This window comes from Silene latifolia, chromosome 1, assembly GCF_048544455.1.
Source record: "Silene latifolia isolate original U9 population chromosome 1, ASM4854445v1, whole genome shotgun sequence".
Lineage (NCBI taxonomy): Eukaryota > Viridiplantae > Streptophyta > Magnoliopsida > Caryophyllales > Caryophyllaceae > Silene > Silene latifolia.
The window spans coordinates 156,512,233-156,584,321 of NC_133526.1; the positions used below are offsets into that span (position 1 = coordinate 156,512,233).

The 72,089-nt window shown below is 38.1% G+C and overlaps 4 protein-coding genes across 4 annotated transcripts; all 4 read right to left on the bottom strand.

The window, feature by feature from the left end:
* Positions 1-15,041: 15,041 nt before the first annotated feature.
* LOC141658994 (uncharacterized) lies at positions 15,042-16,124 on the bottom strand. Its single transcript, XM_074465701.1, has 3 exons — positions 16,120-16,124; positions 15,725-15,935; positions 15,042-15,564 (listed from the first exon to the last, which is right to left on the bottom strand). The coding sequence occupies exons 1-3, from the start codon at positions 16,122-16,124 to the stop codon at positions 15,208-15,210; spliced, it is 573 nt and encodes a 190-aa protein (XP_074321802.1). The 3' UTR covers positions 15,042-15,207.
* Positions 16,125-26,779: 10,655 nt separating this feature from the next.
* On the bottom strand, positions 26,780-34,499 carry LOC141610864 (ABC transporter D family member 2, chloroplastic). Its single transcript, XM_074429155.1, has 10 exons — positions 34,039-34,499; positions 33,733-33,919; positions 33,568-33,635; positions 32,809-33,135; positions 32,568-32,732; positions 31,702-31,930; positions 31,100-31,344; positions 28,726-29,011; positions 27,741-28,009; positions 26,780-27,223 (listed from the first exon to the last, which is right to left on the bottom strand). The coding sequence occupies exons 1-10, from the start codon at positions 34,246-34,248 to the stop codon at positions 27,032-27,034; spliced, it is 2,178 nt and encodes a 725-aa protein (XP_074285256.1). The 5' UTR covers positions 34,249-34,499; the 3' UTR covers positions 26,780-27,031.
* Positions 34,500-35,221: 722 nt separating this feature from the next.
* On the bottom strand, positions 35,222-37,945 carry LOC141659014 (uncharacterized). The gene is made up of 8 exons (XM_074465714.1): positions 37,795-37,945; positions 37,346-37,506; positions 37,080-37,263; positions 36,593-36,821; positions 36,322-36,469; positions 36,053-36,277; positions 35,891-35,944; positions 35,222-35,773 (listed from the first exon to the last, which is right to left on the bottom strand). The coding sequence occupies exons 1-8, from the start codon at positions 37,943-37,945 to the stop codon at positions 35,222-35,224; spliced, it is 1,704 nt and encodes a 567-aa protein (XP_074321815.1).
* A 12,167-nt stretch (positions 37,946-50,112) lies between these two features.
* On the bottom strand, positions 50,113-52,966 carry LOC141585778 (uncharacterized). Its single transcript, XM_074406830.1, has 9 exons — positions 52,898-52,966; positions 52,564-52,715; positions 52,445-52,485; positions 52,281-52,368; positions 52,058-52,185; positions 51,877-51,961; positions 51,340-51,654; positions 50,764-50,911; positions 50,113-50,268 (listed from the first exon to the last, which is right to left on the bottom strand). The coding sequence occupies exons 1-9, from the start codon at positions 52,964-52,966 to the stop codon at positions 50,113-50,115; spliced, it is 1,182 nt and encodes a 393-aa protein (XP_074262931.1).
* Positions 52,967-72,089: the final 19,123 nt, after the last annotated feature.

The following is a 72,089-nucleotide window of genomic DNA, read 5'->3' on the forward strand; positions in this document are numbered from 1 at the left end:
CTATTCGCCTACCGAACATCGAGTTTTTGTTGCGGCTAGTGCGACGTTCTTAGAGAAAGAATTTCTCGAGAACAAGTCGAGTAATAGAACCTTCGAGCTGTCGGAGATTCCAGAACCAACAACCGAGGAATAGATGGAGGAAGATATTCCTGAGGAACCTAGGAGGTCGGGTAGAGACTCTCATCCTCCGGACAGATACATTGGTATGGTTGAGGAGAATGATGTTTTACTTCTAGAAAGTAATGAACCCGCAACCTATAAAGGTGGTATGGCCTGTTCCGACTCAAAGCTATGGCTCGAAGCCATGCAATCCGAGATGGACTCCATGTATGAGAATAACGTATGGGATCTAGTTGATTTACCTAATAAGGTAAAACCTCTACACTGCAAATGGCTTTACAAAATAAAGCATTCTGTAGACGCGCAACCAGATATCTATAAGGCACGACTTGTGGCAAAAGGTTTCACTCAAGTGCAAGGATTGCATTATGATGAGATTTTTGCACCTGTAGTCATGCTACGTTCCATTCGGATAATCTTAGCGATTGCCGCATTTCATGACTAAGAGATTTGGCAAATGGATGTGAAAACCGCCTTCTTAAACGGTTATTTGGAGGAAGAGTTGTACATGGTGCAACCCGAAGGTTTCATAGATCCTGAACATCCTAAGAAAGTATGCAAGCTTAAGCGTTCCATTTATGGACTTAAGCAAGCTTCTCGGAGTTGGAATCATCGTTTCGACCAAGTGATAAAAGAGTATGGTTTCACTCGATCGGTCGAGGAACCATGCTTGTATATCAAGTCGAGTGGGAGCAAGATTGTATTCTTGATCTTGTATATATGTTGATGACATACTCTTGATTGGGAATGACATTCCTCTCCTATCTTCGGTTAAAGGATGGTTGAAGAACCATTTCCAGATGAAAGATCTGGGTGAGGCACAACGTATTTTGGGAATCCGTATCTACCGAGATAGATCACGACGGACGTTATCACTTAGTCAGGAGTCTTATTTGGATAAGGTTCTTGAGAGGTTCAAATGACCAACTCCAAGAAGGAGAACCTTCCTGATGACGATGGGATGCGGTTGAGCAAGTCTCGATCACCCACGACGCTGAAGGGATTGAGCGCATGAGTCGTGTTCCTTATGCATCTGCAATAGGATCGATCATGTATGCCATGATATGCACACGTCCAGACGTGGCATATGCATTGAGTATGACGAGTCGGTACCAAAAGACTCCAGGTGAAACACACTGGATAGCAGTCAAAAATATCCTCAAGTACCTACGGAGGTATAAGGATTGGGTATTGACTTATGGAGGCGATACTAAGCTATGCGCAACCGGTTACGCAGATCCTAGCTTCCAAACGGATCGAGATGATTCAAAATCTCAGTCCGGGTTCGTCTTCACTCTTAATGGTGCTGCGGTCAGCTAGAAGAGTTCCAAACAGAGTGTTGTAGCAGATTCTACTACTGAATCCGAGTACTATGCCGCTTCGGAGGCAGCAAAGGAAGCGATATGGATGCGTCAATTCTTACAAGGGCTTTCGGTAGTTCCTAGTTCAAATGACCCGATCACCATCTATTGTGACAATTGAGGTGCCATCTTCCAGGCTAAGGAGCCAAAGTCTAGCAACAAATCTAGACATGTACTTCGGAAGGCTCACCTGATCCGTGATTACGTGGAGCAAGAAGAGATAGTGATTGACAAGATTGCGACGGATGATAACATCGCGGATCCTCTCACCAAACCGTTGAATTATGATAAGCATGTAGGGCATGTTAATTCCATGGGAAATAAACATGTTCCAGAGTTGTAGTACTTGATTATGGATCTGATACATTATCTTTTTCATATATTATTTATAACTTCATCGTTTTATATATATAATATTTTGTTTTTCATGTGGATTGTACTGACAACATTGAACGCCACCAAGTGAACTGAATTACATTATATTTGTTTTGTTCATAATCGCCAATGTGAGTTGATAACTCCGGCTATTATATTGTGCAGTCGATTGATGGTGGGTTCAACGAGCCATAAGTCAAACGGTTGACTGATCGATCACAGATACGAGATTATGATGATACCTCGTAGGACAACTTTTAGTGACAACGTAATGGAGTCCTAAATGTTTAATAACATTTGGTGCCAGGTCCTGGATAGGACATCCATTGTGTTCCTAGAGTCGATTCTTTTGACTATCAACTGTCTCTTGAGATTAAGGCAGTTTTTAGGTGACTTTGGTTTCTTTCTCATGGTCTACCGTAACTGGGGCTAAGTAGATTTTTTCTGGGTCATTTCATACTGTGCTTACATCTGCAGGATTCGAGTTGAGGAAAATATCCAACCTTTATCAGGTATAGTTATTTCTCAGGGCCACTCGAGGAGTTGTAACTGAAATGCATGGCCATGCTCGAATGTTGATTCGTTTATCAGTTAAGTTACTCTCTAGTCAGGAAAAAAACCCTTGATACTGATCGCTTGTAAAATACGACCTTTGTGAATTCGGATTTGCAAATTGTTTTACATTGAGTGGGAGAAATTTTAGGATATGAGAATCGGTTATCGCACATACACTTGTGAGGACAAGTGGGAGTTTGTTGGAGCTTGTGTCCTCCACATATTAGTGTGATAACATTTTTAAATCTCTTACAGGTTCACAAGGGTATACTTCGTATATTTAATCAGTTGATTAACGTTTACCTAATAACGGTTGGCTTGCTAGAAAGTTTGACGTTATTATCATACAGATGACGGTGATCAACTGGTCCCTAAAGGTCACACCTATAGGACGTGTTTGAGAAATGTGGTCATAGAAATATAATCACATTGATGCCTAAAATGACTAAAAAGTTAGTCGATGTGTTGATGAGATAATTATTTATTGAAAATTAAATAATATTAGTTGAGACAATTAATCACAATTAAGTAAATTAAATATAATAAGTTATATTTAATTAAATATATATAATGTTAGCTTGGACGAATTAATCTGTTAATTCGTAATTAAATATAATCAGTTGTATTTAATATCAACAAGATGAATGTGTCATAGTGGTAATAGTGAGGGTACACATACCAAGAGGTCATGGGTTCGATCCTCACTAGATGACAATTCAACACATATTATATATTTTTGGAAAGACCAAAAATAAGAAGATTTTATTCCTTATTTCGGTCAACATTGGCCGAAAATTAGGAGAGTTATATCTTTCCTAATTAACTTGGTAATTCGGTCTATATAAAAGAAAGGGAGAGAATTATTTCTACCCGAATGCTTTTTCTTTACCTTGCCTCCTCTCTCTCATCACAAGAACACAAAAACAACTAAATTTTACAGAAAATTTTAGATCGATTGTAGCATAATCGAAGGGCATATCTTAGATCGTCTTGGGTGCAACTAATAGGCAAATATAAATTTTGGTATTGTTCTTAGGCCATATTTGCTAGGACCAAAGGTTATTTCTGAATCTTTTACTTTTGTTTATGTATTTTGTTTTATGACCATTGATCATCTTTATTAAATCATTATAATCCTTCTAGTATAAGGGAACTATACAGATTATTTCCCACAGATAGACATATTGCATTCTTAAAGAGATAGACATGGTACATTATATTAAACATGCATTCAAGGGAACAAATCATGGATATGAGTTTAGGCATGAATCATATGAAGAAGGTAAATAACGGATCAATTGAATAGAAAAGACATGGATAGAAACCAATAGCCATTACTTTGAAAACCTCTTAACAACCTTAGCACGGGACGTGACTACTAATGTCACATTCATACTTATGGCTTGCATCTCACCATAAGAACGGATGGGAACATCGATCCCGGCGATCATATCGCAACTAGGGGCTTGCATCTCACCACTAGTATCCGATAGGACCAAGACTCTCACAAACAATCATGCAAGACGTGAACTCGCGTATATAAGAACACGCCAAAGACCGTAACAAGCAAGACATTTACAAAGGATTGACTCAAAACAAGACAAACCCCTAGACTCCAACCTCCTAGTAGGACGACGACGGTCCTAGTCTAAATCTAGCCAGACTCTCGGGTTGGACGTCACCCGATTCGACATACGGTGACCTATCCGCATCCAAGACTCGATCCATGACACCTAGCCGTGCCCCAAGGTCGAGTAACCCCAAATCGGAACAATGGTACCTAGCCGTACCCCAAGGTCCGAAGAGGCGGAAGGAAGATAGCCCAACTCGGAAACAATGGCACCTAATCGTGACCCAAGGTCCGAGGGCAAAATAAGGAATGTCGAGTAGTCACACAATGTAAAACGTCACACTCGGGTCACAAATACGAGCAACAATGATCATGTGAACATAAACACGATAGAATGTCATAAGACACGGGATTACTAATGTCACATTCATACTTATGGCTTGCATCTCACCATAAGTACAAATAGGAACATCACTCCCGACGATCATACCGCAACTAGAGGGCCTATGGCTCACCCCTAGTATCCGGTAGAACCAAGATTCTCACAACGGAACAATACTAGATATTATCTAGAGTACGACTCACTATAAGTAACTACTTATAATAAATATCTCAAACTTGTATTATATCAATAAATATTCCATTTCATAATTTAACATGCTGGTTAAATAAAATATAACAAGTGATAATGAATAATTTACGTTATATGAAATATACGGGATAAAATGTGGCCAGGTCCAAGTGACTCATTTATGAGCCCAATAAACAAATTATAAGGAGTTCAACAATTAAATCACATTAAGCCCAACAAACAAGATATGTTAGACCCAACTTAATACTCGTGTAAAATTCAAACATATAATCATGTGAGACCCAACAATTTGATCATGTAAGACCCAAATAAATTATCATGTGAAGTCCAATAATTAAATCATGTAAAATTCAATGAATGGACTAGGATAAGCCTAATTAAATAAACATGTAAAGCCCAATAAATAAGATGTGTGAAAGAGCGATAATTAACGGATTACTTATATAAAACACGAGACGGGAAATAAATAATATTTTAATTAAACTAAACTAGCTCCCAACAATTTATAACCATGACTCACGAGCTATTATGACAACCTCAACTCGACCTCACAACAACCACACGCGGCCTCAACCCGTAACTAGATAGGCCACTGCCTAGGCCACGGCCAGGCCACTGCCAAGCTGTTGCTAGGCCTCAGCTAGGCCACAGCCAACACAAGTAGCCAACCACAAAATCGTGTAACAACAATCATAACGAGATCAGCTTAAGACGGATATCGTATACACTAATTATACCACACATATTACCCATTCTATACCCCAAACAACCAACTGAACCGTGGCCACCCTAGTCACCAAAGGCAGCCCAACTCAGTCCGCCCAAACACCCTCACACGGCCACCACACAGCCTGCAAAACAGAGCCCCAAAGCAGACCACCCGACCCGCCAAAACAGACCAAAATACAGGCTATTACCGGTTACCCAACAAACACCATCTCGGCCACCCCAAACAGAGCCTAAACAGTCCCCTTTTTCTGTTGCAAACAGAGACTCACAACTATCTATTCGACCCGAATTTATGACGGAAATGAAAGCAAGGTCGAGACGGAAATAAACACGACCAAACGCGTGAATGACCACCAAGACCTATCACCATCATTCTCGACCAAAAACCCGAATGAGGAGCTACATACACCCGCCCCTTTGAGACAGAAACTCAGCTAAAAACCATTAAAACGAACCTAACCCAGACCGTGACAGGACGTACGCAACCACTATTCAACAATTCATAATTAGAGGACGATGCCATTGATTTCCAGCATTCATTCGAGACTAATTACCACACCAAAGATAAAGAAAGGTAAAGAATTAAACTTTATTAAACAAGAGTAAGAAACCACAAGTAGGACGAAAATCTCGACATGTTTGTCGAGTAACCTATCACTGTTACCTGTTTATGAGCTCTTAAACGTCCAAGGAACCGTCCAAGGATGACCCTAAACCCCGAATGGAAGAAATTAGCTCCGAAACCGCATCCCTTGTAAGGCGGTCGAACTGAAACAGGGCTAAAGCTTGACTCTTTCTTACCTATAAAGAAGGAGGACGAGAAGAGAAAGCTATTGGTATAAAAATGGTGAAGTTTGGTTGAGAAATAGAGGAGAAAATGGAGGTTGAATGTGGCAGCTAAAATGGCGTACGGTCACAATGTCATTGTTGCTGCTTCTTTTGTTGGAACGAAGAACAAGAAAGAAATGAGGGACAAAGGGGTGTGGGGTTTTGCGGGTAAACATCAACAACCACACAACCAAAATATCTAATAAAAATAATATATAATAAATATATATAATAAATATATATAATAATAATAAAAATAATAATAATAATAATAATAATAATAATAATAATAATAATAATAAAATAATAATAATAATAATAATAATAATAATAATAATAATAATAATAATAATAATAATAATAATAATAATAATAATAATAATAATAATAATAATAATAATAATAATAATAATAATAATAATAATAATAATAATAATAATAATAATAATAATAATAATAATAATAATAATAATAATAATAATAATAGAAAAGATATTTTAAAAGTAGAGTGTAGGATGTTAGGTGGGTGTGATGTGTTGTCGATAAATGGTTGGTCCGGATTAAAGCATATACAAAGTGAAATGTGACGGTCTATAGCTAGACGGAAATTGAGACGGGAATTATTATTATTACGGTCATTATTATTGTCACTATTATCATCCGACCAAAATATGTATATATTTATTCTTATATAAATTATGTCTCAAGAATATAATTTAATAATATGTATTTTTATAAAAATGAGCTTTTATACAATACGTTTATAGAAAACGTGTTTGACATAAAATTAATTAAATTGAACAATTCAAAAATATTTAATAAAGTAATTCAAATGGCTTAATAAATTTTAAATGTCAAAATGGGAAATTCGCGGGTGTTACAATCACCCCACCTTTTAAAAAGTTTCGTCCTCGAAACTTGAAAGTAGAAATGAAAGGTTATATAAAATAAAACTGGAACTTTGGAATCGATAACCAAAACATTTAAAAGGTTACTTATCGTAAGAATTAAAAATTCTTTCAAAAGTTTCAAATAAAATTTTCGACAGAACCATATTCTCATCAAAGGAACGAAAGTGTTCTCGTTACGTATTTAAGAACATCACATTCCAAATCAAAGATAAGGTAAAAAGGCAAATCATTTGTATAAATCGAAAATCAAAATGCTTTCAAAACATTTATGAAGGGTTTTCAAAAGTACAAGTCTCATTTATGGAATGAAATTGCTCTTGTCATGCACACAAGAACGCTAACTTTCCAAGTCAAGGACAAATTTAAAACAAAAATCCTTCGCCGACAAGCGTAGAACAAGTTATCAAACGTCTCCAATAACAAGTTCTATCATCCGATCAAGGTCAAAATCAAAAGAAAAGGCAATCCACTCAAATTTTCTCTTGTAAAAGCCAAAATAGAAATGAAGGCTTCACCTTTAAACTCGAAAGGGAGTCAAATTTCTGAAAATGTAATCTTAAACTTTGACAAAGAAATCATAAATAGATCAGGGTTAACAGAAATTGGATAAAATTTAAAGAAATCTCGGGTTTAGCGATTAAAATCACGATAAAGAACTCTATACTCAAGGAACAAATATGGAATTCAATCAAATTTTCATTTTCAAATCTTTAAAAATAGGTTAGGTTTGCAGAAGTGACATAAACTTTTAAGAATGAATCAAAATGGTAGCTTGAAATGTTTAGAAATCGTACGAATTTAAAAGAACTTAGATATCATAAGAACAAGGTACGCTAAGAGGATTCAAACTTAACCAACAAGAGAGCTATGATGAATTTCATAGGGTAAAAATTGAAGTCAAAATTACAAGGATGTCAAAGATAGAGTTTCACAAGATACGAGTGTCAAACTTAAAAGAGGAGCAAGATGAAGCGAGGAAATGAGGTATGAACGGAAGGGAGGAAAACGATTGATGGTACGAAAGAGGATTTTAAGGCTTAATCCATACGCTTCCTAAAACTTAAGGTTCTCTCAAACAAGGTCACGCCTATTAGGGTATTGTACCTTTATAACAAAACGACCAAATCCCAAAACAAGGGCCAAGGTAAAATAAACGCTCGCTTAGGGGTGATAAATCGGTTAGATACTTCTTCCACCTATCTTATCACATATTAGGATTTCCCTAGAGCGAATCTACCACTCAAGTGTAAAAACATCTCTTTATCTCAAGCACTCGACACAACCTCAATGTTTTAAAAACCAAAGAATGAATCGACAAAGACTTCTCAACAAAGTTCTCAAGGAACAACTAACATCAAATCACCTCACCAATCTATACGGGATTGTTAACATCTAAAAATGGGTTTTCTTCCAAATTCATATCCTAAGCTTATCTCATGTTTACTCCTAAGGTGACGACGCTCAACCCACTAAGCTTTCAAATCCCAAACATAAACAACAAAGCCAAGTTCTATAACTTTAATCACATAGGCAACTCATTCCTAACACAAAGAATCCACCAATCAATTATACTCACTTTGTCAAGGAACTAGGTATAAGAATCACTAAGTATGTCTCATCACATTACCTAAGTCTTTCTAACATCACGAACCTCTCAAAACTAGGGTTAAGGGTCAGACACAAACAAACTCCTCAAAAGACAAAATTTCCAACCAAGGTCAACATTCCTCAAAAGAAAGAGTACTACAAAAAGGCGTTAAGGGAGGATAAGCAAGGAACAAAACGCAAGTTAGGAGGGTACAAGAGTAATTCCCAAGGAACAAGAAAAGAGAGTTTAGAAGAAGCAAACATTAAGAAGTAAAGAGCAAGGCAAGGTACATAAAGATGGAGGAAAATTTCGAGGAAGAAGGAGCATCCTTCAAAAGTTGAACAAATCTTCAATGCTCGACAATAGGCACCAAATCTTGATCTTCACATAGGTAAGCTCACGGTCATTGATCCAAGGATACAAAAATTATTAAATGACAATCAACAAACATGTTAGAACCTAACAAGGAGCAAACACACTATAGACTACCACCTTAGGTCCTTAAGTCTACCCATCTCTCATTCATTATTCAAGGTCAAGTTCACATTTTAATTTGGGGTACACGTGTGTGCGTCGGGAGCAACATATGCTCTGATACCAACTGTGACACCCCGCGATAAAGCGGAAAATACAACTAATAAATTAAAGCGGAATTTTGTGAGATTTTAAAAACTTTTAAAATACTAGTTAAATAATAACACGCGGGTGCCAAAAAGAAATGGAACAAACACTACAATAAATAAATTTAGGTTATTACAACCCAAGTCTAGAAAGCGGGGAAAATATATCCCACGAATAAACATATAAGGGGTTTCTAAACTAGCAACTAAGGTCCAAGGGTTTAGTTCTCGCTAGCCCACACGTCTTCCCCACGTAAGCATCTTCACCACCTATCATTCATGTAAACATGAACGTCACAGTCAGTGGGGAGTAACTCAAGGTTCTCCCAGCCACAATATGTCGGAATGCAAGTAACAAACACTTAGTTAAACATACTAATCATGCATCGTATATGAACAATAAAGAACAAGGAGATATAATGGATAATCATGATGAGATAGACATATTGCATTCTTAAAGAGATAGACATGGTACATTATATTAAACATGCATTCAAGGGAACAAATCATGGATATGAGTTTAGGCATCGAATAATATGAAGAAGGTAAATAACGGATCAATTGAATAGAAAATACATGGATAGAAACCAATAGCCATTACTTTGAAAACCTCTTAACAAACATAGCACGGGACGTGGCTACTAATGTCACATTCATACTTAGGGCTTGCATCTCACCATAAGAACGGATGGGAACATCGATCCCGGCGATCATATCGCAACTAGGGGCTTGCATCTCACCACTAGTATTCGATAGGACCAAGACTCTCATAAACAATCATGCAAGACATGAACTCGCGTATATAAGAACACGCCAAAGACCGTAACAAGCAAGACATTTACAAAGGATTGACTCAAAACAAGACAAACCCCTAGACTCCAACCTCCTGGTAGGACGACGATCATAATACGGTCCTAGTCTAAATCTGGCCAGACTCTCGGGATGGACGTCACCCGATTCGACATGCCGTGACCTATCCGCATCCAAGACTCGATCCATGACACCTAGCCGTGCCCCAAGGTCGAGTAACCCCAAATCGGAACAATGGTACCTAGTCGTACCCCAAGGTCCGAAGAGGCGGAAGGAAGATAGCCCAACTCGGAAACAATGGCACCTAATCGTGACCCAAGGTCCGTGGGCAAAATAAGGAATGTCGAGTAGTCACACAATGTAAAACGTCACACTCGGGTCACAAATATGAGCAACAATGATCATGTGAACATAAACACGATAGAATGTCATAAGACACGGGATTACTAATGTCACATTCATACTTATGGCTTGCATCTCAGCATAAGTACAAATGGGAACATCACTCCCGACGATCATACCGCAACTAGAGGGCCTATGGCTCACCCCTAGTATCCGGTAGAACCAAGACTCTCACAATCGAACAATACTAGATATTATCTAGAGTACGACTCACTACAAGTAACTACTTATAATAAATATCTCATACTTGTATTATATCAATAAATATTCCATTTCATAATTTAACATGCTCGTTAAATAAAATATAACAAGTGATAATGAATAATTTACGTTATATGAAATATACGGGATAAAATGTGACCAAGTCCAAGTGACTCATTTATGAGCCCAATAAACAAATTATAAGGAGTTCAACAATTAAATCACAATAAGCCCAACAAACAAGATATGTTAGACCCAACTTAATACTCGTGTAAAATTCAAACATATAATCATGTGAGACCCAACAATTTGATCATGTAAGACCCAAATAAATTGTCATGTGAAGTCCAATAATTAAATCATGTGAAATTCAATGAATGGACTAGGATAAGCCTAATTAAATAAACATGTAAAGCCCAATAAATAAGATGTGTGAAAGAGCGATAATTAACGGATTACTTATATAAAACACGAGACGGGAAATAAATAATATTTTAATTAAACTAAACTAGCGCCCAACAATTTATAACCATGACTCATGAGCTATTATGACAACCTCAACTCGACCTCACAACAACCACACGCGGCCTCAACCCGTAACTAGATAGGCCACTGCCTAGGCCACGGCCAGGCCACTGCCAAGCTGTTGCTAGGCCCCAGCTACGCCACAGCCAACACAAGTAGCCAACCACAAAATCGTGTAACAACAATCATAACGAGATCAGCTTAAGACGGATATCGTATACACTAATTATACCACACATATTACCCATTCTATACCCCAAACAACCAACTGAACCGTGGCCACCCTAGTCACCAAAGGCAGCCCAACTCAGTCCGCCCAAACACCCTCACACAGCCACCACACAGCCTGCAAAACAGAGCCCCAAAGCAGACCACCCGACCCGCCAAAACAGACCCAAATACAGGCTATTACCGGTTACCCAACAAACACCATCTCGGCCACCCCAAACAGAGCCTAAACAGTCCCTTTTTTCGGTTGCAAACAGAGACTCACAACTATCTATTCGACCCGAATTTATGACGGAAATGAAAGCAAGGTCGAGACGGAAATAAACACGACCAAACGCGTGAATGACCACCAAGACCCATCACCATCATTCTCGACCAAAAACCCGAATGAGGAGCTACATACACCCGCCCCTTTGAGACAGAAACTCAGCTAAAAACCATTAAAACAAACCTAACCCAGACCGTGACAGGACGTACGCAACCACTATTCAACAATTCATAATCAGAGGACGATGCCATTGATTTCCAGCATTCATTCGAGACTAATTACCACACCAAAGATAAAGAAAGGTAAAGAATTAAACTTTATTAAACAAGAGTAAGAATACCACAAGTAGGACGAAAATCTCGACATGGTTGTCGAGTAACCTATCACCGTTACCTGTTTATGAGCTCTTAAATGTCCAAGGAACCGTCCAAGGATGACCCTAAACCCCGAATGGAAGAAATTAGCTCCGAAACCGTATCCCTTGTAAGGCGGTCGAACTGAAACATAGCAGAAGCTTGGCTCTTTCTTACCTATAAAGAAGGAGGACGAGAAGAGAAAGCTATTGGTATAAAAATGGTGAAGTTTGGTTGAGAAATGGAGGAGAAAATGGAGGTTGAAGGTGGCGGCTAAAATGGCGTACGGTCACAATGTCATTGTTGCTGCTTCTTTTGTTTCAACGAAGAAGAAGAAAGAAATGAGGGATAAAGGGGTGTGGGGTTTTGCGGGTAAACATCAACAACCACACAACCAAAATATCTAATAAAAATAATATATAATAAATATATATAATAATAATATTAATAATAATAATAATGATAATAATAGAAAAGATATTTTAAAAGTATAGTGTAGGATGTTAGGTGGGTGTGATGTGTTGTCGATAAATGGTTGGTCCGGATTAAAGCATATACAAAGTGAAATGTGACGGTCTATAGCTAGACGAAAATTGAGACGGGAATTATTATTATTACGGTCATTATTATTGTCACTATTATCATCCGACCAAAATACGTATATATTTATTCTTATATAAATTATGTCTCAAGAATATAATTTAATAATACGTATTTTTATAAAAATGAGCTTTTATACAATACGTTTATAGAAATCGTGTTTGACATAAAATTAATTAAATTGAACAATTCAAAAATATTTAATAAAGTAATTCAAATGGCTTAATAAATTTTAAATGTCAAAATGTGAAATTCGCGGGTGTTACAATATAAGTAAAGCACTATGTATCGGATCGGTAGTATAGTTTAGGAAAATAATATGATAGGCCATATCATATATCTCATATTAGTTCATCTTTGACTCTTCTATGTAATAAAAACATGAAACAAGTAAAAAGAACGTAAATAGATATAAAATATAAAGCTTTTGAACGGATCTCTCAAAATAATCATATAGCATGAAGAAAGATAAATAGAAGTAAGACAAATAAATGTTTTCTGAATTACATTTCTTTATATGTTGACATGCGTTTATGTGTTCAAAGTGTAAAACAAATTGGATTTTTTTATTCGGTTTGATCAATTAGAAAAACATTTTAAAAATATTAGCAAACGACATATTTAAGGAAATTTAAACGTAAACAATTTCAAGTATGCAGTACCTTTTCATAAATATTCCAAGTTTTAACAACTCACGCGATTGCACGGAAAAGAAGGTCAACTTAAATGGCAAGTAGTACACTCAAAAGGGGTAATAAGTTGTACAGTTGAAAGTGCATCCATTAACCATTGCTCTAAATGATCTCGGCCAATCCAACCAATACACACCAAAAGAGCAAAAGCACAAAAAGAGGCGGCTACATTCATTTCGTGCCATCGTAAATCAGGAAGGGCCTATTAGATTGGGTTAGCAGGTGTTTGAGGTCAGGTTTTAAGAGTGTTGGCAACAGGCCAAGAAGAGCAATGCAAATATGAAAATGAATAGAAGAAAATCACTACGGGTCCAAAGGGTTTAACACTGAGTTGACCAAAACCACCAAAAGATTAAGGAGAAAAGATTTTTGAATGAGTCTAGAATAAAGGTGAATTTAAAGGAGTAGAAGGTAAGCGGGAGCTGACAAAACGAGGGACAGACCCACAAAATGTGGATAATGCTCTTAGAATGATGGTGATACATGTTATAAGAAGGTAAAATAGGCAAACCTCGAGAGGAGAGAGTAACATTATATGGGAGTATACCCCCACCAACCAAGCTACAAGAAAAGAAAATTACGATGCTTGGTACATGTGGAACATAATCCTTTAAGGTTGGTCATGAAAAGAAGGGTAAGGTGAGGGTAAGAGCACTCTTTAGAATAAGAGAAGTCTAAGAAGAAACTTAAGGAGAAACTTTTAAAGGAGCATTGAGAGTTGATATAACAGTCCCAACGGGGTTAAAAAAATTGAGTAACAAAAATATTTTAATGATGAAAAAAGAGCACATTAAACTCATTGTCAGAAACGTTTCAAGAGACATTGACAATAATAAAGATATGAAACACATGGTTGAGGTGGAGAGGAGAGGTCCCAAAGGAAAGGATCTAAGAGACTTAAGGGTGTACTGCATGACTGTATCTATATTAGTCGTTTATCATAATTTAGATTCAAAGATCAAAATAGAGAAGACGTGTACATGTTATTGTATGGAACACATGCGATGTTAAACAAATTTAAATACAAATGGATTGTCATTTTTTGTTTTGTTTACCAATTAAACTATCCCTTTACTCAATAAAGGCTAAAACGACCTTACGCATTTTACATTTCGACAATTATTTTAGAATCCGTGCAACGCACGGGCATCACACTAGTTAACTTATACTTGAGGGGTATAAGGGAGAATAACTAGAGAATTGAAGGGTATAAGTGGGTTTTTCTGAAAACAAAGGGTACAAGTAGAATTAGTTCATACCAGAGGGGTACAAGTGAGAATTTTTAAAAAAAAACTTACTTCCTACAAGCTTGTCCACTACCCATCTATACCTAAAATGAATCTCAAGTTCTTAAAAGGAATAGGTTCATCATGACTTCTTTCATTGGTACCATTTTATACTCAAGTGTCATTAATCTCAAGTTATCCATGATGAGTTTAGATTATGTAAACTTGACTATTTCATGTTTTGGACGGTTAAGATTCCGTTTGGTTAAATTTAGAAAGTTTCAGTCCAAAAGAATACAACTGAATACAATTGACTTAGTCTAGTATGCATGCATATTGGGTTGAACAACTACACGAGTACCATTTTTTCACTCAGAATAGAGTTTGATCGATCGTATAATAGACATCAACTACCAAAGCAAATAGAGTTTCCAATCAAACTAAAAAAAATATAAATTTGTTACCACTACTTAACATCAAATAGAGGTAAACTATAATTATTACGGAGTAAAATTTAAGTGATTTTGATACTCTAATTTAGCTGAGTACTGCATTTTGACATGACACTGTTTACGACATATCCGTCGACCAAATACTTGCAGCCATGTTTTGAGTGACAACGTCTCAGGCGAAGATATTAGAGCGAGGTTCATTCATTTAGGAAAACCGGTCCAATATTTATGTTCCCACATTTCTACTTGCCTAGTCAAATTGGCTTTCTTATCAAGAAAACCTTGAAGACCTAATGCATCATATGGAGGAGGCAATGTACAAGGAGCTCCATCTTTTGGAGACTTTTCCAATGACTCCTCCATGAGATTCCTCCATATACCTCCAGTTTGGCATGCCATTGCCTCGGGGCATAGTTCAGTGGCGTTAGGAGGAATCTCGGGTTTGAATCTTAGGAGTTTCGCATACTCGTTTAACAAATGGAACATGTAATCATAGACATTCTCCATTTTTAAATCCTCATGAATGTAGTCACTTCCGGCTTCCCCTATTGCTTGAGCCTGTTCAACCATTAGTTAGTTATTTACTTAGGCTCGATCAGAAGTATCTGACATGCGAAAGAATTCTCGTGTTTTTTTATTTATTTTGAATATAGTATTCAATATGATTGAGTACCGAGCGTCTCATAGAATATACAAGGAAACAAGATGAGATAATTACCTCAGAAGTGTGATTATTGCCCCATTCCACGGCAAATTTTAAGGATTTGCACTTTTGATCGTCACGAATAGGCCAATAATGCACAAAGCGCAACATTCCCCTAGTGAAAAATTCATGGTATACCGGCTTCACTAGCAAAGTCATTGAGTCACAAGCTAAGATATACTTTTGACTCACGGACCATGCCCATCCTTCTATGTAAATCTTGTATCTTCATCGATGTACAACATCACAAAAATTGGCAAAAATTATAATGGATAATAAATTAACCGGGGATATTCAAAAATAATATTAGTTGACGTAAGTTATAGAATTTTTTGGTTTATTGGTGTTGATTAGCAAAATAATTAGGGAAGTAGTGTTCGTTTGAAAGTATTTGGGCTTATGGTGTCCACGTCATCTATTAGAATTAATTCAAATAGTTTTAAGATTAATTAGAAGTTCCTAATGTTTAGGAACCAGTCATTGCATTTCTGTTTTTTGCTTTCCTGCATTATAGTAGTTGACAGAGTGGTGATCCTATTGTCTAGGCATTACTTCAGTCGTGGTTTAAGGCATCAGTTGCTACCACATTATTTTCTATTTAAGCAATGTAATTTCCATTCAATTAATTAAGAAATCTTCTCCCTTTCTCATATTTGTTTTAAATAAACCTCACAAAATTCACAACAAATTGGTATCAGGTCTTTAGGTTTCGTATCCTAGGACTTGTCATGGCTTCCAACGGATCAAGCTCAAATGGTCTCTCTCATTTGCCAATTTTTAAGGGTGTGAAGTATCAATTCTGGGAATTGAAAATGAAGACTCTGTTTCGTTCACAGGAGTTGTGGGAATTGGTTGAGACTGGCTTTGTAGATGCCAATTCTGAAGAACCAGATGCAACTCTTAAGGAGAAAAGAAAGAAGGATGCCAAGGCTCTTTTATCATTCAAAGAGGCCTTGGATGATGAGATCTTTTCTCGCATTGCTTCCGCTACTACATCTAAGGAGGCCTGGGATATTCTGAGATCAGAATATCTAGGTGACAAGAAGGTAGTCAAGGTGAGACTACAAACATTGAGGAGAGAGTTTGAGACTTCTCTCATGGGTGACAAAGAGTCTGTACAAGACTATTTGTCTAGGATCTCTGGGGTAGTTCAGCAAATGAGAGCTTATGGAGAGAATATGAGTGATGAGCTTGTAGTTGGCAAAGTTCTGCGGAGCTTGACACAGAAGTATGACTATATTGTGACTGCCATTGAGGAATCAAATGACTTAGAAAAATATTCATTTGATGACTTGATGGGATCATTGTTGGCACATGAAGAAAGGCTAAAGAGATCTTCAGAGAAGAAAGAGGAGCAGGCATTTGTCTCCAAGGGTGATTCTTCTAAAGATAGATCCAAGTCAGGAAGAGGTAGAGGAAGGGGAGGCTTCAGAGGAAGAGGGCGTGGCAGGTCATCTGGCCAGTCATCTGAAGCTCAGACCAAGGACAGTCAGTCCAAGGGTCCTATGAAATGCTACTACTGCAACAAACCAGGTCACAAGGAGGTGAATTGCTGGCAAAAGGAAAAGGATCAGTCTGAAACCAAGACTGATCAGAATGCAAATATTGCAGCAGAAGAAAAGCTTTTTCTGACTAGGGAAGGCACACCTGAAGTGGATGGGAATGTATGGTACATTGACAGTGGGTGTTCAAACCACATGTCAAGCACTAAGTCCATGTTTAAGGACTTGGATGAGGCACAGAAGAGCAAAGTAAGGCTTGGTGATGACAAGCAGCTGTGTGTGGAAGGTGTGGGAACTATTGCTATTAAAACTGAGCAAGGTAATACTAAGTTACTTCATAATGTTCAGTATGTTCCCCTATTGGCCTATAATTTATTGAGTGTTGGTCAATTATTAGGATCTGGATATTCCTTATTATTTGACAATAATTCCTGTGAAATTAAGGATAAAAACACCAATGATATTGTAGCAACCACACCCATGGGAAGAAACAAGATGTTTTCTTTGGATTTAGTGAGAAATGTTAATAGAGCTTTAGCTGTAAAAGGAGATGAGAAGGATAGACTGTGGCACTTAAGGTTTGGGCATTTAAATATGCAAAGTCTCAAATTACTGAGTACTAAGGGAATGGTAGAAGGTTTACCTAGAATTGGTGAAATAGGTATCTGTGAAGGATGCATTTATGGAAAACAGTCTAGGGGGTCATTTCCTGTTGGTAAGGCATGGAGGGCAAGTGAATGTTTAGAACTCGTACATGCTGATCTTTGTGGGCCTATGCAAATTGAGTCATTGGGAGGAAGTAAATACTTTCTGCTATTCACTGATGATTGTAGTAGAATGAGTTGGGTGTATTTTCTGCAATCTAAGTTTGAATCATTTGAACACTTTAGGAAGTTTAAAGTGTTAGTTGAGACTCAAAGTGGAAAGAAATTAAAGTGTCTTAGGACTGACAGGGGGGGTGAGTTCACATCTAATGAATTCTCAAATTTCTGTGAGAATCATGGCATAAATAGAGAGTTGACAGCCCCATATACACCAGAGCAGAATGGTGTTGCAGAGAGAAAGAATAGAACTGTTGTTGAAATGGCTAGGAGTATGTTGTGGGAAAAGAGATTACCAAATGATTTGTGGAGTGAGGCAGTGTCAACAGCAGTTTATATTCTGAACATCTCACCAACTAGAGCTGTTCAGGATAGAATTCCCTATGAAGTATGGACAGGAAGAAGGCCTAATGTGGATCATCTAAGAGTTTTTGGATGCATAGCATATTCTTTGGTTAATATAAGGTCAAAGCTTGATGAGAAATCAATTAAATGTATTTTCATTGGGTATGCTACACAGTCCAAGGCATATAGACTGTACAATCCTGAAAATGGGAGCATTATTATCAGTAGAAATGTTATTTTTGCTGAAGAAGAAATTTGGGATTGGTCAAGACAGAATAATAATCAAAGGGATTTCACCTTTGAATGGGAATTTGAGCCACAGCCAGAAATTAGTCAAGCTGCAGGTGAGTCACCATTAACTTCACCTGTAGCATCTCCAGCAGCATCAGAAGAATCATCTTCATCTGATGAGTCCCCACCAAGGAAGATGAGGTCCCTGGAAGATATTTATGAGACTTGTGGATTTGCCCTTGTCACTGAAGAACCAGTCAGGTTTGAGCAAGCAGTGAAAGAGGCAGAATGGCAGATGGCAATGGAAGAGGAGATCAGGTCAATTCAGAAGAATAAAACTTGGGAACTTGTTGATTTACCAGTCAATAAGAATGTTATTGGGTTGAAATGGGTATTCAGGACCAAGTTTAACACTGATGGAACAATTCAGAAGCATAAGGCCAGGCTGGTAGCAAAGGGGTATGCTCAGAAGGAAGGGATTGACTATGAGGAAACCTACTCACCAGTGGCAAGGTTTGAGACAGTCAGGGTGATTCTAGCCTTGGCTGCACAACTCAAGCTGACTGTACATCAATTTGATGTTAAATCAGCATTTCTGAATGGTGAACTTCAGGAAGAAGTTTATGTTGAGCAACCACTAGGCTTTGTCAAAGACAAAGAGGAAGACAAGGTTTACAGATTGAAGAAAGCTCTATATGGACTAAAGCAAGCCCCTAGAGCATGGTACAGCAGGTTAGATGCATTCTTTGCAAAGAACAGGTTTGACAGGAGTGAAAATGAGCCTACTTTGTATGTCAAAAGATCGTCTAATGCTGGCTTCCTAGTGGTATGTGTGTATGTAGATGATATAATCTATATCAGTTCATCTCAAGCTATGTTACAGGAATTCAGAAAGGCTATGATGCTAGAGTTTGAGATGACAGATCTAGGAAAGTTGAAATACTTTCTTGGATTAGAGGTGAATCAAACTGAAGAAGGAGTTTCTGTCTCTCAGACCAAATATGCAAAAGATATGCTGAAAAAGTTCAAAATGGAACAGTGTGAATTTGCTGTTACACCATGAACCCAAATGAGAAACTGCAAAGGGAAGATGGAACAGGAAAAGCAGATGAAAAGCTGTACAGAAGCATTGTGGGTGGATTAAATTATCTCACTCACACAAGACCAGACATAGCATTCAGTGTGAGTGTTGTTTCCAGGTTCCTGCACAGTCCAACAAAGCAGCATCTGGGTGCAGCAAAGAGAATCCTGAGATATGTTGCAGGAACAGTTGAGAAGGGAATCTGGTATGAGGCTTCTGATAATTTCAGTTTGGTTGGATACACTGACAGTGATTGGGCAGGCAGTCTTGATGACAGGAAGAGCACATCTGGCTCTATGTTTACACTAGGGTCAGGGGCTATTACATGGAGTTCAAAGAAGCAGGACACTGTTGCGTTATCATCTAGTGAAGCTGAGTATGTGGCCTCAGGTTCTGCTGCGAGACAAGCTGTCTGGCTGAGAAAGCTACTGGTTGATTTGGGGAATGAACAAGCAAAGGCTACTGTGTTGTGGTGTGACAACAAGTCTGCCATTGCAATGACAAAGAACCCTGCATATCATGCAAGGACTAAGCATATTGAAGTGCAGCACCATTTCATCAGAGGGCTAGTAAGTGAAGGAAAGGTTGAGCTGAACTTCTGTGGTACCAATGATCAGAATGCTGATCTTTTCACCAAGAGTCTGACTCAAGCCAAGCATCAAATGTTCATGGAAAGGATTGGAGTTCGTAGCATTTGAATTAAGGGGAGGTATTAGAATTAATTCAAATAGTTTTAAGATTAATTAGAAGTTCCTAATGTTTAGGAACCAGTCATTGCATTTCTGTTTTTTGCTTTCCTGCATTATAGTAGTTGACAGAGTGGTGATCCTATTGTCTAGGCATTACTTCAGTCGTGGTTTAAGGCATCAGTTGCTACCACATTATTTTCTATTTAAGCAATGTAATTTCCATTCAATTAATTAAGAAATCTTCTCCCTTTCTCATATTTGTTTTAAATAAACCTCACAAAATTCACAACATCATCACTTTTTATTTTTTTCCAATTTTTATATGAAACCGCTAGGAATCTTAGCGGTTTCACTTAAGATTTTTTTTTTTATATAAAAGGCAAAACCGCTAAGAATCTTAGCGGCTTACCTACTGTCATATTGTAGTGTACCCATGTAAAATTGTTGGAAATTTGTGAAAATTTGTGGAAAACGCTAAGGACCTTAGCGGCTTTCCTAGATTTTTTTTTTTTTTTTTTTTTTTTTTTTTTTTAACAGATACAAATATTTGGACGATGACATTTTGTAAAGCCGCTAAGGTTCTTAGCGGCTTTACCTAAAACACGAAAAAAAAATACAAGTGATGACGTGGACACCATAAGTCCAAATACTATCAAACGAACACTACTTCTCTAATTATTTTGCTAAATAACACCAATAAACCAAAAAATTCTATTTCTGCTTCTTTATCAATTGTTCCAGCAACTTTAAATGCTTCGTTCTCCAATGAAATTATTGTTTCCAACCCTTTCTCTGTACTTGGAGAGGGATTGGATATTGATGATGTTGCTTCAAAAGGCATTTTAGCAGATTTCGTATATGACGACGATGACTTGCTCATGGGTGATGATGAGTTAGCTGAGAACTCCTTCAACTCCTTGAACTCAGCTAACTCTTCCATAAAGAGAATTGGTTACTTGGAAGTGAAGAGTGGAAATTGCAATTCGTTGTCCAAAGATTCGGGGTCTTCGAAAAGAAAGGTGGATGATGTGGATGAAGTCGACTCGGCTTCAACTACATCCAAACGCCCAAGGGCTTGATGGCCCTAGTCTCCTTCTCCTTTCCTTTATCATAGGCTTTTTATGATCGTCCATAATTTTTTGCAGCTGCTCGGTCTTAATGTACACTTTAGAGCAACTTTTACTGCAGGACTTGTTTCTTTTGCCCCCTGCTCGTCTTGGACTTTTTGTCTTCTGTTTTGGGGAGTGCCTTTGATTTTCTTTATGGGAGAATTTCTTTTATGTACTAGTTTTATGTTGGAGCAAGTTTTTTTGAGGAAGATTCTTTGTAAAGAGTCTCCCTGCTTTCCTGTGTTTCACCTATTGTCATCTGTTAATCCATGGGGGGTTTGCTCCTTTTGTTCGATTTATGCCTCACTCTCTATTTGTATAGAACTAGTGGTATGCTTCTCCCAGGCTATTGGTTATGCTCTTTTTCCTTCTAATAGGTACTTTTGGTCTTGGATGGGGCTTAACCTGTTTTGGGTTAAAGGCCTTGTTCAAACTTGTTTAATTAGCAAGTTCCTTAGCCTCTGTCCCGATCGTTCGTTATCTACGCTCGACTACTTTTGCCTTGTCTTAAGTTGTCTTTACAAATCGAAATTTTTGCCCTTTGTTTCGACTGCTTTCAAACACGCAAGGTTTGTGTGTTTCTTTGTGACACTTGTTAAGCTATTTCGTTTCACCTTTTTTTCCAATCCAAATGAATATTGCTTTTTGGAATGTTAGGGGTACTAAAAGAAAAAATTTTGCTGAGGAGCTCAATTTCTTTAGCTCATCAAATGGTATTAAAATCTTAGCTATTTGTGATACAAAATCAACCTCTAAACCCGAACCTTTTACGATTGCTAATTTTGGGTTTAATAATTGCGATTTTATACCCAGTATGGGGTTATCTGGTGGTATCTGGTTATTTTGGAAAGAATCTATTTCCATGACTTTTTCGCTAAATGTCATCTTTAAATCGAGTAGATTTATTGCGTGTGAAGTATGTGACTTAAAGAATAATTTGGTTTTTTGCCTTATCTTCGTTTATGCTCCCGCTCAACCGTCTGAAAAGGCGGATTTTTAGAGTGAATTGGAAAATTTTGTCCTAAACCTTGAGTTGCCTTTCTTATTACTAGGAGATCTCAACGAGATTAAAAGTCCTAGTGAAAAAGAAGGTGGTGCAAAAGTTACCAATGCGCGTTGTGTGAGACTAAATAAGTTCCTAAACAATACAAATTGTGTAGACCTCCCCTTTTCCGGTAATTTTTTTACTTGGAGAAAAAAGAAAAATGGCTCTGAAAATGTTTTTGAAATTCTTGATAGAGCCGTAGCCTCTCCAAATTGGATTAATAGTTATCCAAACTTACAATTTATGCACCATGCTTTCACTAGCTCCGACCATTGTCCTATCTCCGTGAAATTTCATGAGCAAGCTCATAAAAAAGCGCCTCCGTTTCGTTTTGAACTCATGTGGACCCTTCGAAATGACTTCACTAAGATGGTTAAAAGTAGTTGGCAGTACCAATTTCGTGGATCTTATATGTTCTGTCTTTCTCAAAAATGCAAGTTACTAAAGCAAAAGGCTAAGAAATGGAATCAATCTACTTTTGGAAATATTTTTAGACAACTTTCAATTGCTGAAAAAAAGTTAGAGAATATTCAAAACCAACTTGGTTCATCCCATGCTACGGTTTTAGAAGTTGCGCAATTGAAATGGCTCAAAAAACGAGATGCTCTACTTGACTATAAACGCATTTATTGGCAACAGAAAACTCGTATAGATAAAGCTAAGTTTGGAGATAATAATACCAAGTATTTTCAAAACCATGCCACTATTAGACGTAGTAGGAATGGAATTAAACAGTTCATAAATAGGAACGGTGCTTGTATTACTGACCGAGAACTCATTAAACAAGAAATATCTGACGAATTTAAAATTAGGTTCACAAGAAATAATCTTTGTCTTTTCGACAAAAATGAAGACTTTAAGCCGATTAGTGGATTAATTACTGACGAAGATAACGAATTTCTTACAAGTAATGTTAGTATGGAAGAGGTTAAACAAACAGTTTTTAATTTAGCCGCTAATAAATGTCCTGGTCCGGATGGTTTCCCTATAGAATTCTTTCAAAAATATTGGGATATTGTAGGAAATTCGGTAACTAAAGCAATTCTAGCTTTTTTCCATTCAGGTAAATTATTAAAAGAAATAAATCATACTTTCATAGCATTAATTCCTAAAATTGATAATCCTCAAACAGCAAACCATTTTCGCCCTATTAGTCTTTGCTCAACAATTTATAAAATTATTGCGAAAATCTTGGCCACTCGTCTTCGTAGTGTCTTGCATAAGATTATCCACCCTTTTCAAGGTGCTTTTACACCTAATCGTTTTATTCAAGATAATATCCTTCTTGCCCACAAAATTTTCAACTATTTTAAGCATAAAAAAGGTAAAGGTGGCTGGATTGCTATTAAACTTGATATGGAGAAAGCATATGACCGACTAGAATGGAACTTTATTGAGGAAACTTTTAGACAAATGGGTTTCAATGATATTTGGATTTCATGGATCATGGAATGTATAACAACTGTCTCGTTCTCTATGTTAGTAAATGGGACACCGGGTGATGTTTTTACACCCACTAGAGGCATTAGACAGGGAGACCCACTCTCGCCTTTTATATTCATTATGTGCGCCGAGATTCTAGCAAGATCTCTACAAAAAAAATAGTGATCTTAGTTCTAGTGATATTGGTATTAGAATTGGATCTGGGGTGCAGAAAATCCCTTTTCTCACTTTTGCTGATGATACTATCATTTTCGCTAAAGCATCTAATCAAAGCTGTAGAACCATTAAATCTATTTTAAATAACTTTTGCACGATATCAGGACAATTTATCAATTTTGACAAATCCACCTTTCAATGCACTAGAAATATTGATCGGCCTCTTCGAGAATCCTTTAGAGGTATTCTTCATATGAACGAGGAAGCTCACCTAGGTAAGTACTTAGGTTGTCCCATAATTGATAGTAGAGTTACTAAAAATACTTTCGACAGTATTATTCTTTCTTCTCATAATCAACTATCAAAATGGAAAGCGAATTCTTTATCACAAGTAGGTAGACTAGTTCTAATTAATGCAAATTTAGCCTCGAAAGGAACGTTTCAAATGCAAAGCTTCTTGCTTCCCTCATCAATCCATAAAAGATTGGACAAGATTAATAGAGATTTTCTCTGGAACAAGAATCCCTCTCAACGATCCCCTAATTTGATTGGATGGCAAAAGTCATTTCACCAAAAATCTTCGGGTGGACTAGGAATTAAAACGTCTGAAGCAGCTAACAAAGCTCTCCAAATGAAACTCTTATGGAAAATTCTTATGGATAAGGAAAATATATGGGTCAAAGTGATAACTAAAAAATACTTGAGAAATTGTTCAATTTTTGACCATAAGCCAAACTCAACATCCTCTTGGCAATGGCGTAAGCTTATGAGTCTTCGAAATCTCTTTAGAAAAGGACTAAGATGACAAGTAGGTGATGGTAGCAACATTAAGTTTTGGTCTGATAATTGGGTTTTTTCACACCCACTTACAAGCATTATGATCGATGATGATAGTAACCGTGACCCTAACCTTTTGGTTAAATATTTCATAACCTCAAACAAACAATGGGATGTTTGTAAATTATCCAGTTTAGTGAATAACGATATAGTTAATCAGATTACTAACATTCCGCTACCACATAATGATATTCCAGATACCCTCATTTGGGGTTGTCCGCAGACGGAACTTTCTCTACTAAGACAGCAACTTGGTTAGCGCAAGGTTTGTTCGATCAAGCTCTTGACAAATGTGAATTTCAGTGGATTTGGAAATTGAATATTCCTCCAAAATTGAATTTTTTTCTTTGGAAGACCTGTGTTGACGGTCTCCCAACGAAAAGTAGACTTCTTAAGAGTCATATTGATGTCCCATCTCATTGTGTTCTGTGCAACAATCCTATTGAAAGCAAAGATCATTTGTTTTACGAATGTCCCTTGATTGGATCTGTCATCCAAGACCTGAACATTATTAGTTTCAATGAGTTTGTGTCAAAATATGATAATATTACAAGTCAAAGTTTTCTAACGAAACTTAATTTTCTCAAAGATTTAATTTCAAGAGATGATTTCACTAAGATTATCTTTATTTGGTGGAATGCTTGGTTTCATAGAAATGACATTATCTTTAATAATGTTAACTTAAATATCAGCAAACTTATTACTTTTTGTAATAATAGCATTAAGACCTGGAATGTGACGAGATTTAAGGATATCAACAATCCCGAGATAGAAGAGTCCGCTAGAAACAATTCTAGGAAGGAAGAAATTTGGTGGGAAAAACCTAGAAACGGTTTCCTAAAGCTAAATTTTGACGGATCGAGAATAGAAGGTAGTAAAGTCGCTTTAGGATATTCAATAAGAGATCACAATGATAAAAGTCGTTTTGTTAGGAGCAAAAAAGTGCGGGTCCAATAGTATTCTTGTTGCGGAAGCTCTCGCTTTAAAAGAAGGCATTTTAGCAGCTAAATATTTAGGAATCGCAAAGTTAATTGTGGAGGGTGATAATTTATGTGTGATTAACTCGATTAGAGGTACCTGTCAAATTCGTTGGGAAATTTCTAGTATTATTAAGGATGTGAAATTAGACCTTCATTTTTTCGATGAAGTGATAATTAAACATTCTTTAAATGAAGCCAACAAGGTTCTTGACTTCATGGCTTCTATTGGATTTCATGTCCAAATCTTTCGAGGTGGTTTGATAGCCGGTGGCTTCAACTTACCTCCCTCATTCGAAAGGATGAGATAGGTTGGTCATACCCCAGAGAATCAACCTAGTTTTCTTACCTTAAAAAAAAAAAAAAAAAAAAAAAAAAAAAAAAAAAAAAAAAAAAAAAGCATCTTACTAGTGGCTCCATGCCTCCCGCCTTGGGTAAACTGAGTAAGGAGGTCGAATATATACAACTTTATCTTTATGTTATCTACACAAAAAGAGTGTTCCAAATAATCATAATGAAAACTACGTGAAGAAGTATATCAACCGACTACTACATCCTATAAAAAGAAATGAGTGAGAAAAATCATTAAGCTTTATTTCATTGTAACTCAAAACGTAGGAGCATAATGAGTCTGATGAACCATTTAGCTTGATTTTATCGTAATTCAAACCAAAGAACCTAGCCTTAGGTACACAATGCAATAAAAATAGGATTTAAAAAAAAAAAGAAAAAAAAACTAAATAAACATTCTAAATATTTGTCTTAATTAAAAATGATAATTTATGCGTAGAGAGCCTAAGACTAGTGAAGATAACGTCTACCACGCATATACGGTAAAAAGTAAAACTCCATTTGTTTCTTTTCATATCTTCCAAAATTCTTTTTCACATTGTTCCTTAACATCTTTGGAGACTATTTTTTATACAAATTACCGAACTATACCATTTTACCCATAGGAGTAGCTAGGTATCATTCTCCTTGTGACTTGTGAGAGTGTACAATCCTCTTCAGCAGTACATTTGTCGTTCGATTTGCATCCACCGCAAGAGGAAAACTCAAAATCACAAGCACGAGCCTAAGGCTAACCTACGATCCAAGTTCCAACAAGCTCCTCCTTGATTCCGGACTAATGACCTTTATATTCCAGTTCTGCTCACTTGACTCGGGACTTGCCTTCATTATGTGTAAAAGCTTGTTGTGGTAGCTGAACAATGATCTCCTATGGCCGATGCTAACGTAGGTAACTCCAGCCGCTTCAATCAGACCGTATAAATGGGTCTAAAAAGGCATACAAAACCATGTGTGCAATTAGATACTCCGTACAACTTTAAAAAAAGCGATAGTTTCGACAATGCCGCGAGTTTTTGAAACAAGTCAATAACTATGTCGGACCGACACAAGATTAGTATAAAAAATTGCACCGTTCGTCTGAAATGTGACACGTCACACGCCATGAATTCATAGGTTTAATCTTGCACAATCATACTGACACGCCACATAAAGCTGCTACAAAATACTACCTCCATCCCTAATTTATTCGCCCTTTTGAATTAGGTAATTAACCAATGTCAATTTTGACCATTAATTTCTCCAACACATATGAAGAGATTTACAATGTAAGATTTGTCGTGTTTGATTCATCAAAAGATTATTTCATACAACCATTTTAAAAACAAAATTGTTAATGCTATCGTATGCTTTGAGAATATATTGCTGGACCACGACCACCACTGAAGTCAAATGAGGAAAGTATAAATAGGATTGGAGGAAACTTTAGCAGTAAAGAAACAAATACCTCATTGTCTTCGTCCAAAGCACTGGTTGATTCATCTAGGAGAATCAAATATGGTTTGGCCAACAGCAGGCGAGCAAATGCAAGCCGTTGCTGCTCGCCTAGAGAAAGAACACTTGACCATTCGCATGCTGAGTCAAGACTAAAGCGAGACAACAAGTAGCCAAGACGAACATCCTCCAAAACTTTTACTAGATCCTCATCTGTGGGTTTCCCTTGCTTTTCAAACACGCTCCCTGATCCTTCTTGACGCAGAAGGAAAGGCGGGACCCCTACAACAAACGTTGACAATAGCCAAAAAATGAAGCTAAATGCAAGGAGGAAAAAAAAAATAAAAACATTACCCCTAAATATTCTCAAAAGTCACATATCAGACAGTATAAATATTCTCAAACGTCTCATATCAGACAGCATCATTGATAAAAATAATAAAGATTATCATAAGACTAACCCATATATTCATATAATATGGTATTCAATAAGTATTCCTTGATTTTAGTTTTTTCGTGTTTTTTTTTTTTGTGCTCACTAAAGTGGTTGCACTTCTTTCTTTTGTGAAGTAGCGGTCCTTCGATGCAGTTCTCGACGCAATTTTCATTTTGGTCATTCGGAAACAGCCTCTTTGTGTTGCTAACACAAGGGTAAGTCTGCGTACATCCGACCCCCACCCCCTACCCCTCAATTTGCGGGAGCCATTGAGGCACTGGGGTAATGTTGTTGTTGTTGTATACGGAGCTAGGTAAATGGACACGTTTTTTACTTATTGGGTAAGCTCACAACTTCACATTATAATATTATGAGACCATTTCTCAAGAGAGTAACTGAGTTATCAAAGGACAAACATTGTCAAATAGACCAAGGGATAGGTCTTCCCCAATGAATTGCCTTCGGGGGAAAACGATTACCCCAACTGTCACTCTAGAAAACAAAATCTAATTATTCTTGTGAAGGGGGAGAACAGTAGCTGAAGGGTTCTAATATTGCTCACCTGTTTGTTCAGCACCATCTGAAGGAGGAATTTCGGCCCACGTCGGATAAAGCAACTGCTGACGAAGAGTTCCCAACACCATATAAGGTCTTTGGGGAAGGAAAAAGATTCCCTTGTAACTTTTATCCTTGCATGGATTACTTTCAACAGTATTTTCATGAGCACTAGTTGGCTCGACATCATCTGAGCTGTTCACATAATAAGAAATTTTTCCTGTTCCACGAGTCCAGAGACCAGCCATTGCTCTTAACAAAGAAGTTTTCCCACTTCCACTTGGACCTGTGATCTGTGAATTAAAATTTCAGTAAACTCAATACATGGCTACTTGGCATACAGACTAGCTCCGCTGTATAAAATATATGCTACTCATACTTGGGTGCGGGTGTGAATTCATATAGTACATATTAAAGTGCCGGACTCAGCAAGAATCATTTTTAGAATTTAGACACAGGGACTCAAATGATGATAAGAGAGAGAAAAGTAGAGGACACAAGTCTTCAAAAGATAAATTTAGTTATAAATTAGAAATATTTAGAGAGATTTCAGGAATCAATACTATATATTAAATCCAGAAACCAAGGGACTTCAATGTAATTAAAGAAAGTTATACAAATTAATTATACTATATAGTTTTAAATCAATAGCACCGTGTGATGGACCCGATTAAGGGATCTCAATGCAAATATTATATAGTTTGGGTTAAAATTAAATTATATATAAGCTTGGTAATTTTCCTAAACATGGTCAATTTCCTTAAAATAAAATAGTTAATTAAGATGGTCAGTTTCCTTAAAATAAAATAATTAATTAAGATGCTCAATTTTAAGGATATTTAAAGAAAGAAAATGCCTGATAATTTTCCTAAATATTTATAGAAGACTAGAAGATGGTCAATTTCCTTAAAATAAAATAAGTAATTAGTATAAATATGCACACTTATGGTATTAGTTATTATCACCATAAAATTATATATATTAAATTTAAAATCTATGCAATTTTGTTAAACTTTATTTATAGTTTATTAGATGTATAGAGATGTTAATTATTTAACATACAAAAATATAATAAGTAGGTTATAAATAATTCAAGTTAGATTTCATAATAAATAATGTTGCATAATTCTTTCGATTTGATTTAATACATATATGTAATATATTTATATAAATATATAATCCTCTTAAAATTGCATTCCTAAGTAGTAAAAGTAATTTCGTCAGTAAAGAAAAGAATTGTAGTAACATTGGATATAGGTATATAATAATCACTCATTTGAATAATAAAAGTAACAATATTATCAACGAGATTAGTGAGAGTGCTAGAAACAACGGGAGTAGTGAAATAATTAATATTAACGCGACAATAATGAAAGTAACAATAATTACGGCGAGTGTAGTGAAATTATCAATATTAATGCGGCAGTAGTGATAGTAACAATAATTAAGGTGGGAGTAGTGAAATGTTATTACTATTGTTTCATTAATAAGAGTAAAATATTAATAGCGGGAGTATTGAATTTGTCTCATTATTTATTTCATCGTAATTTTAGGATATGTCATAGAAAAATATATTAATGATAAATTTATAGGTTATGCAACTTTAAGTAATTTTATTTAATAAAAAAAATTAATGATAAGTAGAGGTAGCCCGGGCGAAGCCGGACACCAATACTAGTAAGGCTTAAAATCACTATCCTACGAATTGCTTCATACCAAGTTTTTTTCCCTCAATTTTATTTGTGTCCCCTTTTTCAGCTATTCTAGGAAAAGCGTAGGATTGATAATGGCCTGATAGCGACTTTGTACCTACCCATATCCTTGGTTAGACCTCGCAAAGCTTACCGACTCGAGACCCGAAAACCACCCGACATTGTCTGACCCAAGTTGACCCGACTTGAGCCAAAACTTGATGACCCAATGTTGACCCGACCCGATGTGACCGGGCCCAAAGCCACCCAACCCGTAGTTGACCCAAACCGAAATGACCTAAAGTGACCCAACATGAACCGAAATTACTAGTATTAAGTCATATGACATAAATAATTTTGGGAAATACTCCTTTTTATTCAAATTAGTACTAATTAGAGTGTTTTAGACTTTTAACCACTAATCCGAAAATGACCCGATCCAAAGTGACCCGACAACTTGACATCCTAAATTGACCCGACCCGAAACGAAATTTGTGGTAACCTTGAAAAGTTGAAATCACCCAACCAAAACCTGGCCTGATTGAGCCATTTGCCACCTCTATCCTTGGTGTATGTTGGACAAGCATACGACCGTAGAAGTAGAAATGAAGAGTCGAAAGAAGATAGTATAAGAGTAATAAGACATAGCAAGAGGGATGACAACATGCAATTGCAAGATAAACTACTCACCAGCAAGTGATCCTTTTCATTTATCAACAATGTTAAATCCGCAATAATAGTAGCTTTTTCAGGAGTCACCAGAGTCAAATTCTCCAAATAAACCAACTTTTTACTATTTTGGGATGTCCCTGATCCATTTGAATCCAAACATGTCAGATTCGTTGGACTTTCTACATTGTCATGAACAATAGACACGTTGTTCATTGAATCAGCATCCTTAGAGCTGGTTCCATCAAGAAGGTCATCAAATTCACCTACACAGTTGAAGTTCTGAAATCAGTAACCATTTCTGAGAAAACTGATCTTAACCTTTCCACCCTTTGTCTTATGCTTCCTCTATCCTTTTTAATTGTACCATCTAACTCTTCAGAACGATGACATGAAGATCGGTGTTTTGATGTATACTAGTTTATATACTTGGAGAAACTAATACCGATGGTCAAAATTAACATCGATTGTCCATCGAACTAAAAGAAGGGCATTACAGATAGGATATAGGTAATAATTCTAAACGCTCCGAGCGTTTAAAATGGAAAAAAAAAAAAAAAGATGTGATGCAGTTTCACATGCTGGAGACGGATAATATACACGTTAAAACGTATATTACATACCTAAACGGTCAATCACAGCAGAGAATGCACTGATAGCTTGAAATTGGTAAACAATGAGAGAAACATCTCCAAGTATGTGATTAAAAGCCGACACAGACTGATTAATGACACCAAATTCAATCTTCCCAGAGAAGTACATGGGAGCAACAACTGCTGCAGGAAGAATTTGAATTAGATACCGATATCCACTGGTGAAGAATTCTAGGTTCCTTGAAGAGATCAACAAACGCTGCAACACCAATACCAGTAATACAATGTGTAAGTGTAATGAATAGAATAAGACACTAAGTCTGGTAGGTTTGCAGGCAAAAAATTAGAAGTTAGCATGGTCTCCGTGCCTCACAGGCTACCGCCTAAAGCATGTTAAGGGGTTTCATGTACGCAGCCACATTGATAATTGAGTCGAGAAATACAAGTCAATAAAACTAAATTTGCAGATCTTTATCAAGATACGGACTAGATGAAGCCAAAGACCATCTGGGCACAATTACTACGTCACCTAATATCACAGTTTTGAGAGCATATCATGTGTTCAGGAACTCCGTGGATCATTTGTCAATAACTGTAGTATTTGTTGTATTTCCCGGGTAAGGGATTACATCATGAACTATTTGTTCGCTAAGTCGTATAATTGATTGTGCATTTGTGCCTATAACTGTCTGCTTACTAAATTCGAAAGTTACGTGCTATATGTTCATAATAGCCCTTGGGAATTACTCCTCATATAATTTTGTAATTACTACTGCCCTGCAGTTTTTAAGAGCAAAAAGCTCTTACAGAAGGAAAGGAAAGGCATCAAAAGTATCAAGATAAACAATTGCATAGAAAGACCTCAAACAATGTATGACAAAGGCATGTTTTCATACACTTAAATTTTGGAAAGCACTGCTGAATCTTTGAACTAGCATTTGCAGTTCATTTTCCTCGCCACCATAGAAAGCAATGGATTCAGCATTTTCCCTCACACGTACAAGCCCATAACGGAAGTCAGCTTCCTTCTTTTCTTGCAAGAAGTTCAAAGTAACCAGCCCCTGAAATCAGACATCAGAATAAGACACAACACAAGCATCATAAACCGTCAACAAGCAAGTACATAAACATGGTTACCTTCCCCAGAAGTACACTAATAGCTGTTCCACCAATGGAATACACCAGAAGCACGACAAAAAGTGGGGGATATATGCCAAATAAGATGTTACTGAATGAGATCAAGTCAATTGCGGCATTGAAGAGTGTCAGAGAAAAGGCAAGAGCTGTCCCTGTAAATGCACTCAAATCATCAACAATCCGCTGATCTGGATTATCAATAGTAGACTGGGACTGAATTTTGTAAAAAGTCCGGTTTTCCAGATAACGCTGCATATAATATTTTGTCATCCAAGATCTCCATCTCAAAGAAAGGGTATCTTTTGCATAATCTCGCAATACAAAAATCTGTAAAAGATAAACACGTGAAATTTAAGGATAGCGACAGCTTTGATCATGAGACCTTCTAGAACAAAACCTAGAAACAAAGCATCAATACCAAAATGATGTGGGTATGAGTTAAAACACCAACATACTATACAATAAGATCCATTGCCAAACGCGCCCTCTAGTCCTCTACCTTTCTGATTTGCTACATACAAGATTAAACCTAGAAACTTAGCCAACTTGTACTCAAGAACATCCCCGTCCACCGAGAGGAAAAGAAATTCAAACATGTTTATTTTCCAGTATGAGGCCCAAAGGCTAAAACTCGACATTGTTCCATTAACTGTTATAGTCAGTCATAGTCCGTAGTGGTTACATAATACAACAAGCAATGTAAGGAAGAGAAGACTTTCTAGACAGACAGTACCTAAAAGAGTGGAGCAATGTGCTCACCGGAATACCGCCTGCAAATCCACCTAAATAATACAAAAGTTGCTTCATGAATTGTTCTTGATCTTTATCTGTAAACAGGGAAGCATATATAAATGAAGGCGGTTTTGCATTAAAAAAACAAGAAGAGGAAAAGGGGGTTAAACTTAAAATTAAAAATGTACTGACTGGCAAGAGCGTTGTAAAAGTCACGGCCAAGGTAACTGAAAGCAACACTGATCCCAGTGGTTCCCAAAGTCAATGCAAAAACAGTAGCTAATCTCAATCTTGCTTGATCCTTATCCTCTGAAAACCAATACGGTTTTGCCACTTTCCAAAACCTCCTGAATAACGTCCCAGCCTCTGGCAATTTTCTCTGCCACCAAACCAAATAATTTCATCACAATACAACACTTGATTCATAATAATGATGATTATGAAAAAGAAGAGAAGAGAAGAGAAGAGAAGAGAAGAGAAGAGAAGAGAAGCACAAACAGTTTCAGTAACAGTTGAAGACGATTTGACAGTGAAATTCCATTTCTGGGATTTGAATTTAGAAAATGTAGAAGAAGAATTAGGATGAAAAGGAGGAGAGGATTTTCTTCTATGAAGAGACATTCTTGCACTTGTGGGTAACCCAAATAATAATAAGTTTGGAAATGAACAAGGGATTTGTGTTAAATTAAGTGGGGAGAAGACAGTCATCTTTAAATTTGGCGGTTTAAGATTTAATTAATTAATTAAGAAATGAAGAAACGGCAAGAATGGTAGATAAGATGATTCCGTTCCATTAAGTGTGGAATCTATTCTTGAATGCTTCTTCTTGTTTTGTTTCGCATCTGGGTATTTGCAATCTGTCAGTTTCTGTGGTTCTACATCTCATCGCCTTCTTTACACCTCCGCTTCCTATTTTTACACTTATCGCTTATTTTTTTCTACTTCTTTTACGTACTTCCTAAATCCCGCATACCTCTTTGGGTGATGTTCATTTATGGACAGGTTTTACACTTTTATTTTTTCATGGACGGAAATGGGTTTTACACTTTTATTTTTTCATGGACGGAAATGACCATTTTATCCATTTTATTTCAACTCCCAAATTTTCAGTTTTCTCTCTCCATATTCAACTAGTTTTCAACCCGTGCAATTTGCACGGGTATGACTTTATAGTCAGTAAATATTTAAAGAATGTTAAGTAATATACATGAATATTTTATATTCTATTTCTTTTATATTGATAATAGAGTAAAACACGTGCTAAATTTGCAAGGGATTGAAACTTGCACATGTTTAAAATATGTGATATTAACACACAAATTCGGTGTTGTAACATGAAACATAGTATATAGTATATAATAAATGCAATGTATGGGAAATAATAAAAAGCAAACACTATAAATATCGATATAAAATGGAAATAATTGTCAAAATTTGAAAAGGGTTTACAATCAAATTGAAGAAACATAACTGCAGACTTAACGAAAATGGTCTAACATCATTCCAACTATTGGAAAATTTCATGGTAGACTACATTAGTTGTTGTATTTGATGTAACCTTATTACTATCACAAATCAAAAGTTTCAAACCTTCTTTTCTTGTAACTCTGGAAATCGCTACGTAAAGTTGTCTATGACTAAAAAATGGTCTTGGAAGGTAGATGCTGACCTGAGATAAAGATTATCCTTGACTTTTGTTTATAGTCATGGCAAAACAGACCGCGATGGGGAATTGCCTTCTGCTAAAACGTACCGGGAATTTAATGGAGTCCGACGGAGTCAGTGTTAGTCGAGCAATATGCACGTGATCACCTTTATGACTACCTGTTAAAACCGTACATCTAATCACGTGTGACGCTAAATCAGTCACAATTAATCGTGTACCATTACATAAACCGCGTGATTGATCAATGTCCCTGAGAAGCATCACCATATCACCTACCTTCAACTTCAATTGATGATTCGGGAGTCCGGAACATTTGATACTATTGAGGTATTCGGTAGAATGAAGGTCAGGGTCACCCATGCCTCTATCATCGTTAGAAACTTCATCGGAGCTTAGATATATAACCTCATCCTCATCGATTTTCGATAACACGTAGTCATCTACCGCTTCAACTATCTTGTGAGTAGGGGCGAGGATTGCCCTTTCTTGGAGGTGATCTGGGTTCCACAACTGGCTTTGTAGATCCGGATACGTGACATTTACTATTGATGCAATCGGATCTGCCACCTGTTGAATGAGTAAGTCGTCTAGGAATTATAGATCGACGTCCCCGTCATTTTCACCGCCCGCTAAACCATCTCCAATTTCCAAGATCCACTCCGAGAATTTCCTTATATCGTCAACATTGTCGCTTGTCCTTCCAACTTGCAAACGCATGTTCTTTGTCAGTCTAAGCACCTGGACAAATTCAAATGTTATCATGTTTATATATTTAATTTTTAAAAAACGTTGTAACTAATAACGTTGTTAGACATATATATTGGTATGGTAATTAAGGAAGAATACCTTGCAGGAAGGCCACAAATACGATGAACAAAGAGATGCACGCACAACGTCTGCTCTACTTCCTTTGGAGACAACCGGTAGAGTTTGGCGAAAATCTCCCCCGAATACTACCACCTTACCTCCAAACGGTAGTTCGACATTTCTCTCGTTCACAACGCGCATTACATCTTTCAAACTTTTATCAACAGCCTCAAAGCTATGTTTGTGAGTCATAGGTGCTTCATCCTATATTATGAGTTTGACCCTTATCAAAAGTTAAGTTAAATCACTGCCAGTCTGCCAGGCTTAATTCGAGAGCAACTAGAGTCCTCATTCACGTTGAGCGGAATGCTTAATCTCGAATGAGCTGTTACACCACTAGGTATCAAGGTTGCTGCAATTCCGCTTGATGCAACTGCTACAACAATTTTTCCCTTACTTCATATGTCAGCACATAAAGAACGCCAAATGAATGTCTTCCCAGTTCCGCCACATCCATACACAAAGAACACCCCTCCTCTATTATTTAAAATAGCGTCCATTATTTCATTGTACACCGACCTTTGTTCATCAGTCATTGAAGATAGCTGACGCTCATTTTCTTCCCTCAGTGACTGTTGGTCGTACGATAATGCATCCATTACTAACGTGTTTCGATGGTGTGATGTTGTTGAAGAATCTGGAAGAGGCATGCCTTGAAATCTAGTTAAGCTACTCCCATTTAATTGAAGAGAATTTTCAATATCTATAAGAGCATAATTTTTCAATTCTTCATCAGTTAGTTGTAAGGCTGATATAGGAAAAAAGGTGCATATATTATTGATCGACAAATAGATGTTGCAGAAGTATAAATATAATGAGACATAGAGTGAAAAAGTAAACAAATGACCCGTTATTAAAAACTTCTTCTAATCAAGGGAGCCATAAAAGTAGAGTGATATAAAAGACAAGCCTGGATTTTTAAGAAGTTTGCGTTGCCTATAAAGGATATCGTCGGAAAGAAGCTGCCAGGTTTCTTCCCAAACTGTGGTCGGCATAGACAAAGTACCAGACTGTAATAAAGTCGGAAAAAGGTTCCGAAGGTAGAATCCAGACCCCCAATCTGCAGCTTGTTTTATCGCATCAATATACTCTCTGTCATCACCAATTAACCCCAATTTGTAACGCGCTTCTCTAAATGTCGGACAGACATCTTCGTCAATGGTCCTGATGTCCTTAAAACACTTGGGCCCCTTAACGTGATTCAACATGATTCTCATAAAATACAGCTCTCCGCAGTTTGGTGGGACGTGAACTAACCTAACAATCGTAAACCTTTTTTTTTCTAAGACTCCATTGCCGCTCCTTCTTCTTCCAAACAAATTTAGTTGGGAATTGACAATATAACAATTCTTTTGCAACCTGCATATCCCGTTGTTCAGAACTGTTGCAGCCCATCCAATTCAAAAACTGTGATACTCCCATCGATGATTTATCTACAACGTCGTCAATGAAATCATCATCATCAAAAACAACAGGCTACTCATCTGGAAGGTGGTACTGCAGCCTTTCAACAGCAAGAGTCCTATAATGAATTTCAAAACCAAATAAGCTCCAAGCAGCTTCACAAGCAGATAGATATCAACGGTCGTAAAACCTCTTAATCTCAACAAATCGGCCAGGATCCTCCTCATTGCGACGCATATAAGATGACTGCATCGTAACTCGATCAGAGCCCTTGTTAATATACTTGAAGAGATACTTAATCGATCGAGATTTATTACACCATTCGACGTTGATATGAGCCCGATATTTCAATAACAACTGAGAGTTATATGGAATGACAAATTCTTTGCCGAGAGGAACACCATCCTTTTTCACCCTAACTCCTTTCTTGCTTCTCTTGTATATAGGATAACCCCCACCGTCAACCATTGTTCTTTCAGTACACGGCTTTGGGTAATGTTTTAAGCAGTTTCCCCGACCATACACGGCGATGATAACTTTTTCTTTACCACACGAGCCGTGGAGCATGTACTCACAAACAACAACATGTAAGATAGGTTCCTTAATCGGATCAAGAATCTTGGCAGATATGATTTTGTCGACATCTGTAGCTTAAGGGAACTTGTACTCTCGATGTAGGAACAATAGTATATGAGCATGTGGCAGACCACGCTTTTGAAATTCAATAGTATATACCATTTCAAAATAAATATATGAAATGCATTAGATTATATACGGTACTGTTGACCGATAAATAATGGTTTAAATAAAACGGTTAAGTTTAATGTGTACCTGCTCTAGCTTTTCCAAAAATGTGTCGATCTTTTAAATCCCTTATCAACTCATTGAGCTTTATTTTGAAGACACGACATAAAATATCTGGACGATCCTCCGATCTCAAGCCTCTTTTAGTAACGAATCGAATTATTTCCGGCCACTTGGGATTACACGTGAATGTAATGAATAAATTTGGATAATCGAACCACTTGCAAATAGTTATGATATCGAGATAATTCACTTTCTTCCCCTTGTCACCACCTGGGAAAGTAGCAGGGACAATATACCGAGCACCGGTGCTTGATGTCTCCTCTCCCAACAGCATTTGAAAGATTCTTGTAATTATCAACCCGAAGTCGATCTTGGTTAAAACGAATGTAATTGAGCCTATGTGATTCAACCATCATATAACCATTAACTAAAAACTGGTGGAATGCCTTTCCAGATAGTAATAACGTTGGAAATTCAATATCGGGTGATCTGTCTTGTAGACAATAGACAAACCACTCCCGACACGTTGTTTCCTCACGCGGTTGATCGCTCGTGCTAACCCCAATAGAAGCTTCGCTGTGTAGGATACCTAACCGATAACTATCATCCCCGGATAAGAATAAGAGAGGATATTAGAGTGGAGTGTATAGTGGGTGTAACTCAAATATCCACTGCAAACCACCACATGACTTCTTTACAATAATATCTCTTTTATCCATATTTGCACCGATATCCCCCTCAAATAAAAGCCGCAATCTCCGAAACCGTTGGACGATTATATGTTATTCCATCTTTTTCTCTTCTGGAAATAAGCCTGATACTCACTTCACTGTCTTTATCTGTAGACAATTTATCCCTAACCATCATAAACATCTTAGCAAGAGGATTGTATTGGTCAATCATATTTTTTAACAGCCGTATAAGATCATCGTTAAACCTGGAGGGATCGTTGGGTCTGCATTTTTTAAAAAGAAAATTGAATTCAATATTTTTCCGATAAAAATAGATAATTATAAAGTAAAATGGAAACAAATTGAATGAATTCCGACTATACATAACAGAGAAATTAATATAGATACCTGATGGCGGTTTTACGATTATAGACTTCTTCTTCAGTGTCGTATATATACAATTGACAGAACTTAGGGCTTGACTCTGCAGGCGGGACTAAAGTACCTATTCGATGAACGTTTTAACCTCCCATCCGAAAAGTGTACAGACCTCTACCTTGATTGATGGCATGATCAATTTTACCACCCATAGAAGTAAAGGAAAACATCGAATTATAAGCTCTGATGTTTTCTCTAAAATGCTTGCTAAACCGATGTTGTCCTTTCAAAATAGACTTAAGGATTTCAGGTGGCTCATGTAAGTATGGAAGAACAACTTTGCCGTCCGAACAGCATAGTGAAAATTTAGGGCGCCTTGTACCACGACTTTTTTGTTTTCTCTCCTCGAACCACATTTGCGCCCTACATTTTTCACATTCATAATCTGGATCTCCAATATCCCAATATCCTTCCCAATCTTGTAAAAAATAAATTCTACGTTAAAATTTTATACATAATAATTATTATTTACAAATTCATTTAGTGACTGACTCAAAGCCGGAATAATAATTTTGAAAATATACTTATTGTCATTAATTAAGTCAACGGATGAGGTTTGTTGAAATCGTGAACATTCTCCAAGTGAATAGGATGAATTTATTACATACCGACCTGGGCTTTCTTCATTTGGAGTTATAGAAGGAAGAACTTCATTTAAAGATTCACCATACTCAGCACATAGGTCTCTTACCAATCGCTCAACCACGTCTGTTGGATTACATATTCCTCCTAAATCACGTTATTAAAAACAATTATGAATGAATATGATATTGCACATGACGAACAATAACATATAACAAATAGAGATAGATATATACTCATAGTGGTGGAGCTAAGTGGTGTAGTAGGGGGACTCAATTGAGAAAAGACATTACTAACATTACCGGTACGTTTTTTAGTTGAAAACGTTTTCCTTTTCTCTCTGGCCGTTTTCGCCCCTAACTGATCAGGCGTTAGAATGAGAGCATCGGGAGGTGATGACAGAGGGCTAAAAATTACATTACTTGATCGTAATGTGATTGAGTTCTGTTCACCTACATGTCTTCTCGTATTTTGACTTGGGGTTTGGGAAACTGCGAGTTTAAAAAAAAAATCACGTATTAGAAAATTAATTTGCAGAGATTAGATTTAAAAATGTTTTTCCTTAAATTATATAAATACGTAATAAATTGTAAATATCATAAAAATAGCGTAGTACCATTTGTAATGTCAGAGAGCGGAGGACGGGTATTTGACATTGGATGTTGAGTTGCGTCACAAATATCTCGTCTTGTCGGTTGACTCGAATCAACTATAATGTGCAAATATAAATTAAATGATAAATTATACAAATGAAAATGTAAAAATCGAAAATGTTAATATGATAATATGAGGCGTTTATAAAACAATATAAAGCCGAGTAAACTAATATGGGCCAATTGCGTTACTGAAATGGGCCAAAAACATCAAACATTAAGCTGGCCCATCATACCATAAACTTCCCAATGATCCGGAGTATAATGTTAACATGTTGGACTATGTGAAATGGACCGAAGTAACCAATTGTTTAAGAAACAGCCCATATAATGTTAGACCCAAACACACTCATCCTAACCCTAAATACTTGGTATATAAACACCACAATCATCATAACCTAACCCTCTCTATTCCGCCTTCTCCTATTTCCGCCTCCCTCATCATCTAATCTCTCCCATTTCAGCCTCCATCATCAATTCATGTCCCTTAAACTCTCAATCAACATCCTATTTTCGCCATTCATCACCTCATCCTCTAAATCAACATCCTATTTCCGCCTCCCTTATCCTCTCAATCAACATCTCATTCTCCCCCAGTCACTCCGCCTCCCTCTCACCCCGTTGCATGGCTAAAAAATGGATCTATCATAAACCCATCCTCAAATGTTTAAAGATGAAGGTCGTCCTCAAATTGTTAGAGATGAAGGTCATCCTGAAATGGTTAAAGATGAAGGTTGGGAATATGATGGTGAAGAATTGAAGTGCGATGAAAAAATGGAGATCAAGATTGAAGATGAATAAGGTAAACAAACTTACTTTCACCATCTTTTTAATGACATGCAAAGTTAATTTCCAACATAATTTCCGTCAAAGTAGGGTCCTATTTTTTACCAAATAAATAGGGTCCTATTTTCTATCAATATATAAAATTAATTTGATTTTTGTATGGAATATATCGTTTTTAGGTGAAAAATCCGTAGATCTATGATTTAAAATTTAAAATTTTATTTTATTGTTAATTTCAAACAAATGTTCTTCAACTATGTAAAATTAATTTGATTTTTTTATGCATTTAAGCTTTTTTAGTTGAAAAAAACGTAGATCTAAGATGGACACATTTTAAGTTTATGTCGATTTTAATGCTCAAAATAATTAAATATGGGGTATTATTGTTGATTAGTAAAAATTTAAAAATTGCGGAATTTGTTGCAAATTTTCTGTCTATTTTACTGCTCAAAATAAACAGATTTAGAGGGTCATTATAAATTAGTAAATTGTTTAATTTAGTTAATCACATATGGACTTTGTAATTAATTAATTAAAATAAATTGGCTATTTAATTTGTAGTTTCATATGATTGAAGTCATTTGAAAATATTACTTAATTTGTATGTTCAAATTGAAAGGCATAGATATATGGTTTTAAACACTTAACAAAAGACATCGATCAGTTTTGAGATTTTTTTAACAAACATGTAAAAAATTATGATGCTTAATGGTGTTTTGACTAATAAAAACCTTAGATCAATTGATTGGAATTCCATACTGTCACAGTAATCGTATTTTGGGACGTCTTTTGGTATTTTCAAAGAATGAATATGATATATTTGTAAATTTATCTGCAGAAATTAATGATTCACTTTTTTATAATTTTAAATATTACGTCCAGAAATTAAAACCGTGTACGAATCCAATTGCGTCTAACATAGCCCAATTCTATGCCACCTGACCCAACACAATTATGTTTGACCTGGCCCAACCCAATCCAGTTTGACCTAAGCCATACTAAATTGGGTTTTCCCTGAACAACCCAATTTGGGTACGACCTTACCCAAACTGAATCACCCCTAAACTGGCCCAACCCAATCCAGTCTGACCTCCCCCAATCCCTAAATGGTTTTACCTAATTAAACCTTACTTGACTAAACCCAGCCCAACCTGTGTTGACATGATCAATCCCATGTCAGTTCAAGTGAATGAACCTAACCAGACTTGACCAAACCCAACCATAGCTGACTGACCCAAACCAATATGGGTTCACCTAACCCAACCCGAACCCAACATGGGTTGACCTAACCAAACCCGAACCCAACATTGGTTGATCTAACCCAACCCAACTTTGACCTAACCGAACCCGAACCCAACATGGGTTGACCTAACCCAACCTAACACATCATGGGTTGACCTAACCCAACATGGGTTGACCTAACCCAACCCAACCCATCATGGGTTGACCTAACCCAACCCAACCCATCATGGGATGACCCAACCCGACCCAACCCAATGACCTAACCTAACCCAACATGGGTTGGCCTAACCCAACCCTAAGTGGTTGACCTAACCCAACTGGGCATTAAACACGCCTTTCAACTCTATGTTCCGGTTGACCATAAGCAATTGTAATACCGTGCAAATTAACTAATACCGTCAAAACACTTAAGCTTCAGCTAATTGAATCATGTACTAATGTCTTTTTTATTTCAATTTCAGGGGAAAACATATGTAACCATTTCTATCCTATAACTGAAGCATGTTATGAGATGTACAACTGGAATCTGGTAAGATAAGTCATCTTACCCGATTTCTTTTTTATTTATATTAAAATAATAAGCTAATGGATCTGACTTAACTCTAATGTAAAGGGTGTCACCTTACATGACCCACATGAGTCTTACTTACCTTGACTAACATGTGTCTTACCTGACTATACCGACATGGGTCTTACCTTACCCCACTTCGGTTTCCACCTGACGTGACCCACATGGGTTTCACCCCACTCGAACCGTATTTTGTTGAAGTTTTGGTCTACTGCGATTTACTGCTATGTGCTAGGAGCCAACCCCCCTTTTAAGGTCATTGATGGCTTTGTTAAGAGAGTATGGGGTTATACTGATTATGATCAACTATCCTTTAATTCGAATGGTACTTTTTTGGTGAGGTTTAAGACGGAAGAGATGAAGCTTCGTGTGCTGCAATCTGGACCAATATTCTTTTTAACAATAAACCTGTGGTTGTCAAGGAATGGACTCCGGATTGTAAAATGATTAAGGAAGCTGTTGACATGGTCCCTATCTGGATACGGTTTTATGGCCTCCCATTGAAGTTTTGGGGGAATGCTTTGCTGAAAATCGCAGCACTTGTAGGCAAGCCTGTAAGATGTGACAATAATACTACTCTTAAAACTTTTTGGGTCATGCTAGGGTCATGGTTGAGGTTAAAGTAGGGGATGCTTTGCCTGATGCCATAGAGTTTCTTGATGAATTGGGTGAAGTTCAGAGGCAAATAGTGCATTACGAGTGGAGACCTATTGTTTGCTCTGATTGCAAAGCCTTGGGGCACTATGCTAGGGACTGCAGGAAGAATCAGAAGAGGCCAGCTAGGAAGGTTTGGGTTCCAAAAAAACTTGTGCCTTCTACTCAGGTCCCTATTGTTGCTAATCCTGTGGTTGATGCCCCAACTGGGGATGCTATTCCTGTGTCTGAACCTGTGATTGAACCTGTGATTGGAACAGGACAGGTCAGGACTATGCCAACCAAGATCTTTAGTGGGGGATTTGAAGGTTTGGTCACTCCTATGCCTACTGTGTTTAACTCTTTCACTCCTGCTAGGATTATTACTAAAATGACCAGGCAAGGGGGCATTAGTGGTAGTGGGGGGAGAACTTTCATGGAGGTGGTGGAACAGTCAGTTCATTATACTAAAGTCCTTGAAGGGGCAATGGAAGGAGACCTTACTACAATTGAAAATGGGTAGCATAGAGTTCTGGAACGTACGTGGTATGAATAGTATGAATAAGCAGGCTGATATTAAGAGGTTTCTGCATACTAATAATTTAGGGTTATGTGGTCTTTTAGAAACTAGGGTTCGTTCTGGTTCTATAAATAAAGTTCATCAGGGTATTGGTGCTCATTGGGAGGTAGTTCATAATAATAATGTGCATGATGGTGGTAGGATCTGGCTTGTTTGGGATTCTGCTATCTTCAGTGTTGTTATTTTAGGGTGTGAAGCTCAGGTGATCCACTCAAAAATCACCTCTCTGCAGACTGGTCATGTTTGGTGGTTATCTGTTGTTTATGGTTTCAATAGGGTACCTGATAGGGTGCCTTTATGGGGGTCCTTGACTGCAATGCACAATGCTGTTAATGGGCCTTGGATTGTAATGGGTGACTTTAATAACGTTTTGGCTCTAAATGAGAGGTTGAGGTCTGAAGTTTCTAATTATGAGATAAGAGATTTTCAACAATGTGTGGCTGACTGTGGACTGGTGGATGTTCCTGCACAAGGGGCATTCTTTACTTGGAATAACAAGCATGAGCCAAGTTATATGGTGTTTAGTAGAATTGATAGGGTGTTGAGCAATGATAAGTGGATTCAACAATTCCCTGATGTCACTATTATGTTTCATCCTGAAGGGCTGTTTGATCATTGCCCATGCACTATCTCTTTGACTGCTAGTGGAAGTAGAAGGAAATGGTGCTTTAAATATTTTAACATGTGGGGGAAAGATCCAGACTTCTTACAGACAGTTCAGGAGGTTTGGGATACTAATGTTGAGGGGTACAAGATGTTCCAGCTTGTAAAGAAATTAAAAATGCTTAAGATCCCTTTGAGAAGGCTAAATGTGAGTGCTTTTGCTAACATTGAGACATCTGCTCAGGTGGCTCAAATGTACATGTACTCTATGCAAAAGAAGCTTCATGAGGACCCCTTGAATCTGGATGTCCAAGCTGAAGCACAAGCAGCATGTGCTAGCTTCCATTTATTGCAAGAGGCTAGGAGAAGTTTCCTTAATCAGAAAGCTAAGGCTCAGTGGATGGCTGAAGGGGATGATAATACTTCTTATTTCCATAGTATCATCAAGGCCAGAAGATTGCAGAATAAAATTCTCTCTATTCATGATTTGAATGGTAATCAGTACAACCAGAGTGAAGATATTGAACTTGCTTTTGTCAACTACTACAAGGACTTGCTGGGGACTAGTAAGAGAACTAAGGATGTTCACATCCCTACTGTTCAGACAGGGAGGGTGGTCTCTGAGGAACAAAGTACTGAACTGACCAGGGAGGTTTCTGGTCAGGAGGTCCTGGCTGCTTTGAAAGATATTCCTGCTAACAAGGCGCCTAGGCCTGATGGGTATACTTCCCAATTCTATAAAGATGCCATGGAGATTGTGGGTACTGATGTGGTAGATGCTGTATTGGAGTTCTTTAAGTCTGGAAAGATGTTGAAACAGATTAATGCAACTACACTTACCTTCATACCTAAGAAAGTTAGACCTGAGTCTGTTGCTGATTTTAGACCCATTGCTTGCTGCAATGTGGTCTATAAGGTTATCTCTAAGGTGATTTGCAATAGGTTAGCTCTTGTCCTACCCACTATTATCTCTGAAACACAAAGTGCTTTCATTAAGGGGAGGGATATTGTGGACAATATCTTAATTTGCCATGATCTTGTGAGGTTATATAAGAGGAAAACATGTTCCCCTAGGTGTATCATGAAGGTAGATTTGAAGAAAGCTTATGATTCTGTGGAGTGGAGGTTTATTGAGCAAATGCTCCATGCTTTGAAGTTCCCTGATATGATGATAAGATGGATTATGGAGTGTGTGACTACACCTTGGTTCACTATTTTTCTCAATGGGTCTAATTTTGGGTATTTCCAGGGGAAGAGGGGGCTAAGACAAGGAGATCCTATGTCCCCCCTCCTCTTTACCATTGGTATGGAGTATCTTAGTAGGGTTCTTAATGTGGTTACCAGCAAGTTGGAGTTCAATTACCATCCTCTCTGTAGGGTTTTGAAGCTGACCCATTTATGTTTTGCAGATGATTTATTGATGTTTTGTAGAGGGGACAGAGGCTCTATCTCTATTATTCTTAGAGTCTTTGCTACATTCTCTGCAGCTTCTGGGCTTGTCATGAATACTGATAAGTCTGAGATTTATTTTAATGGTATGGCTCAAGGGGAGGTGGATTATATTTTGCAGCTGTCTGGGTTTAGAGCTGGAGTGTTCCCTTTTCGTTACTTGGGTATTCCAATATCTTATAAGAGAATGGCGGTAGGTGATTGCACTAGATTGGTGGAGAAAGTGGTCAGTAGAATCAGGGGATGGGGGGCAAAAAAGCTTAGCTATGTAGGTAGGCTTGTTCTCATTAGAGATGTTCTGACTCAGCTGCATACTTTTTGGACTAGAGTTTTTGTAATCCCTCTTACTGTTATTAATAGGATTGAAGGGGTCTGCAGAAATTACTTATGGTCAGGCTCTGACCAGTATTTGAAAATCCCTGCTGTCTCTTGGGAGAAGATATGTAGTGAGAAGAGATATGGGGGCCTGGACATTGTTAATGCAAGGATTTGGAATCAGGCTGTGATAGGTAAGTATACATGGTGGTTAGCAGCCAAAGCTGATCATATATGGATCAAATGGGTGGATCATGTTTATATGAAAGGCAAGTCTTGGCAAGAGTACATCCCTTCTACTAACTCTAGCTGGACTTGGCGCAAAATCTGCCAGATAAGAGATGTTATGAAACCTGGCTACCTCAATGGAAAATGGATTGACAACAATGGTATTTATTCTGTTTCCAGTGGGTATCAATGGCTTTGTGGTCAGCAAAGCAAGGTTACTTGGTGTCCATTGATCTGGAATCAAACTAGCATACCTAAACACTCTTTCATTGGCTGGTTGGTTGTGCAAGAAAGGCTCATGACCAGGGATCGGTTGTTGAATTTTGGTTTTATTACTGATGGAGCTTGCCTATTCTGCCAGTCCCATTTAGAGACTCATCAGCACTTGATGTATGAATGTAAGTTCAGTCAGCTTTGTTGGGATCTTATTCGAGGTTGGCTTGAGATTGACTTCCCTACACCTGGCCTCGTTGCTTGGTGCCTTAAATGGAGATGCAAATCTCTCATGAAGAAGCAGATAGTGTTCACTGCTATTGTGGCGGCATGGTATCATCTCTGGTATGCTAGGAATGTTTGCAGGCTAGAAGCGTTGTTGATTTCACCCTCAGTGTTACTCAAGCAAGTCAAGCAGGATGTTTGAAGGAGGTGTAAAGATAGAGTATGGTCATTGAAGGCTCACAAGCTACCATGGGAACCTACATATGACTAGTTAGTTTTGAATTAGTTTGGAAGTCTGTTGACTTGTAAAATCTAGTTTGGTGTGACAATTTGTAACGAACTATCCTATTTAAGATTTATAATATATTCACATTCCACCAAAAAATGTATTTTTGATTTAATTTTCAAGGGAAAACTTAAGGAAACACTTCTATCCCATAATTAGCCTGTTATCAGATGTACTGCTGCACTTTTGTAAGATAAGTCTTCTTACCATAATCCAATTTTATTTATATTAAAATAATAATAATAATAATAATAATAATAATAATAATAATAATAATAATAATAATAATAATAATAATAATAATAATAATAATAAGCAATTGTAGTAAAACCAAATTCACTAATACCATCGAAACAATTAAGAGTCAACCTGAATAGTCTTGAATAGAAAGACTTTGAACCTATACTAATCTAATTGATCTGACCTAAATCTAATGTAAAGGGTCTCACCTTACATGACCCACATGGATTTTACCTTACTTGACCAACATGTGTCTTACCTGACTATACCTACACGAGTCTTACCTTGACCCACATCAGTTTCCACCTGACTTGACCCACATGGGTTTGATCCCACTCAATCTCTATTATGCTTATTTTGCTTGTACTAATATCTTAATACTTTATATTTCAGGTTTAAAACTCAAGGAAATATTTCAATCCTACAATTGAAGCTTGTTATTAGATGTACCGCTTTCCTTTCAAAAGATAAGTTTACCTCTATTTTTATTTTATGTTAAACTAATAGGCAATTTTAATAAACTCAAAGTAACATAAAGAAAACATACTGTTCTCTGGCTGATTTCCACGTTGTTTTCTCTTCTTCCCAGATTTTGATGAATTACCCTTTTCCATGACTATAATCCCAATAGTTGTCCTTTTTTCATCCCTTGTGATTCCACGAACGATTGACTTGCTAAATATAGTCGCAAAATTGGTACTGATTATAGTAGGAATGATTTTAATGGCAGAATTTCAGGGAAAGTTATGGAGTTTTGAATAGCAAAGATTATGTGAAGTAACTGTAATACCTGGTGTTTACTGATGTATGATTTAAATGCTACTATTCTTAGAAACTGTCATATTTCCCAGTACATGTACAACTATTTTTTTTTGCTCCACTAAAAAATCAGCAGGTTTTTTGGCATTATTATTTATTTTTAATTCAGATTTTAACTGCTGGAAATTTTTGTAAGTGCATTAAATCTGACAGACTTCATGTCGTCCCGTATGTTAATTGACTTTTTAATTTCTGTTTGTGCAATTATTTGGAGTTATGTACCTATTAATGTTACATTTGTCCAGTTTTATACTCATTAATCAAATGGTTTAGAAAATTTCATAGTTTGCAATATAAAATTAGACTGATATTTTTTTAGGTGAACATATATGCGCTTTCGAAGCACTATTGGCTATTAATAATGATTCTATGGTCTAGAAAATAGATGATATTAATAGGGTACATTATTTCTAACAAATTGATATTGTATGTGTTTATAACCTGATATTACTTGATAATAATAGTTATATACATATTTTCACCCAAAATATGTTGGTCGTATCAGTTTTAATTCTGGACGTTTTTATCTGGTCGTATTTGTTGTATTGTATACGTTTTTTTTATGCAAAGTCTTATTGCCGCGTTTAGTTGACCTGTGTTTAGTTGTATATGTTTTAGTGGTGAACGTTTTTTCTTGTCGTATATACTTTATTGTGTACGTTTTTTTAACAATGTTTCCGGGCTGCATTTATTTGCTTTGTTTCCAACATTTTAACTTGCAATTGTAATAATTTATGCGAGTATAGTAAATTAGTGCTTCATAATCTGCATTTAGTTGCCATTAATTTTATCTTCATTCTAAATTTTTTTGGGAATCTTTCGAAAGTGCGTTAAATCTGATTGACATCACGTCGTTCCGTTCAGAACATTGGCTTAATAATCTGAGTATGCTACATAATGTGAGAACGAAACAGTGATGTAATATTGCTTAAACTCCTAGAAAATTACATAGGTTGACAATACATTGAACATACTAAGCAAACATCAATCTTCATAGTTTATTACTGCTCCTCCTATTGCTTGCATAATGTCCGAGTTCATCTTTGCATTAGCCTTCAGCTCTTCATTCAAATTTGCTGCTGCTCCAATCTAAATGCTTTTGCTGTCCGCTATTCAACTATTTAATATTTCCTAGCATAACTATGAGACTTACCCTAAATGACATAAAATGAAGTCCTCAAATAGAATTTTAATACATAGTCCAACACTTGGTCCAAAAACATAAAGAAATAGTCAGAAAATAAACATAGTTCAAAACAGAAATAAAGAAGTCCAAAACAGAAAAAAAAATAGTTTTTTAAGGACCCATTGGAGCTTTTCCCATTTTAATCTCTTGCTGTTTTGTTGCAGATGATTTGTCCGATGTTTCAGCCACTACCACAACACCTTTCTGTGGTGTTACCTCTTGGAATTCCGTCACAGGTTCATCTTCATTCAACTCCCTCAACTTTTCCTAACGCATGAAGTAATTGTAAGTAAAACATAAAGTAGTAGGATGACGCTTACTAAACTTAAAAGGAATTCAAAAGATCCACCATCATAGAGTCAGTTTGGTTGGTATCCTTGCTTGAGGTAAAATTGCTGAAATTGCTTTTTCCTGTTTGCATCAAAACATGAAGATTATATTTTTTTGTAAAATATTTTAAAATATACTACCTCCAATCCAATCCAAACTACCACTTGCTTTTGGGTGGTCTTCGAGGCGACACTTTGACCGCGTTTTTCTTCCTTTGTATATAATTTTTTTTTGCAAAAGATATAATTTATGAAAGATATTTTCATAATACAACTAAATATGTAAATTATATCGTTCAAAGTTTTATATTTTTATGTGGATTAACGGTCAAACTTTTCAAAGTTTGACCTCCAAAAAGCAAGTGGGTAGTTTGGATTGGATTGGAGGGAGTATATAATTAATGTAGAATTTAGAGTATCTTAAACGAAATACCTTTGATGCAGCATGTATATTTTTCCACTTTGATATTGTTCGAGGATCATCACATAAGCATATGACACCATAAGACGTTGATTTTTGCTCTATATTAAAGTCTTTAGTCACCCTTATTTTGACAATAAAATCCCTCTCAATAAGTGGCCTAAAATCATATGGTGGCACAAGATTGAAAATTCAATAATGAACAACAAATATGTTGAGGCTATATTGACAAAATGTTGTAAATGATTACATAATAATTCAATTAAGTTGAGGAATACCTTCATCAAGTATTTATTGTGCTGTTTTTCCAAGCAATTTAGTCATAGCATCATCCCAAATGATATGATAAATTCACATAGGTTGGTGTTTTCATACGTCACAAAGAATTTAACTTGGAACCTGTTTTCATACGTAATTTGATGTTATTTATTGTAAAATGTAAATTGCTGTAATTGGTTATTATTTATTGTAAATTGTTCTTTTTAAATGTAATATACGGCTATTCTATTTAATTACATATTTCCGTGTTAATCATTAAATCAGCATCTTAGAATGATAAATAGCATCTTAGAATGATAAATTTTGTACCTTGGAATAGCTGATTTCGTCCCAATCCCCTTCAAAGAGAAAGAAGGGTTGTTTTGTCGATCTTTATCACAATACCATAGACCATCGTCCTTCTTTTGAACTTTTAATCTGCATTCCGTGCATGAATTATAGAACCAACTCACACCAGATGTAGCTAATTCAACAAATATCGCCATGGTCACATATGAACCTCCTTGAGTCAAATTCTGAATTTCATCTAATGACTTGATGTTGGCACTTGCGAGGATGGGAGGATGATGAGCTGCATTTTCTGGAACACCAAAGAGATTCTGCTCCACTTCAGCAGCTGGGAAACTAGTAAGGATACATTGAAACTTGATCAATTTTTTTGGGCTAAGCACTTTCAGATTAGGCAATATAAGTGAACTCTGATTTTAGTTGGACTATATTTTTTTTTTAAATCTTTTTGCACTTTAAAGTTAAGTTCTTGAACTCATAATTGGGCGGGTATGCAAAATAAAAAAACCACTGGTGGTGTGAAATAACGTGAAATTTATATAGGTGTTAAATAATTACCTTTTGTTGAATTGATGAACTTCAATCATGTCTGGGTTGACTAAAATTTGACTTGCTCCCCATGCTGTGGATATGCTCACTTCCCCTAAATCATAGTATTCATGATATGCCATTAAATTTAGGTAAAATGCTTGCATAAAGTTTATGTGTCATTGCATAAAATGTGAAGTATATATTTTACCATTATACACGGATCTCTTGATGTACAGTAAAACCAAAGTTGGCTTGTTTTTGTTCTTGAATGTTTCCTCAATTTTTGTCATTTGCTCAACATATTCACCAAAAACTGTACAACACAGTTGCTGATTCCTGAAACAAAATGGTGTTTATAAGATACTTATGCTGAGTTTTATAAAGATGAAATTTGTTTACACACACTACTAAATAAATAGTAAGTGTATTACTCATTGTTTTCTAGAACGATTGTCATTCTCTTTGTTCCATCTCCGTTGAGTTTGAATGGGTAGACATGATCAAGTTTTCCAATAACATCTGTAAGTTAAGACATGTGTTACTTCAAATGAATTTTGTTAGAAATTTAGGTAGAGATAAAGTAAAAGATGCATACCAACATAGAGTTTGTCAGACATAGCTCCAATAGCAAACTCCCTGAATGTGTAAAAAGTATGCACAGAAAGAGGAATGTCTAGAATAGTAACTGATATGACCCGTGTACTTTACTCGAACCAAATCTTGCATGGATGAAAGGTAGCCATGTCGTAGCCAAGTCTGTTGGATGAAGTGTTAAGTTTTCTTATCTTGTATGTGTCACCTTCATTCAGCAATTCCAGGAAAATCTTCACCAAATTCTTTTTAATTGATGCTTGTACAGTATCTCCCTGTCGACAACAATATTATTTTAGTTGAACTGATTCTTAAATTAAACTTAAATGGTGCATTAAAAAGTTTTAAAAATGAAAAAGAGCTCATCATACATTCTGGTCCGCCAGAATGAGTTCCACCCCTTCTACTACCGTTGGATTCTTATCCGACGTTCTCAGCCACATAGAATGACCCGCACCTTGATTAACTCTGTCCTTGGCGTACTCTGAGTGATGCTGGAGATTGGAATACCTTCATGGTTTGCCATGTTAATGAAGTATTTTTGATTGTGTATGTGGTTCACTAATCTGGTGGGTTGTGTTGATTTTATATATGTTACATATGCCCTAATTAATGGGTATAACTGCTGGTAACTCCTCTAAACCACTACTCCACTCCTCCACAATCTTTACAACTGCTTTTTAACCATTATTCTGTAATGGTGTGTTAATACTGAAGAATTAAAGGCCCATCGGAATGTGGAGTGAATGGATGTTAGCCCATGATCGCATTTCTGAATTGTTATCGTAAATCGGCAATTATTTTTTTGCCGATTGAATTCAAGGAAATTAACGATAATGATTATGATATTATGATGAAAATTAGGCCATACAAACAGACTTGTTGAAGCGGAAATTTCTTGGTAGCCTAACTGTAATACTACGGTTTTACGAGTCTTTGGGTACTCTATCGAGTGGGGCTTACTCTGTCGAGTAAGTATGTTTTTATACGAAACAGTAGTCTGTCTGATGGGTACTCGATCGAGTATGTATGGCACTCGATCGAGTAAAGGGCACTCGATCGAGTGAGTTACTTACTCGATTGAGTAAGTTACTTTTACGGGTTGTTTTAGTCGGGTTTTGTTAGTAACGCGTGATAGATATATTAAGCTTTCCATCACTTTCTTCAACATTTGTACTTTTTATAAAAACCTTTCAAAAGAGAAAAGAAGTTACGTTATCTACGTCGTTGCGTTACCATCAAATCCCAAGGGCTATTGTTGTCGGATCGTCACGTTCTTTACGTCGTTGAGTTCGTCGTGTCGAGGGTAAGATCCTTGTACAATTTTTATATTGTTTCATTGATTTTAGTTGAAACCCGAATTGGGTAATTTGGGGGTTTTGGGAGTATTGTGTTTATTAGATGTTGATTGTATGATTGTGTGTTTGATAGAAGGTGATTGTATTGAAGAACATTTTGGATTAGCTGCTAGACCGTCTGTGGTGATTGCTTTTCTAGGTAGGGTTTCCCTACTCAGTATTAGTTACATGATGTGTGTGGTGATTGTGCTGTAGATAGTAATTGTTGATTGTTTCAGACGGTTGTGATATTGTATTGTTGAATGTTTCAGACGGTTGTTGAGGTTGTGTTGTGATTACTGTTTAATTGTCTGTGATCTTCGGGGTGCATCCCTGGCTGAGTGGAGTCACTTGCGGGAGTGGCTTCACGCCCTTGATTCGCCTTCTGTGGAACCCGCCACAGAAGGGATGTGCACATTAAGGACCATGGGTTTATCGCTCGGATGAGATGAGTGGGGATTAGGTGGGAACGGCTGCGGTCCCCCACTAGCGGTGTGGAGTATCTATTGCGATGGGTACTCTGGCAGGGCTACACACTTTAGTGTGTAGTCAGTTGTGTGGAGATTGATAATGGAGACTGGGGATTGATGTGTTGATTGAGCTGCTTGGTATTTGCTTCATGTTGGTTTGTATCGTGTAATTAGTACTGACCCCGTTTAAATGTTTTAAAAACTGTGGTGATCCGTTCGGGGATGGTGAGCAGTTGTTTGACAGGTATATCTTGGATACGCGAGGGATCTAGGTGGGGATGGAGTCATCACATATCAGTCTTTAGTCTTCCGCTGTGTTTGTTAAGACAGTTTCATTCAGTTGGTTTATAGTTTAAGAATAGTTGTATTTTTACTTTACAGTTGGTTTTGTTATGTAATCACTTAAACTTATTTAATAAAGTACGTTTCGTTATTGTCATTTGGTTATCATTGTCTCGGGTAACCGAGATGGTGACGTTCTCATACCTTAAGTGGTCCTGGTAAGGCACTTGGAGTATGGGGGTGTTACAAAGTGGTATCAGAGCGACGATCCTGAAACCTGTAACCAATGAATCTAATGAACATAGGGAGTTAATTAAAATGAACCCGGGGTAGAAGTTGTAGGAGCTAATGCAAAGGCTTGGGAGACGTCCTAAAGTCGCGAACTCGCCGTACAATTTTGAACCGGTCACATGGGATATGAGTCGGGATCGCTATGTGTTTACCCTGTGTGTTGTGTATCTATATAGTAAGGTGTTGTATGAATCGATGGATGCATGCATGTGGAGGATGTGAAATGTGTAGTGAAGGATAATGATGATGTGATTATGTATGTTATTGGTTGAATATATGAATGGCGTGATGGATGATTTATGATCTGGCATAATAAGGAGCATGTGATTAGGAATGTTGTGTCGTATACGTATATTGTGGTTGCGTAAAGTCATATAATGAAGTTATATAATTGTTTTCTGCTGTTTCATATGCACATGTTGGATGAATTGATTGGAAAAGATGAAGTAACAATTGCATGAGAATATGAATTTTGTGATTATGAATATAGGTTTTTTTGACAAGTGGATTTGTAATATATAGTAACATCTAAGTATGATTTGTAATGTATGAGTATGTTTTATTTGACGAAAAGTTATAAAGTTAAAGTATGTGGTAGTACGTGAATGATAAATTGAATGTTATATGAGCATGATAGATGTCAAGGTCTGGCTTTTGGTAGGTAGTAACATGTGGTTGGGGATAGTGGTTTTACAAGTACCGAGTCGCTTTTGTTCACCTTGTTGATGTTTAAGTTGTTTGAAAGAAAAAAATCAAATAGTTATGTCGTCTGATTACAACAAAGTTGTCTTTAAACTATTATAACTTGAGATGCATAAATGATTTTAATGTCATTCCAATTGGAAGTGATAGATTGTTCTTTTACGATTCTAACGATAGGTCACACGCCCAAAACGACAAAGAAACAAGTGAGTTATGACCATTCTACGAAAACTGGACAGTGCTGAGAAATGCGTAGGGTACTCGATCGAGTGGCCCTCACTCGATCGAGCACCTCTTGGTACTCGATCGAGTAACCCTTACTCGATCGAGTAGTCCCGGTAAATTGTTTTACGTACTTCTGACCTTCACCTACTCGACCGAGTAAGTCACTTACTCGATCAAGTGGCTGTACTCGATCTAGTGACCCCTGTTTTGGGTCATATGCTTATCCTTTGACTTCGTTGCATATTATGTTTAATTCAAAGGTGTTATTTTGCTTCTTTATGTATTGTCTTACATGTATGTTGGTCTTGATACGTAAGTTACCCAATCTTATGGTGTAGTGAGTGACACCTGTGGTGAGTAGGAGTTCGGTGGGAGGACATGAGTTATATGTGTTGTGTTAGATAGTGGAAAAAGAAAAGGAAGATTGGTATGGTTTATTGAGGCATAAAGCATATTTTATGAGATGAGATGAGTGATATGATTGTGTGTTGAGTAATGTAAAAGTAAATGAATGTGGACAAGGGATGATGTGAGTTTATGGAACGTGAGAATGAAAAGATTGAAATGAGGGACGCAAATGGTGGTAACTTGAGATTCGCAAGGGATTATGGAGGGAGATGGTTAGGAATTGTGTTGGTTAAGAATATATGTAATGGAAGATCATTTTAGAGGGATTGAGAAAAGTGGTATATAGTGAACTTAATGGAGATATGGCGCGACGTGGATTTGCAGATAGTGAGTGAGTTTGGGAATTTGTGTTATCAAGAGGTGAAACTAATGTGTGATTTCCTTGGGCAATTAACGGTATAAAATGAATTTTGATTTCTAGAGATGTAAAAAGGGAGATGCAATTGTTTGAACATTAAACGTTGATTCTATGGACAGATTAGTGGTAAGGGTGAGTGATAGCATAATAAGAGAATATCTATGGTTAGAAAGAGGGAGATCATATCGATATAAAATAATGAGATGTGAGTTTTGGAGCAATGAGAAGGTAACCGGAGCACTAGAGAGTTAGATAGAAATAATGAAGAGTTGAATTATTAAGGGATTTTGTCGAGGGTAAAAGAAAAGAATGAGGGGAGTAAAACTAAGAACATGTTCACCGAGGTTATGTGATATAAAAGTAAGGAATCGTCGAGATGTATGATACTATCATGAGGATTTGAGTTTACAGTTATATAGAAGTTCCAGGACAACATGATAATCATGAATTTCGAGGAATTAAAGAAAGTAAAAGTTGGGTAAAGAATTTGCACAATATGAGATTTTGGTGGTGAGTCGGGTGACGATACAATTAAGGATGGAATTGGAAATAGTGTTGAGGTGATTTTTGTTGATGTATTTGATGTTCGTTATTTGGGATGATAACCAAAGAAGGAAAGAAACTGTGATGTTTAGAGATGAGTGTAAGAGGCTTGATGTCCGAACGATGGTAGGGTTGAGGGGTTGTCACTAATGGTTAAGAGTGATGATAAATAGGAAAAATGGTCATTCTAAAGGGGTTGATTTTATAGAGACCCGATTGATGAGTACGGTTGTGAGGAAGTATGAGGTGTGGTCTTAGGAGGCGGTTGCTAGTAGTTGAGTATTAGTTGAATGGTTATTCTTGGCAGGAGGTGACGGTTAAGCGAATGGGGAAATATGTTATGAGGGGCATATGAGTTAAGCTCGGGCGACAGGTAACCTTTGTTGAGTGGTAACCTACGTGATCAGGATTGACTAGTTGGATGTGATTATGGGTCTATGATGTGTATAATCGTTTGTGTGAAGTTCTGACCTCACGATAAGTGGTATGGTGTGATAGACATAAAGTTGTTATCTGAATGCTCTGTAATATATGTTGGATACGGTAATCTAATGGAATGATGTTTAAAAAGGTAATAATTTGAGTGATTTGGCATGGCTAGTTATACTTGTATGTATTCATGATATATTTTATTCCGTGATATGGTAAGGGGGATGATATTCATGAGGTTATTATCTGTTTAAATTCATATAATATGTTGCGTTGTGATTTAGTAAAGTGGATTTGAGTAAGTCTTCTTGTCCGAAAAGTTATTTCCGAGTCAGTGTTTATGGGATTGTGTAAGTTGCGATGGCTATCGATGTGGTTGTTGTGCCTCGGGTGGTAATCCGGGCACGGTGCTTCGTGTTGTGATACGGGTGTTTTTTGCGCGTGCGGTGTTGGTGGCGGTGTTGCGATGCCATCACCGGTTATGGTGGAGTAGGCGGGATGATTATGATTCGAGTTTGGAAAGTATATACCAGTTATACATAGATTGTTGTTTTGTTTGCTGCTGTTCCTTGTGAGTTTTGGTTGAACATGTAGACTGCTGTTTTGTTTGTTGATATTTCTTACCAGTTTCAGTTTGGGAATGAGGGTAGAGTATGATATGAAAGAGAGTTGTATATGTTTTCATGTTGTCATGGTATAGTGATATTCTGTTGATGGGACACAGTTGTGAGAAGTTGTTATAGTAATTTTGATCTTGTTTTAAGATGAGGAATCGGTAGTCATAGTCATACCAAGTAATTTGTGGAACATGTCTTTGTCTCGATATGGACGCTGCAGGTGGTTCATAATCAGATTTTGGGACAGTGAGAGTAGGGTGTTGGGAATTAGTGTCATGTTAAGTTATGTGTTAGTTTTGCGGTAATGAAAGAACTTGAGGATCTAATGTGAGTGTATGTAATAATTGTGGATCGTGAGTTATGAGTATGGAGATAGGTGCAGGTATAGAGGATTATGTCGTTTTGGCAGTAATAGGGAACAATTGAAGTTTTGGGTTAAGCTAAAGATTTTGAGGTATAGGTTAGGTGGTGTGACGAGTGAATTGAAGTATGAGAATTGTTTAAGCAAGAGAGCCTTAGATATATGCATGACGAGTGTTTAGATTATAGGTGGTTATCTTTGACATGCGGTGGTGATGAGGATAATGAGAAGATATAGCTAGGATTTAGTATTAGTGAGTTACGAGGACGTAACATTTATCTTATGAGCGGAAGGATGCGGCAAAGAGAGTTTGATGGTTGTAGATGTTGTAGTATATTTGGAAGTTTGAGTCTTAATGGAGAATCAAGGATGGTTTTCTGGTGTGGTTGATTTTGTTAAAGGTCATGACCGTGCTTGTAGTAGTGTGATGTCTAGGAGTGCGAGAATATTTCAATAGTGTTGACAGTTGAATGATGATGATTATGAGTTCGATAGTTTTGACAGTTGGATGATGATGTTATGAGTGTGAGTAAACTTCGAGGACGAAGTTTCTTTTAAGGGTGGTAGAATGTAACATTCCGTTTGATGTCTATGAGTGTCTTGATATTGGATTTGATAGTGGATGATATATTGCGGAGCTAGCAGCGTTTGTGGACGGTAGTTGGTAGTGTATGGAGTTAGTGTTGAGAGAGATATAATGGAGTTGATACAATATCGTGAGCCATGTTGTGGAGGTAGGAATAGTTAGTGGAGTTGGTGTTACGAGTTCATGTTTGGTTGGAGTTTTGTTTTGAGTTCTTAGTTACGTTGTTGTGTCTTGATCGAGTTATTATGTTTGTTTTTTTAGTATGGGTTGAACTTCGGGGACGAAGTTCTTTTTAAGGAGGGAAGACTGTAATACTACGGTTTTACGAGTCTTTGGGTACTCTATCGAGTGGGGCTTACTCTGTCGAGTAAGTATGTTTTTATACGAAACAGTAGTCTGTCGGATGGGTACTTGATCGAGTATGTATGGCATTCGATCGAGTAAGGGGCACTCGATCGAGTAAGTTACTTACTCGATCGAGTAAGTTACTTTTACAGGTTGTTTTAGTTGGGTTTTGTTAGTAACGCGTGATAGATATATTAAGCTTTGCGTCACTTTCTTCAACATTTGTACTTTTTATAAAAACCTTTCAAAAGAGAAAAGAAGTTATGTTGTCTACGTCGTTGCGTTACCATCAAATCCCAAGGGCTATTGTTGTCGGATCGTCACATTCTTTACGCCATTGAGTTCGTCATGTCGAGGGTAAGATCCTTGTACAATTTTTATATTGTTTCATTGATTTTAGTCGAAACACTAATTGGGTAATTTGGGGGTTTTGGGAGTATTGTGTTTATTAGATGTTGATTGTATGATTGTGTGTTTGATAGGAGGTGATTGTATTGAAGAACGATTTTGATTAGCTGCTAGACCGTCTGTGGTGATTGCTTTTCCGGTAGGGTTTCCCTACTCAGTATTAGTTACATGATGTGTGTGGTGATTGTGTTGTAGATAGTAATTGTTGATTCTTTCAGACGGTTGTGATATTGTATTGTTGAATGTTTCAGACGGTTGTTGAGGTTGTGTTGTGATTACTGTTTAACTGTCTGTGATCTTCGGGGTGCGTCCCTGGCTGAGTGGCGTCACTTGCGGGAGTGGCTTCACGCCCTTGATTCGCCTTCTGTGGAACCCGCCACAGAAGGGATGTGCACATTAAGGAACATGGGTTTATCGCTCGGATGAGATGAGCGGGGCTTAGGTGGGAACGGCTGCGGTCCCCCACTGGCGGTGTGGAGTATCTATTGCGATGGGTACTCTGGCAGGGCTACACACTTTAGCGTGTAGTCAGTTGTGTGGAGATTGATAATGGAGACTGGGGATTGATGTGTTGATTGAGCTGCTTGGTATTTGCTTCATGTTGGTTTGTATCGTGTAATTAGTACTGACCCCGTTTAAATGTTTTAAAAACTGTGGTGATCCGTTCGGGGATGGTGAGCAGTTGTTTGACATGTATATCTTGGATACGCGAGGGATCTAGCTGGGGATGGAGTCATCACATATCAGAGTCTTTAGTCTTCCGCTGTGTTTGTTAAGACTGTTTCATTCAGTTGGTTTATAGTTTAAGAATAGTTGTATTTTTACTTTACAGTTGGTTTTGTTATGTAATCACTTAAACTTATTTAATAAAGTAAATTTCGTTATTGTCATTTGGTTATCATTGCCTCGGGTAACCGAGATGGTTACGTTTTCATACCTTAAGTGGTCCTGGTAAGGCACTTGGAGTATGGAGGTGTTACACTAACATTGTCAACTTCCTTAAGCGGAATGGCGGCTGGTAGATAGTTGGCGGATATTTTTGCTCCAAGTAAATTCTCAGTGATGATTGGCGATCTATCCAGATCTGAGAGAATATTTAAAATTGTAAATAATATTTTTACAAATTTTTTTCATCGTTAAATAATTTTTTAAAGAATATTTAAAATTATAAATAATATTTTTACAAATTATTGTTATCGTCAAATAATTTTTTGATTATTTATAAAATGTATATCTTTAAATTATCGTCAAATAATTTTCAATATTCTTTAAATTATAATAAAAAATACGTTTAATTAGCGTCAAATAATTTTTTGATTATTGATATTTTTAATTATGATATTATGTATTTTATTTACAATTGCCTTTTTTTTATGTAGTATTTAATTTGTTAAAAAATTTAAATCATTAATTATTGACATTTTTTATTATGAAATTATCTATATTCTTTGCAAATACATTTTTTAAATTTGAATTTGTTACTATTGGGAAAACTGTAGTCAAAATTTGTTTTCTTTTTGTATATATTTGTAAATTGTATTTGTAATTTGTTGTTATTTATTATAATGTAAATTGCTGTAATTGATTATTTTTTATTGTAAATACTTTTTTTGTACTTGTAATATACGGGGTATTCCATTTAATTACATATTTCCGTGTCAATCATTAACTCAGTACGTCACGAATAATTAAATAAGTACGTCCCGAACAATTTCGCAAAGAGCATCAAAATAGACGTTATTTTTTAATTAATTCCGAAGTTTTTTTTCTGTGGGACCCGCATTTCAGGAATTTAAAAAAAAACTTGCTGTGATGACGTGGACGCACAAAAATCCTTTAAATATTTTTGTTTTTATTAAGATAAGATTCTTCTTTGAATTCCACCGCCACCCTCTCCCACTTCTGCCACTGCCCCTCCCGGCTTGAGCTAGCCTCCAACCACTCCCTCCTTCCCTCGCTTCCCTCCCTTCCCTTGACCGACAACGCCCACCACACTAATGCCCGACCCGTCAGTCACCATCCACAACTGTCAACGCCGCTCCCTGCGACACCGGTCGGTCTTGACGACCTCCGCAGACCGGCCACCGTCATCCACAAGTTTCATATTTTAACGGGGCCACCGTCGCCCACAAATTTCTTATACTCTGCTGTCAAAGCTTCCTTCTTTAACGGCTCTTGGCCTATGCTTATTTCTACTTATTTCATCATTACTAATTGAGAAAATTGTTGATTAAAGCCTTTTATAAACCACTTTTTGAAAATTACAGCCTTATATAAATTTTTTTGAAAATTACATCCAAAATTTTACTTTTCTTCCAAAATTGCACCACGATGTTGTTTCCGTGAAATTTGCTAAAAAGTGACCGAAGTACCCTTTCTTCACAAACACTTGTTCTTCCCCAAAATTGCCTTCTTTTTAATCAATTTTTCCCAGATTCTTCTAATTTTAATGGATATTTTCTACCTCGAATTATTCCCGATTATTAATCCTTCTACTTCTTCTCCTTCGCATTCAATAAACGCTTTAATTAACTCTTATTCTTCTATTGTTTTTTATTTTCTCCAATTTCCTAGATTTTTCTATTTTTGACGATACCGACAGTGTCAGCTGATCAACATCGTCAATTTGCTCCGATTTTATGTTGGGTCTATGAGAACAAGGGGGAAATTATTCAATGAATTACGAAAACTGAAGAACCCTAATTAATTTCAATTTGGGGAAAATTGATTTAGAAGGTATAAATGTAATACCCGTCCTTTTAGGGACCCGTTGACTGACCTTAGACACATGACTAGACCTTTGGTAGCCTTACGAGTTTAGCCTTACGACATAGTAACCCTTTGAGTCTAGGAGGCTGTAGATACCCAGTATCTATTGAGACTCCAACAAACACCCGATGATTATCGGACTACAACATGTTTTGGAAATCGCGGCGTTTGATCGACAGTTTGTGTACAACTTTACGTCGGAAAACTTAAAACGATTTCGAAAATAAAACATTTCAAAACATTTCAAAAATACATGGAGTGTTTAATGCACGACGACGGGGTCGCAATGACACTAACTAGAGTCAAAATCGACACCGGACCAAAAACCGACTCAAAAATTCAAATCCCGACTCCAACAACGAGTCAAACCGAGTCAAACACAAAAAACCAAACATTTCAAACCTTCTACCTTAAGTTTTCCCGGATTCATGTTGGTCAAGTACCAAACATGTGACTACAAAACCTAGGATAGAACAAATCATGATTGCGTTTGTTGTGAAAGTGACAACACAGCTCGAAAACCCGCGACGTGGCTCGCGCCTCTTTGAGCAGCCCAAGTGGCCACGTCGCTCAAAACTCACACAACCACTCATTCTCCTATAAATACCCCTCAAATGCCACCCATTTGAGACTTACACGAGTGTCCGCCCCCTCTTTTCTCCCTTAAAATTCTCGACTCGACTTCTTAAGTCACAATCCGACGCGTATTTACGACCTACCGATCGTAAATACAAGCCTTACATATTGTTTGGTACCGTCATCGTGCATTAAATCACTTGACCGACCACTTCGACCACTCAACCATCACTAAACTTAAAACACTCTTTTTTACTTACCAAAACGGTTTTAAACCGAGTTTTTTCCGATCAAACGAGTTGTTACACTTACGTCGGTCACTCGCCATAACCAAACATGTAAGTATGAGGGTGTAAAAATTCTCTTTTATTATGTTTTCATTTGTTTCATGACTATAACATGCTAAAACATGCATAACATGAACCAAAACATGGAATAAACGAGCCAAAACTGATTTTTGGTCTGAGGCAGAAGCCCCTTAGGTCGCCAACTAGCTCGCGCCTAAATGGGGTATTCAGACCAGAGATCAACCGTGTTTGTTCTCGTCATTTCCCTTTAATCCATTTTCATATTTGTAATCGGTTCTTACCATTTCAAATATTTTCGAACCATTTTTACTTTATTTCACATGTTTTAACCATAAAGCATTTTTCACCCTTGGTTCCTCATACCATGACGGTTAAATCCGTGTTTCGGTGATAATATTTGGTTAATGACATTTAAAAGGTATTTTAAAACCTTTTATTTCATTTCTTTACATTTTCAAACAAGTATATTAGTCACCAACACAAAGTCATCCTTGGTTCCACATACCATGCCGGATTTAACCCGGGTACGATGATGAGTATCGACTAATGACATTCAAATGGACTTAAAACAATTAGTCCATAATCCTTTTCAAAACTATTCATGTCAAGTTCGTCAAATCAAACCCGACACCGAATATTATCAAAATAATGATGATTATTCGAGTCTAGTTCTTCAAATCAACAAAAGCGGTCTAAACGACCCCTTCAAATAAAACCGGGTTCAAATACCCATTTCAACACGTTTTATAACGTTTTCTATAAGGTCAGAACACGGCACATAAACCGTGGGCTAATCCGCGCCTAAACAGGCTCTTCTTTTCTCATTTTCAAAACTAGAGGGAGGCCCCTTATACCGCCGGCTGGCTCGCGCCTCATATAGCCGTCTGGTACAGGGCATGTTCCCTTCCAGCATTAGTCTAGGACGATTCCGACTCCGGTTGACCCGGATATAGGACGGATTATATGACTATTTGATTATTCAAAATTATATTTGCAAAATGCCTTACTAAGACAAGTGGATCATGTTATGCACCCTAAACCTAATACGGTAAATGGATGTTTAATTTCCGTCTTGTATGCAAATCAACCATTAATCCAACTCGACATCTTATACTTGATACTTGGATTAAATCAACCGACTTAGAAAGCTCTCACATGTTAGATTTAAATTATTGGATGCGCATTCATGCATTTAAACCGTTTTATCAACTTTTGCATTCAACCAACCAAGATCGATCAGTAGAGGCCGCTAAACGCGGGCGGGATTGGGTGTCTGATTAAAGGGCTTCCTAATACGTACCTTCACCTCTTACTCAGAAACTTTGGATAGTGGACGACCTTATCCAGGGCGTACGAGAGTCATTCTAGAGATAGGATGCTAAAGAGGGACGATTTCCTTATCTTTAGTACCTATGTCAAAACGCTGCTTTGTGCTTCGATTTGACCGAGGTATAAAGTGGAATTCGAACGGGTTCCAGGCATCCCACAAATGCTTGGTGGCGACTCCGAACATCTCTAATCGTTTCGAGACCCTTACTGAGACGAAACCGACCGATCTAAAAACGATCCGGTCTAAAGCATTTTTACGCCGCCGAGCTTGGCTTTCAAAAAGACCGCTGCCGCTGTCCACAGATCGGCTGGGCATACGCAGGTGGGCCATGTCCACAGATTAGCGACTCCGCTGGGGATAACTAGGACACTTACGTTTTTGTGATCCCTAGATGGTGAGACTCGAACGAGGTCTTGGTTGGAATGCATTAATTGATATTACGGTCACGGTCGGGTTCCTTGTCCGAGCCCACAACCTAACCCTTTTCGACCAATTGGCTCGTTTAGTCGGCGTGAGTTTTCTCATCCCCGCGTTTCGAATCCCGATTGAGTAAAGCATACCATTGACGTTACACATTTCTGTTTCGTCAAAGAGCTTTCATCACTTTCGAGCACGAGGCTAGGGCACCCTCTTTACACATTTTGTTTGGATTGGTATCCCTCTAGCAAATCGGGGTTTGATTGCTTGGTGTGTAACCCACCCTTTTAAGCCAAAACCCGTGTCAGCATAATGCATAATATAATGAACTGTGAGTGCTTATGTGCTACTTGATCATAAGTCCTTCCATGTCATTTTCAAACTTTTGAAAAACACCCTTTTGCGCTGTTATAATGGCCATTTCAAAACTTCGGTCTTTCGCCGACCGTTGCACGCCTTTCTAGACCGTCGTAATGACAATTTTCAAATCCGGTTTTATATAACCATTTCAACACGCCTTTCTAGGCCGTCGTAATGACGATTTTCAAACCCGGTTTTGTATAACCATTTCAACACGCCTTTTTAGGCCGTCGTAATGACGATTTTCAAACTCGGTTTTGTATAACCATTTCAAACACGCCTTTCTAGGCCGTCATAATGACGATTTTAAAACCCAGTTTTGTATAACCGTTTCAAATCACCCTTTTACGCCGTTATAATCGCCGCGTCTAGACACGGATTTTAACCCGTTTCGCGCCGACAATAGCTCTTTCAAAACCCGAGAAAAGCACACACCCTTTGCTCGAGACACTTTCGAGATCCCGAGGACCACACACCGTCCCCGAGACCTCTTCAAACATTTCAAACTCGATTTTCAAAACATACAATTTTGAATTTCGAAAACCGTCTTGGGAAACAATGCGCTGTTTTCCGAGCTGACTCAAACTCAAACCGTCTTTTGCAAATAAACTTAAGACAACCCTCTTTCAACTGATCGGCTTGCGGAGATTTCTATCTTCGGAAGTCGTCTATTAAAGCGACAAATGAATCCTTTTAAAAATTTCTATTTTCGAAAATTTTAGTCCACCATTCCAATTCCGCCTCGTGTCTATCGAGTCAAAGCAAACGTACTTATGGGTCTTTACTTATGAGTCGTCTTACCACGAGACCCGTCCAACGGCGTCACGCCGTCGTGTTGGACTCGTGTCGAAGGTTCGGTCAAACACCGTCTCGTCCTTTGTGTTGTCTGTGTTCAGTCTTGGAACCGTGTCGGATTGAGTTGTAATGTGAGCCGTTTTTCTGCCTCAGAGCCATGGCCCCGTCTTCAGTTTCGTCCAACAACAACAATGATAACAACAGAAATGTCACAACTGATCGGCTAGCCACCGCTTTACCGCCCTTAAGGTCACCCCCGGATCGCGTCGAGACCCGTGATCGATGCCCTGGAGAACAAGGAAACGGGAACATAATACCCCACCTCCGATCGAAACGAGAAGAGGTCAAACTCTTGGAAGAACAGCTCCTAGCCAGGGGTAACAATATCCATCTTGAGAACAACCGAAGGTTCGAACTGTTGGGGACCGATTACTGACAACTTCACCCCCGACCAAGTGCCTAAGTTCAAAGGAGTGGAGGACCCACTCAACCATATCCGTGCTTTCAAGGACTACATGGCCATTAAGGGGGTCAAACAAGAACTTTTTATCCGGATCTTCCCATCCTCTTTGGAACCGATCCCTCGCCAGTGGTACTACTCCCTTGATCCGAAAAACCTTACCACTTGGGATGAGATCGCAGTTGAGTTCGCCAAACAGTATGCCGACAATGTCGAGATCCAGGCCAACACCCGCACTCTTGAAGTACTAACCCAGAACGACAAGGAAGGGTTCACCGAGTTCCTAACCCGCTGGAGGAGGGTGAGTACTCAATTGGTCACTAAGCCGAGTGAATCAACTCTGGTGGAAAAGTTTGTCAACAATTTCCGCCCGATTTATGCCAACCTACTGAGGTATCAGAATATCAAGACCTTCCAAGATCTGCAGATTCTTGGGATGCGCATTGAGGACGACCTCCGAAAGGGTGTCTTAGCAAAGACCACTGGCAGGGGTTATCAAGGATCTACCTCAACCGGATCTCGCCCTTACGGTCAGACAAACAAGATTGATGAGGTTAACCTCGTTGAACCATCCGCCAAGAAAACTGAACGCCCCCAGAGAGTGTTTACTAACATAGGGTCAACTTATGCAAGTGCCCTGAAAAGGCTCATGGACCAAGGGAAGTTACAACCGATCGGACCCACCCCGGATCCGATCGATGCCAAGAAGTCCCGGTTCTGGAACCCCAATGCTTACTGTCAGTATCATCGAGGGAAAGGGCATGATACCGAAACTTGTTTCAAACTTAAACACCTCATTCAGGATATGATTGAGAAAGGAGATTTGCCTTTACCCCCACCAACTAAACCGAACAACAAAACGAATCCCCTGCGAATTCACGCCATCTCTGATGATGAGCCGACCCTAGACTGCTCTCACCTCACCCTGTCCGTCGACGACGAGGTGAATGTCTTAGAAAAGGATCCTTTAGACGGAGTGTTTGTGTTTAGTGCTGCCACTATGCTCACTATGTTTCAACAAGTTGAGGAGGGCATAGCCAGCCTCTCTGAGAGAATCACCCGACTCGACGACGCCTACCGTCGACTCATCTTCAATCCCCCAACACCGCACCCGAGGGAGAATTCCCCAAACATTCAAAATTACCCACCCCAGGATGGACTGCTCCCGCGGCCATTCTGGCATAGACCCCACGAAAATCACCCTTAAAATAACTACCCTCAAAATAATTACCCCCATAAAAATCGCCCTCACAAAAATATCCCTCACAAGAACTACCCACCGAGGAACACCCCTCCAAGGTATCCTCGAGACTCCGAAATTAACGGCATATGGAGAGATGATGTTGAGGATGTCAATGTCATCCCGGGGAAGGAAAAGCGGACGAAAGAAATCGGACATCTCACCCGGTCCGGACGTCCCTATCAAAATCCAAGCAACCCAACGGTCGTTCCAACAACGAATGACCAAGTCGTTCCTGAGGTAGACCCCCAACCAAAGGCTCCTGAGAACTCAATCCTGAAACAACTTCAGAAAGAAAAAGCCGAGATCTCGATCTGGCAACTGATCACAACGTCTTTTGAGCATCGGTAGGCCTTGCTGCAGGCCTTGGGAAAATTGACCGTGCCCTCCACCTCTTCCCCAGAAGAAATAGTGGCGCACATGACAAGGGACGCCCCTGATCTAAACAACCCAGTCGTCTTCTCCGACGAGGACATCCCCCCGTTCGGAACCAATCACAACCTGGCCCTGTACATCACCGTACAATGCCTCTAGAAAAATATACCCATGGTCCTCGTCGATGACGGTTCCGCCGTGAATGTCATCCCTCTCAAAACTGCCCACAGGATGGGTATCAAGGAATCTGATTTAATCCCGACAAATCAAGGAGTACGCGCCTACGATGGCACTCGTCGCAAGGTCGCTGGGCTAGTCACTTTGACCGTCGCAACCAGGCCACTAGAAAGACAAACCCGTTTTCAAGTGGTCGACATCGACGCATCTTTCAACATGCTCCTGGGACGTCCCTGGATTCACGCCGTCAAGGCGGTCACCTCAACTCTTCACCAGAAGATCAGGGTCCCTTTTAACGGAAAAACGATCACAATTCCTACTTCCCCAATCAAGGCAGTTATGAGAAAAGAGAAAGCCTCCCAAGCCATTGAGGAGGATGATAACGAAATGTGGGGTTTCCAAGCCGTGAACGCCATAACTGATGAGCTGTCGCCCTCTGACTGTGATCCGTTCACCAACCTCACGATCAACCGTATTATGATGCGTCAGGGTTATTTCCCGGGTTTGCCGCTCAATCCGTTGAAGGACCCACTGCCTCCCTTGAAACAGGCTAAGGTCCCCAACATTCCCTTTGGGCTGGGATATGAGCCTACCGACGAAGATGTCCAGGAGATGAACCTCCTAATCCGAAAATGCAAGAAGCACGGGGTTATCCTCCGTCCCTACCATCTGACTCTCAACGGATACTTTGTCCCCGAGGGAGAGTCCGAGCTCTACCACGGTTTTCCGGAACCAATCTATGACTCTGTGGCGAAGGCTAGGTACCCGGGGGTGGAAGTCTTCCAGGACTGCTACTTTATCCCCGACAACATCGAAGCCACATCAACTGAGTCCAAGCCGTCACCATGCCTCGACGGACAAGCTGTCACACTCCTCTTTGGGGAAGACAACGTCAAACACCTCGACTATGAGGATATCATCAACATCGCCCTGAAAGCCAATCAGTTTGATCTGACCGCCTTGATCTCCGATACTGACCCGGAGAAAGCTACCCAGGGCTGGAGGAAGACCATCAAGTGGACCGATCGCCAGGGCCGCATTCTTAAGATAACAACTGGAGAAGGCCCTATGTTCAAGGAGGGAAGTGAAGAAGGATCCGAGTCTGAGTCTGAGTCGGAGTCAGAGTCTGTTATAGCTCCTAACACTCCTAATGTCCCAGTCAAGGTCCCCTTCCCACTGTTTTATCACAAAGTCGTGGCTGATTCAGAGGCTGAGTCCACTAAGGTCACCCCCACTCCCATGAAAGGTGACAACCTTGAGCCTGTTCCAGGGGCCACTTCCTCTGTTATGTCGCCTCTAACTGACCACGAGATGTCTGTCCTTTCCGAGCTTTTCGCTCGTGTCAACTTAATGAACGCTAAGTTTGCTTATGACCCGTCTCAAATTAACTTCAATGCAATTCTGAATGACTATGAGGAATTTGACTTGAGTGACTACCCACCTCACTTAGCCAAAGAACTTGACAAGTGGGAAACCTGAACCCCCATCATTGAGGAGACCGAACCTATTAACGTAGGAACCGATAATACACCTCAAGAACTTAGGATAGGGACAACCCTGGACCCCTCGGAAAGACAACAATTCATTGACCTCCTCCACGAATACAAGGACGTGTTCGCCTGGTCTTACAGAGACATGCCCGGGATTGACAGAGAAATTGCAGAGCACCGGATACCTATTAAACCCGGGGCTAAACCTGTGAAGCAGAAGCTACGCCGGATGCGCCCAGAGTGGGCCCTAAAGATCAAAGAAGAAGTGGATAAACAGTTCAAGGCTGGGTTCATCAAGGTGTCCGAATACTCGTATTGGGTGGCCAACATTGTGCCGGTACCGAAGAAAGACGGAAGAATTCGGGTTTGCGTCGACTTCAGGGATCTGAACAAGGCGAGTCCAAAGGACGACTTCCCTTTGCCACATGTTGACATTCTGGTAGACAATACCGCCGAGCATGCTCTCCTATCATTCATGGACGGGTATGTTGGGTACAACCAGATTAAGATGGCTGAGGAAGACATGCACAAGACTGCGTTCACTACACAGTGGGGTACATATTGCTACACGGTCATGCCCTTCGGCCTCATCAATGCCGGGGCAACCTATCAAAGAACCGCTACCACTCTCCTACATGATATGATGCACAAGGAGGTAGAGGTATATGTCGATGACATGATCGCCAAATCCAAAGAACGAGACGGCCACATCAGTGCCCTCCGAAAATTCTTCGCTCGTCTGCGGAAATATAACATGAGACTAAATCCTCAGAAGTGTGCATTCGGGGTCACCTCCGGAAAACTCTTGGGACATGTCGTCAGCAAAAGAGGCATTGAGATTGATCCAACCAAAATCAAAGCCCTTTAACAGATGCCTCGGCCTAGAAACGAGAAGGATATTCGGGGATTTCTCGGTCAGGTCCAATACATCAGCCGGTTCATTGCCAAGCTCACTATGATTTGTGAACAGATATTCAAGAAGCTTCGCGCCTCCGATCACACCGATTGGGACGACGATTGTCAGAAGGCCTTCGACATGATAAAGGAAATCCTATCCAAACCTCCTGTCCTCATGCCACCTCAACCGGGGATTCCTCTACCCCTATACCTGACTGTTACCAACACAACCATGGGAGCAATGCTAGCACAAACAGTTGGCAACGAAGAGCAAGCCATCTACTACATCAACAAAAAGTTCATTAAGTACGAGACGAGGTATACCCAACTAGAAAAGACATGCCTTTCCCTAGTATGGTCAACAAAGAAGCTGCGGCATTACATGCTCAGCTACTCGGTCCACATCTACTCCAAGATGGACCCGGTTAAATACATCTTCGAGAAACCCGTACTAAACGGAAGGCTGTCTAGGTGGACACTCATGCTGTCCGAGTTTGATCTCAAATTTGTACCCCTCAAGGTTATCAAGGGAAGAGCAGTCGCTGATTTCCTAGCAGAAAATTCCGTCAACGAGGACCCAACGACCGACACATGGTCACTTCCTGACGAAGACATCCTTTGTGCCGACTCCGACGCATGGGACCTATACTTCGATGGTGCATCTAATCTGAGAGGCTTCGGGGTAGGAATCCTTTTAATATCACCAGAGGGAGAACATGTTCTGATCTCGGTCAAGCTAGACTTCGCCGTCACCAACAATGCCGCTGAATATGAAGCATGCCTCATCGGCCTACAAGCAGCCATCACACTTGGCATTAAGAGACTGAGGGTCCACAGCGATTCCTCGCTCATCATCAATCAGGTGTCCGGATCATGGAAAATCCGATCTGACAGCTTAGCTCCCTACCGAGCAAAGATCAATCAAGAGGCCGAGTTCTTCAACCAAGTCGACTACTTCCACTTGCCGCGAGAGGAAAATCAATTTGCTGATGCCCTGGCGAAACTTGCCGCGCTCATCAACATACCTGACGACATGACATCAGTGCCCCTATGTATCGAAAGAAGGAGTGAGCCAGCTCACATTTGCGCCACT

Excerpts from the sequence above, each read along its gene's own strand:
- LOC141659014 (XM_074465714.1), bottom strand. The coding sequence starts at position 37,945 with ATGGTTGACGGTGGGGGTTATCCTATATACAAGAGAAGCAAGAAAGGA. Across the intron at positions 36,822-37,079 it reads TCCGACTTTATTACAGTCTG|CCTTACAACTAACTGATGAA; the intron begins GTACTTTGTCTA and ends TTCCTATATCAG. Across the intron at positions 36,470-36,592 it reads TCAATGACTGATGAACAAAG|TAAGGGAAAAATTGTTGTAG; the intron begins GTCGGTGTACAA and ends TGACATATGAAG.
- LOC141610864 (XM_074429155.1), bottom strand. The coding sequence starts at position 34,248 with ATGACTGTCTTCTCCCCACTTAATTTAACACAAATCCCTTGTTCATTT. Across the intron at positions 33,636-33,732 it reads CTTTTACAACGCTCTTGCCA|ATAAAGATCAAGAACAATTC; the intron begins GTCAGTACATTT and ends CCCTGTTTACAG. Across the intron at positions 29,012-31,099 it reads ATGAAAAGGATCACTTGCTG|ATCACAGGTCCAAGTGGAAG; the intron begins GTGAGTAGTTTA and ends TTTAATTCACAG.
- LOC141585778 (XM_074406830.1), bottom strand. The coding sequence starts at position 52,966 with ATGGCAAACCATGAAGGTATTCCAATCTCCAGCATCACTCAGAGTACG. Across the intron at positions 52,716-52,897 it reads CAAGGACAGAGTTAATCAAG|GGAGATACTGTACAAGCATC; the intron begins GTGCGGGTCATT and ends TGTTGTCGACAG. Across the intron at positions 50,269-50,763 it reads ATATACATGCTGCATCAAAG|GAAAAGTTGAGGGAGTTGAA; the intron begins GTATTTCGTTTA and ends TTCATGCGTTAG.
- LOC141658994 (XM_074465701.1), bottom strand. Across the intron at positions 15,565-15,724 it reads GCAATAATCACACTTCTGAG|GCTCAAGCAATAGGGGAAGC; the intron begins GTAATTATCTCA and ends ATGGTTGAACAG.